The sequence below is a fragment of the Pseudophryne corroboree genome, chromosome 4 (assembly GCF_028390025.1).
Source record: "Pseudophryne corroboree isolate aPseCor3 chromosome 4, aPseCor3.hap2, whole genome shotgun sequence".
Taxonomy (NCBI): Eukaryota; Metazoa; Chordata; class Amphibia; order Anura; family Myobatrachidae; genus Pseudophryne; species Pseudophryne corroboree.
The window spans coordinates 380,726,828-380,798,916 of NC_086447.1; the positions used below are offsets into that span (position 1 = coordinate 380,726,828).

Genomic DNA, 72,089 nt, shown 5'->3' on the forward strand with positions numbered 1-72,089 from the left:
ACACTGCAGTGCCACTCCTAGATGGGCCAGGTGTTTGTGCTGCCCACTTTGGTCGCTTAGCTTAGTGATCTAGCGACCTTGGTGCAAATTTTAGGACTAAAAATAATATTGTGAGGTGTGAGGTGTTCAGAATAGACTGAAAATGAGTGGACATTATGGTTATTGAGGTTTATAATACTATAGGATCAAAATTACCCCCAAATTCTATGATGTAAGCTGTTTTTGAGGGGGTTTTGTAAAAAAAACACCCGAATCCAAAACGCACCCGAATCTGACAAAAAAAATTCAGGGAGGTTTTGCCAAAACGCGTCCGAATCCACAACACGACCGCGGAACCGAATCCACAACCAAAACACAAAAACCGAAAAATGTCCGGTGCACATCTCTAGTATATTTTATTAGTAATAAAGTAATACAGTTTGATCAATGTATTCAAAGTGGCCCAGAAGTGAATATCAAAACAATCTAAAAAAAACTATTATGGTTAGTGATGTACTGTGGGTGCTGGCCAGTGTCTAATAGAAGTATCTAGAATGTAATGTGTGTACAACCCATATAACATGAAATATTTGACAGTACTCAGGGTGGATGTGCAAGGGAAGTGTGTAAAGACTGTTATGGGTGTGGGAGGTATTGGCAGTCAGTTGAAGTCCACTGGGGAAACACTTGTATAGCAGTGACCTTGGAATAATAGCGAGACGTCCGGATTTGAGTATGGGCTTGTGGTGTTGAGGTGCCTTGCGCTCTGTCAGTGCAGTTATAGCGTAGTGCCTCTCAGTGGCATAACTAGAAATTTTGCTCCCCCAGGCCAAAAAAGTTTCTGGTAACTCAGATTCCCCCCCACCCATTGCCATTTGAAAAGGAAATACTTTTTCACTCCATACAGGGAGTGAGGCCACTGCAAGGGGCATGGAATTGCAGGAAAATACTACATTATACCCCAGTCTTGCAACCTGCATGCTCAAACATTGACCACCACAGGAAAAAATTAATCCTGATTCATGCCCCTTACATTATTTGTCATTTTTCCTCCTTATATTAATGCACCTTACACATTATGCCACACACCGTAATGCACATTACACATTATGCCACACACTGTAATGCCCGTGACACATTATACCACACACCGTAATGCCCCTTACACATTATGCCACACACCGTAATGCCTGCAACACATTATACCACACACTGTAATGCCCCTTACACATTATGCCACACACCATAATGCCCCTTAAACATTATGCCACACACTGTAATGCCCATTACACATTATTCCAGACACCACAATGACCATTATACATTATGCCACACACCTTAATGCATGTGATACATTATGCCCCACACCACAATGCCCCTGACACACTATACCACACACCACAATGCCCCAAACACATTATGCCACACACTGCAATACCCATGATACATTATGCCACACACCGTAATGCCCGTTATACATTATGTTACACACCAAAATGCCCGTGATACATTATGTCACACACTGCAATGCCCATTATACATTATGCCAGACACCACAATGCCTGTGATACATTATGCCACACACCGCAATGCCCATTATACATTATGCCACACACCACAATGCCTGTGATACATTATGCCACACACCGTAATGCCCGTGATACATTATGCCCCCACAGTAAGGCTTCTAATTACTTTTAAATTACATGCTCATTGCCTAGGTTTTCATGCTCTAGGTGTAATGTTGCCAGGGTCTTAATTCTTGTTTCTGGGGGCGTAATTTTATTGGGGTGAAATGCTCTAAGGTTAGGAATGCTAATTTCTATCGGGTGTAATGGTCTGGGGGTGTCATGCTCATTGCCAGGGGGTAAGTATTGGCGCTGCTGCTGAGCACACCTGGCACTTCCGTGCAGGGATTGGGGAGTCAGATCCTAGAGGTCAAGTATGACCTCTGCATCTGTCTCCCCCAAGGCGGTGGCCTAGGGATGGCCATCAGTGTGTTTGCCATTGCTGGCGAAACTGTGAGTGGCATCGATGGTCACTAACTATGCTATGGCAGACCAGCGATGGTTTCACTCATCGAAGGTCATCCCTGTTATTTCTGCGAATGAACCGTGGGCCAATCACAGGCCAGGGGCGGGGCTACCCGGGTGCTGGGGGCGGAGCTATGCTCCATGTCCCAGAATATTTAAAAAACATAACAAAAAAAACTATTAGTTTAGGCTAAGCCATCGATGGAGAGAAACCATCTGGTTCTCATCCATCGATGGCAAAACTATTTGACATCAGCTGTAAACCATCGATGATTAGGAATAATCGATGGTCGATGGTCATCTCTACCGTGGCCATTTTGGGAGGGATATTAGGAACTGCTGCGCCCCCAAGCTTGTCGCCTCCAAGCCCCTGCAGCTGTAGTTGTGCCACTGGTGACTCTGCTGCTATTTATCCAGGCTTCCCTTAACAATCAGCAGCCAGATAGCTCAGTCACGATCTCCTGGGACGCCTTCACGAGCTGAGCTTGACTGCTGCCAGGGGTGGATTGCGATGGAAAACCAGCTGGGAAAACCTCCGTAAGCAGCCCCAATAGAGAAGGGGTTTGCTGATGGGGGCAGGATCCCCTGAGCCACACGAGTAGTGACCCTCCCGCCTCCCCCCTTCCCCCTCCAACCGCTGTGACTCCACTCCAACGCCGCCAACAAAACCCCTCCCAGTGCACATGCCACAGCCGAATTTACAAGGACCGAGTGTCCACAGACGTGCAGATCGCCTGCCTAAGCATAGACTCCAATGTGAACAACTCAACCACACAAAGACTGTCCCACACACACACATATCCCACCCCATCCCCCCTGTTCCACCCACTCCCTACACACACAGCCTGTTTCACACACACCAAGCCTGTCCCTTCCCACACACATACCTTGTTCCCCACAGACCTCCCACTCTTTCCCCCCCTCCCTCATTTCCCCCAGTCACTGAGCCAGCCGGACACAGCAGGAATAGGAAGGGACACATACAGACCGACCAGGAAAGGCCGAGGGCATGGCCTAATCACGGACCCATGGCACGATTCCCACCATGGCTCTAACTGTGTGGAGTTTGTATATTCTCCCCGTACTTGTCTGGGTTTCCTCGGGGTACTCTGGTTTCCTCCCACAATCAAAAAATATACTGGTAGGTTAAATGGCTCCTAACAAATTTAACCCTAGCGTGAATGTGTGTGCGTGTACATGTGGTAGGAATATAGAGTGTAAGCTCCATTGGGGCAGGGACTGATGTGAATGGCTGAATATTCTGTGTAAAGCTCTGTGGAATATGTGTGCGGGTAATAATAATAAAAATAAGTCCACCGCTGGCTGCTGCTGTTGTGCACGGTGATGGGGAGGCGGCTACTGATTTGATGTAACAGGAAAAATGTTGTTCCTGTTTCCAGCAGTAGGGGATACTGTGGGCCTATTTTGATGGGGGGAGGGGGGCTGGAGCTGCAGCTCCACCTGCCCCATTGTTAATCTGGCCCTGTCCCTTCCTTGTGAGACCACACCCTATCCCCTCCCTACCACCCTGCGTTCCTCTATCCCTTACCTACCGCCCTGTGTCACTCTATCCCCTCCCTTCCGCCCTGCATCCAGCTATCCCCTCCGTACTGATAGAGTCAGTTTTCTACCTTTTAACATTAGCTATATACTAATACCGTGTAGCCGTAATGGCCGCTAAACCTCGTGCACGTGCTACGCACTCCGTACGCTATTTGCGTACAAAGACCTCGCACATGGCACGCAAGTCACTTACAAACGCTGCGCTGAGTGTACGGAATACACACAGTGAGCGTACACACAGATAATAACCTTTTAAACCTTAAACACAGAGTATGATTATACTGTAAGTCTTAGTATTGAGATACTGTAATAATATACCACTGGTTAACCTGGATATTTAAGCAAGCTGTTTGAGTGATTGAGATACTCAGAAACCCTTTGTACTAGCTAGAGAAACACAGACACCTTGCTGAGGTTCCAACACCTTTACTAACGAGATTTAGCTATGCAAAAAGGGAAAATACAGTTAACATCTTATACACTACAGGCTAACATCAATATCTAAACAGAATAACTACACATAATTATACAATAGCGTCTTAATCCTAAACAATAACAGAGAGAGAGAGAGAGAATGGCAAATACAGACAGAGATTAAGTTGGTCACAGAGAAAAACTTACACACTGGGGAATGATCGCTGCGCAGTCCTGGTCACCAGCTCTCAAGTTAGTCAGTGATGAAAACCTTTTGTGGAGAGTAGACTGAGCTGGTCCAGCCTGGCTTGTTCTTATATACACTGCATACAGTACACTACAAAGGGCCCTACAATCTCATTGTTCATTGGACACAAGAATCTGTCTTCACATTACAACAAAAGGTCATAGGCTTGTTTGAACAGGTGGGCTGTGACTATTCCAGACTGCTCAGGTGGGAGGGAATCTCAGGACTCACACCACATGTGTAATAAAACAGCAAATACTTTTAAAGTCCATAAACTTCTTTTATATATAACTATACGATGGAGCGACCGATCTCTTCCTAACCAACACCGGAATGTTTCTAATGAAATACTCTTCGGTTAGGTACTAAACACCACTGTTCAGACCCTGTCTGACCCTTCATATCATGCAAAGAGGAATTCCTTTGTTCATGAACCAGTTACACTAAACATACTTACAGATATTATTTAAAGGGACCATAACCTATAAAATATACTATTTGGATTAACTATGTAACGATCGAGTCGCCCGCCAGACGCACACAAACTCTACCGTAAATGCACATACCACACGCCTGAGCGCACGACCGTGGAGGCGCCGTCACGCAACTGCGAATATGCGCACGCACGGGAGAGAATGTGCACGTGCAGCGGGCAAGCGCATGGGGTTAGTACAAGGCATCATAGGTCGCTATATTTTTCGACTTTGACAGTCCACTATTTGGCAGTCACCAATAACTGCCACTTCCTAAACAATTCAAACAGAAAAATATATGTCATCATGGAATACCTTTTTATGATTGGGTAAAGGGAGGAGAGGAGAAGGTGGGAAAAGTATGACCTAGTGAGACAGTAAAAGCATGTGTGTATGAGATCCATGTTTGAGGGGTCATGTATCATCGTGCCGTACGTGTTCTAAATCAAGCTTCGAGGTATTGCGAAGTATACATTTGAATCCTACTTATCCCATATTAAGGGTCTGTGGATGGGCTGTCAAACTCTACCGAGCTCTTTTTGGCTTTTGGTTGCAACAAATGGGGGAGCACATTTAGTTGATGATACATGAAGGGGGGGAACATGTGAATGCTAATATGTGAGAATCACCTGTCGACTATGTGAGGTACTACCTGGAGGTTGTAGAGATGAAGATAAGAGACACTCGTTATAAATGCAGTCGTAAACTATGTGAGTTTAAATAAACAGTCGTCGATTGAGGTCTTGTCTGATGTCTTGTCTGATGTACATGTTGTCTGATGTCTCTCGGTGCTTTTGTTGTAAATAGCGAGCAAAAAGCTTTTCCATTGTCCATAAAATGACAGTCTCTAAAGTATTGGGCTTTCGTAAAAAGTTAAAGTCACTAGGGATATTGGGGGTCTGTGACATAGTTCATCAATGGTCTGTATAAAAGAGGTTGTCAAATTCTTCTTCCAAGCGGATGTCTTTGTACCTTGGAGGAAAACAAAGGAGAAACGGGTGAAAGAAACGGACCGTGGAATCACATTTTCATCACAACATTGTCTCTATCGTTGGGTCATAAATCAAATTAGTTGTTGTTATTACAGTGTCCTCGCTCCTCAGACTCATCACTCTGGTATTACCTTTACACTTCGTTAAAATCCGAACGCATCTAAATATCAGACCAACCAATATGACGACTCCCAGAATACACAAGAGAAATTTCCCTACATCCATGACAATACCTTGTGCCCATTCTCCTAAACCAGAGAACCAATTTCGTGGGTTCAACCATGACACCCAACTGGTCAGCTCATTACCCACAGCAGCGAGTGTGAGATTGTGTTTCCTTCGGAACTCCCACTTCAATTGCAAAATGTCATCCATCTTTTGGTCTATGACCTCGGCCGGGTCCTCAGTGCTGTTTGTAATATACGTGCAGCACTTTATTCCATACTGAGTTGCTAGGGTAACACAATACCCGCCTGTCACTGCTGTGAGATAATTGAGAATCATCCTATGCTGAACCAGCTCTGTTTTGTAGGCTTGTAACTCTTTCCCAGTGTACCTGAACGTGTCGTCATACATTTCGGTGATATTGTCTAACAAGTTCGCTAGCGCAGATATATATCTATAATTTATCACTCCTCTGGCGGTACGAGTGATATCTAACGCGAGTAGGAATTGAATCCTGGTGGATTCATGGATCAAATCAGAGGCCGGATGCTCTGTTCTTTCTATCAGGTGCCTTTTAACAACGTGCTCGTAATGAGTGTGAGTGTAAGGAGCTTGGGCACCGCGGTGAATGTTTTTCATTTTGATATGGGATACAGTCATTACTTCAGGCAGTACTTTTCCAATGTAACACAATCCCTCTGAGTTTGGGGCAAGCCACTTATACGCCCTTCTCCTGCATATGAAATATGCATCATCGGGGAGAACATATGGGACGGAGTATGACATAACCATGTTACAAATTTTCCATGTGAAATCTCCTAACCCTAATTCTCCCATCTGTCTAGTACATGTATCAGGTTGTACGATATGTGCACAGTATCCTGGTGATACTTCTCCAACTCGCATGGTCCTACTTCCTAGAGTGTACCTATACCGGAAATATTTTCCACTGTTGGCTAACTGGCGTATAAGTTCTGTGTCTATGGGCATTCTATCGGCTCTATATATGAAAATGTCATGGTTTGATTACTCCATGACACTTCCCAATTTCCCGGCTTTCGGGGATTGGAAATGTTAAAGCATACTAAGGACTTATCCACATGATACTGGTGGAGTTTCAAACTAGGAGGACTAGAGATATTAAACCTCTTGTCCACCGGCCTCCCACCACTTAACTCAAGTACCTCTCCTACAGTTAAAGGGAATGGTACTAGTCCTGATTTGCTATGACCTTGAGGTACTTGAGAGCATACCCAACAGTCTGTCTGGTTTAACACTTTACCCACTAAGGAGTGATAGTCACTCAATGGATGCCGGTCCATGTGGGTATTAAAACTGGACTGACATTTCTTGATGCACCCATCCTCAACTATATTGTCACAATGCCTACAGATGCAGTTCTCTTCAGCTAACAATCCTTCACAATTCCTTCTATTGTCAATGCTACCAGATCGTTTTCTGATACTCGCCTTTACTCAGTGATTATGTTGCTCTTGGAAATTTACGCCTCCATCCTGGTCATCAGAACCCATTCCAGATCCTTTCTCGACCTCCATGGTACTCTCACCGAAACAGACTGCTCTGGTCAACATCATGGTCAACAGGAAAATCCGGATCACAGTCTCTTGAGGCAAGTCCATCTTATAGGAGGAAAAAGAGAAATTTGTAATGGGGGTACAAAAAATAATTTTAGGGGAAATAAAAATGTTACGATGCTTTTGTCCTCTAGTCTTGTTGCTCTTCTTGCTCTGTTGTCATCTCAAAGGTGCTGTCTCTCAGTCTTCCAAACGAACATTCTGGTGATACAATATTCCTTCCAAATCTGCGATCTTTCTGTAAGGAGCAAAAATCTTGCATTACCATTTGTCTAACTGATGTGTGACATACCATCTGTAAAGCATGAGAACATGAGAGAGAAGAGGGGAAAAAAAACAAACGAGAGAGAGAACAATTCATATATATGTTACATAAAACAACAAACAAAAAAAAAACATTGTCAGATCTTCCGTTCACCATCAGGCTGTCACACCAACACATCCACTGGTATCTTTGCGCAGTCTCCCCCACCAGTATTTCCACACTCCACCCTTTTGTGCCTGGCCAGGACACACCGATGTCGGTAGGTCACACTGGGGTTAGGTAGACTTCTGCAAAGACCAAGTAGCTATGTGATGTTTGAGTTCTGCCGATGAACGTCAGAGATGGGGAAAAATAAACATTTACAGATAAATTTCAAAGTTTACCCGGCCGTCCCTGTGTCTTCAAGGAATGACCTCCCAATATCATTAACTGAAACCTCAGGTTTACTACCAGTCCTAATGATCAACTTTCCTGACTGCATATTACAGGTGCGGCCCAAAATTCTTCCTATATGATCCCTGATTACAATTTTGATTGTCATAACTCTGCTCGTTTTCTTATCTAGGGGTCTGACTTTATGTGGGCTGTTACAGTTACTGGCATAATGCCCTTCTCTTTTACAAAGATAACAAACCCTTGGCTTCCTCCATGTGCCAAGGGCCTGGGGTTTTGGTCGATTTGATGCCTCCTCTAGTGCTTGGATGCTCATCACCATCAACCGCTCTCCCTGTGCTTCCCTGGTTCTTTGGATATTACGGTCATGCTCGATAGCGGACTCTCTCAATGCAGCCACCGAGATACCTCTCCAGTTAGGTAGAGAGGTCTGTACCCCGATTCTTAGTGTGTCTTTTAAGCCGTCCATTAATACGGACACAGCTACCTCCCTATGATGTACATTTGTTTTGATGTCCGTGTTCCCAGTGTATCTAGATATTTCCTGCAGTGCTCGATGGAAATATTCCGCTGCCATTTCACCTTCTTTTTGTCTAATGGAGAATATTTTGTTCCACTCGACAATAGTTGGGAAATATACTCCTAATTGCAGATTGATCTGTCGTACATTCTCCTGGGTGTATTCCTCAGTGAGGGGTACGTCTGCGTCTAATCTACAATCAGTGATGAATTTTGCAGGATCAATGTTGGAAGGTAAACATACTCGTAGCAATGTTCGCCAATCTTTGTTTGTGGGTTCTGCAGCGTTACCTAATTCTTTAATAAACTTCTGACATGCGGCTAGATCTCTCCTGGGATCAGGAAATTCAGACATAATTGTCCTCAATTCCATCCGGGACCAGGGACAATGCATAGCAATGTCTCTGACGGGAGTGACTCCCTGAGCGTCAGTCTGTCCATTTGGGACTGTGATCACCCTGACAGGGTTAAGTTCAACTACATCATCTTGTGTTGACTCTATAATATGGGGTACATTTGTTTGTGCGTGATATATTACACCGTACGTACCTGTGGACACGACCTCACCTGACCCTCCGTTAGGGGGTTCGACTACTGCCTTTACCGATTGGGTCACGTCCACCTGGATGTCTTGTATGATGGCTGCTGGAAAAGGTGCCGACATCGTGCTGGGCTCACTTTCTTGCTGGTAATCCTGAGGGAAGTTTAACATGGGGTGCAACTTGCACGGGTTAACAGTTGTACATTTAACAGTTTTACTTTTATCATTGTTACATTTGTTACAATTATTCTTATCATCAATACAGTTGCTAAGTGCATGTTTATCATACACCAGTGTGCCATTCTCTGTAACCACTTTCTCTCTTGTTGCCATATTTTTCTTACCAAAATGAGAGTCAGCTGTGTAAGCTAATTCCCTTTGTATCTCACCTTCTTGTTGCCATATCTGTAAACAATCATAATGTCTAATCCGTTGCTTCCCGGATTTTATGAGACAGATCCTTCTTAAATTAAGCAATACCTCTGAGTCAAAACTACCTATCCCAGGAAAAGGTGCTTTATCCCCCACAGTCATTCGTGTCCATTCATCACAAAAGGTCTCAGTGTGGGGACCATACTTCCCCCACATTACTAACCGAGCAGACCCTCGGGGTCTGCAAGCCTCTTCAGTCTGAACCCTGACTGCTAAACGTCCCTGTGTTGTGCACTTGGCTTCCATTGTGGACCTTTTTAACACAGAAAAACTTCCTAAAATGCACCAAACACAGAAGTCTACGGTGGGAGTTTTCCAAGCTCTTCCACCAGCTTCTTCTGCTCCGAGTACAACGAATCCGCCCCTTTTAGCAGACCCACGTAATCGTTGCAGGCCTTACCAGCGAAAATTCCTTACCTTTATATCTTACACAAACAACGCTTGCATGTGCTCCCTACAACACGCATGAGGGCAATTTAAATATACGACCTCATATCACGTTGCGTTATTGGTCACACATACAACCGTGCGGTCCAATCGTACCACTTATAGACACTTGTTGCCTATAAATGGTAGGATCATTGGAGTCTCCCTACTGTGCTCCAAAACAGCCGGAGCGTAATACTACAAAATTATCACACTTCGTCGCACTTGTTCACCAAGACCGTGCACGCACGTTTTCACCTAGACCGTGCTCATCACGTATTCACCTAGACCGTGATTCACCAAGACTTACTTCACCAAGATTTCACCAAGACTTCACCAAGATTTCACCAAGACTTCACCAAGAGGAGTTCAATACACTCATACCGTTTTCAACCCACTATCATTCTATAGTTTTCTGATCAGAAAAATCATTTCCCGTAATCTGATAGCTCTCCCCAGAGGCATTACAGTAAAGTAAGGTATTTAAACTAAATTTTGGAAACTGAAATCAATTTGTGCTATTATCGCGTTGCTTCCGTATCGCCTACTAAAACAATACTATTGTGTGATTTGTATTTCGTGGGCGTACCCATATGCTCCGTTGCGTAATATACGCTACGTGTGTAAGCCCTTGCGTCGCGTACGCTTGTCCTGCCCCTTGTTAGAACCACGTGTACGCAGGCCAGATATGTCCACAGAAATACAACTAACACGTTTATATCAATGTAAATGATCTTTAACTGTAATCATCTACCAAGCACCACACAGGTCTCCCTTGCATCTTAGGCAAAACCGTGTGCGTGTTTTACAAATTACTCCTTTACGTATTAATTTTACTTTTAACTACCAATAGCAACAAATCTTTCTCAGCACGTTATCAATGATAAATGGCAAACAGGAAAGTGAGATATGTGAAAACACACAGATGAAAATGCAATTCTAAATTAATCTAATGACATACATTAATGTAAGCACGCACATATAGATATTACATATATGTACTAATCACTATTACATCTATGAGACCTTATTCAGTGCTTCTAATTTGCATATGAATGTGCTTTTTTAACTATCTGTGAAGGCGATTTCTTTCACTGCTGGGAGAGAAAAAAAAACAAAACCCAGTTACACAGGTTCATTTGCATTTCAATGGCCCATCTCACAAGTAGCAGAGTTAAACAGGCTCTTGAAGGAAGAAAGAGAAGAAAAAAAAACCACAACTTTGTTTTATTTGTGTATTTCCTAAATCAAATATTCATTTTACTATTAACTTATATTAAACTCTATCTGAACCACTTATGATTGACTATGATATGGATTAAATAAATGCATTAAAACTCATTAAATGGTGATTTCTTTTTGAAAATGGATGGCTGATTATTTCCCGAGTCAACTGAAAATCAGCCATTCAGAAAAAAATATTTTTTTTTGACCTTCCCAAAATGGCTGCTGCTCCTCCCCCTTCCACATCCATGAGGGCTACACAAAATGGAGGACAGACCATGCGGCCTCCCTTGTCACAAAGAAAATCATCATTCAAGCCCCTGAAGTTATTTTAGGCCTGAGTTAAAAATAAAACTATCAAGCTATGCAGAGCGATTAAAAATACTTTTAAACCTATTTAAACAGCCAAGCAATCCAATCTGCGTGTGCAGTTGGCACCAAATAGAAATTAAAACCAGATTTAAAAAGACAATAGCTTAATGTTCTTACTTTCATCGGTTCCGGATTCCACCAGCACTCCTACAACGTAGCGATGCAGACGCTTATCTAGTCAGCACTACTGTATCCCTCACCACCAACACGGATACGAAGGGATACTACCTTCCCCCTTTGCTGACAGATAAAGTCTGCTTGTGTTCGCTAGTGCGGATATGTGGAGGAAGGACGAGGCCCCAATTGATAGAGTCAGTTTTCTACCTTTTAACATTAGCTATATACTAATACCGTGTAGCCGTAATGGCCGCTAAACCTCGTGCACGTGCTACGCACTCCGTACGCTATTTGCGTACAAAGACCTCGCACATGGCACGCAAGTCACGTACAAACGCTGCGCTGAGTGTACGGAATACACACAGCGAGCGTACACACAGATAATAACCTTTTAAACCTTAAACAAAGAGTATGATTATACTGTAAGTCTTAGTATTGAGATACTGTAAAAATATACCACTGGTTAACCTGGATATTTAAGCAAGCTGTTTGAGTGATTGAGATACTCAGAAACCCTTTGTACTAGCTAGAGAAACACAGACACCTTGCTGAGGTTCCAACACCTTTACTAACGAGATTTAGCTATGCAAAAAGGGAAAATACAGTTAACATCTTATACACTACAGGCTAACATCAATATCTAAACAGAATAACTACACATAATTATACAATAGCGTCTTAATCCTAAACAATAACAGAGAGAGAGAGAGAGAGTATGGCAAATACAGACAGAGATTAAGTTGGTCACAGAGAAAAATTTACACACTGGGGAATGATCGCTGCGCAGTCCTGGTCACCAGCTCTCAAGTTAGTCAGTGATGAAAACCTTTTGTGGAGAGTAGACTGAGCTGGTCCAGCCTGGCTTGTTCTTATATACACTGCATACAGTACACTACAAAGGGCCCTACAATCTCATTGTTCATTGGACACAAGAATCTGTCTTCACATTACAACAAAAGGTCATAGGCTTGTTTGAACAGGTGGGCTGTGACTATTCCAGACTGCTCAGGTGGGAGGGAATCTCAGGACTCACACCACATGTGTAATAAAACAGCAAATACTTTTAAAGTCCATAAACTTCTTTTATATATAACTATACGATGGAGCGACCGATCTCTTCCTAACCAACACCGGAATGTTTCTAATGAAATACTCTTCGGTTAGGTACTAAACACCACTATTCAGACCCTGTCTGACCCTTCGTATCATGCAAAGAGGAATTCCTTTGTTCATGAACCAGTTACACTAAACATACTTACAGATATTATTTAAAGGGACCATAACCTATAAAATATACTATTTGGATTAACTATGTAACGATCGAGTCGCCCGACAGACGCACACAAACTCTACCGTAAATGCACATACCACGCGCCTGAGTGCACGACCGTGGAGGCGCCGTCACGCAACTGCGAATATGCGCACGCACGGGAGAGAATGTGCACGTGCAGCGGGCAAGCGCATGGGGTTAGTACAAGGCATCATAGGTCGCTATATTTTTCGACTTTGACAGTACCACCCTACTTCTCTTTATCTCCTCCCTACCGCCCTGCTTACATCTATCGCCTCCCTACCATCCTGCATCCCTCTATCCCCTCCCTACCACCCTGCATCCCTCTATCCTCTCCCTACCGCCCTGTGTCTCTCTATACCCTCCCTAGAACCCTGCTTCCATCCATCCCCCTCCTAGCACGGCACATCTCTATATTCCCGTCCTACCTCCCTGCATCTCTATATTCCCTGCCTACCGCCATGCATCTTTATACAGTATTTCCTCCCTACAGGGGGGTACACATGAAGAGATCCGTGCTTAATTTCTAAGCAATCTGACTAGATTGCTTAGAAATTAAGGCCCTCATTCCGAGTTGTTCGCTCGGTATTTTTCATCGCATCGCAATGAAAATCCGCTTAGTACGCATGCGCAATGTTCGCACTGCGACTGCGCCAAGTAACTTTGCTATGTAGAAAGTATTTTTACTCACGGCTTTTTCATCGCTCCGGCGAACGTAATGTGATTGACAGGAAATGGGTGTTACTGGGCGGAAACACGGCGTTTCAGGGGCGTGTGGCTGAAAACGCTACCGTTTCCGGAAAAAACGCAGGAGTGGCTGGAGAAACGGTGGGAGTGCCTGGGCGAACGCTGGGTGTGTTTGTGACGTCAACCAGGAACGACAAGCACTGAACTGATCGCACAGGCAGAGTAAGTCTGGAGCTACTCTGAAACTGCTAAGTAGTTAGTAATCGCAATATTGCGAATACATCGGTCGCAATTTTAAGAAGCTAAGATTCACTCCCAGTAGGCGGCGGCTTAGCGTGTGTAACTCTGCTAAATTCGCCTTGCGACCGATCAACTCGGAATGAGGGCCTAAGCACGGATCTCTCCGTGTGTATGCCCCTTAGCAATAGTGATGCGCAGCCCCGCGCATCACTATCACTGGTACTAAATTGGCCTACATGCAGGCACAATCTAGCATATCGCTCACTTCACTGCTGTGTGAAGTGAGCGCTCCCCCAGTCCCTCCCCCTCGCTCAGCACACATCGCGCTGAGTACTGAGCGGGGGGGAGAGATGTGTGCTGTGCGATCTGTACTAGATTGCTCAGCACACATCTTCCTGTCTGTACGGTGGCTTACCATCCTGCTTGTCTCCTCATGTCTTTGGGGATAATTCAGAGTTTATCGCTTGCTAGCTGTTTTTTGCTGTCCTGCGTTCGCAAAGTTGCCACCAACAGGGGAGTGTATTTTAGCTGTGCAAGTGTGCGATCGCATGTGTCGCAGAGCTGCACAAACAGATTTTGTGTAGTCTCTGAGCAGTCTAGAACTTGCTCACCAGTTGCGATCGCTTCAGCCTGTCCGGGACTGGAAGTGACGTTAGACATCCGCCCTGCAAACGCTTGGAAATGCCTGCGTTTTTACAGACACTCCCTTAAAACGGTCAGTTGCCACCCACAAGCGCCTTTTTCCTGTCAATCACCGTGTGATCGCTTTTTTTGCACCAACCCATCGCGGTCCATCATGCCTGCGCATTGCGGGGCATACGCATGCGCAGTTCAGACCTGATCGATTGTTGTGCGAAAACGCACAGCAGCAATCAACTCTGAATTACCCCTTTGTCATTACACTATGTAGTTTAGTATACTGTTGTATTTCGCTGATTTCTTTATTCACCTTCTTCATATTAGCAATGATTTTGCTCACACTCTTGCTAATTTTGTGTGTCATCTTGCAGTGTGTAAAAACACGTAGTGTACTGTATCTCAAGATACAGTATAAAATAAGGTAAAGAAAGACACCATTCAGATCATCAATACCAGAGTGGATTGAGTCTCAGCTTGCACTGGGGGTTATTAGCGATTCTAGCAGAGGCTGATAGCCTTATCTTGTTTGAAGCTTGAGACCTAGTTCCTGGGTAAACAAACTGTGGTTTCACTTGGGTAGACAAGGTGTGTTCCCTAAACTGCAGGCTTCACCCCGCTGTGTTTAAAAGCTGCAGAGATCAGCTAACCAGTACTGTACATACAGGCTGTGAAACTGTGACATTTTGGACAACTTCTTGGAACTTGAGATTGGATTGTGTACAAGTTATGATACCATACATCAGACCAACTTTCCTCCAACCATCCAACTGACCAACCGTCCAACTTTTTTGTCCAACTAAAACTCTGCCCCACACACCAAACTGACTTTTTCATCTGACCAGCCAACCTGCAAACTTTTTCATCAGACCAGCCAACTTCTCTCCAACTTGTGATGTCACAGAAGTAGGAGGACAGTGTCTGCCTACTTCTGCATGTTTAAAAAAAAAAACTTGCATGTCTATTTATTCCAGTAAAAGCGTTTTTTTTTCTCTTCTTCCACACCAAACATTAATTGGTATAGAGAAAATTATTTTATTATGTTACAAAGGAAGTTGCATCCACATCAAGTAATTCAAAAAAGAATGTGTCTAGCAGACTAAAATACTATTATATTAATAATGAAACTAAGATGTCATATACTAAAATAAATCTTTTGCACATAGAATAGAAATATATATCAACCTATAATAAGATTTTAAACCTACCGGTAAATCTTTTTCTCCTAGTCCGTAGAGGATGCTTTGGACTCCGTAAGGACCATGGGGTATAGACGGGCTCCGCAGGAGACATGGGCACTGTAAAGAAACTTTAGAATGGGTGTGCACTGGCTCCTCCCTCTATGCCCTTCCTCCAGACCTTAGTTAGAGAACTGTGCCCAGAGGAGACGGACAGTACGAGGAAAGGATTTTTGTTAATCCAAGGGCAAGATTCATACCAGCCCACACCATCCACACCGTATAACCTGGAATATACGCAACCAGTTAACAGTATGAACAAAACAGTATCAGGCAAAGACTGATTTCAACGGTAACATAACCCTTATGTAAGCAATAACTATATACAAGCCTTGCAGAAAAATAGTCCGCACTGGGACGGGCGCCCAGCATCCTCTACGGACTAGGAGGAAAAGATTTACCGTTAGGTTAAGATTTACCGGTAGGTGGAGTAATTTGGAGGAGACCTGCAGTGCATTACTGCAAACTTCAGGAAGTGACACTACAGGCGTATTTGGGTGGGCACTACTGACACCCCACGAATTCTGGTACGTGGGTCTGCCAATTCATGGTGGATTCTAGTTTTTAATCACTTCCTATTTAATGCACTCTTAGAATACATGTGACTTGATATATCACTAATTGTGAGAAAATTTGAGTCAAACTGTACTTCACTATATATTGCTCTCTCCTTCTATTTTGGGGATACCACTTAAATTGGAGTGGGGAAGTGTTGCTGAATAGAAAGTTCTTCAATAGATATGAACATTCTCTTTCCGGACCGAGAACATTGCTCATAGTGACCCAGGGAGCGCACCACATCAACATTTTTAGAGTAAAAACTGAACTATTTTGGGATATAGGTGACCATCCCGGCTGGTGGATTGCAGCACCTTTGAATTGAAGCGCCATCTGTACATCTCTTTGTTTTCAGTTTTTGCATTACAGTATACGGTATCTATCAACAGTATTTGTAATACTATGCCAGTTTCTTAAGGACAGTTTCAAGTGCCAGTTTTTTCAAGCTAATTTCTAAACATTCCCGAAACACATTTTGTAGTCAACCTCTGACCCTTATTCTTATTTTGTAGTACTGTAGAGTGCCGGAGTTGTCCTCAGTGCAGGAGTGCCGGCAGCAGTGTCCTCAGAGCAGGGTTGCCGTCAGTGTCTGCAGTGCGGGAGTGCCGGTGGTGCCCTCAGTGCAGGGGTGCCGGTAGTGTCGGAAATGCGGGAGTGCTGGAGGCATCCTCAGTGCAGGAGTGCTGGCAGAGTCCTCAGTGCAGGGGTGGCGGCAGCGCGGGAGTGCTGGCAGTGTCAACAGTGCAGAATTGCCGAAGGTGTCCTCAGTGCAGGGCTGTCAGCAGTGTCGGCAGTGCAGGAGTGCTGGAGGTGTCCTCAGTGCAGGAGTGCCAGCAGTGTTCTCAGTGGAGGGGTGCCGACAGTGTCGGCAGTGCAGGAGTGCCTGCAGTGTCTTCAGTGCAGGGGTGCCAGCAGTGTCGGCAATGCGGGAATGCTGGAGGTGTCCTCAGTGCAGGAGTCTTGAAAAGAAAGTGCCAATCAGCCCTCTTTAGTGGCTGTGAAAACCCCAGAATGTCAGGTGCCCATTGAAGTCACTTTGAGTCCTAGCCAGTAACAAGAAGTGGTAACCTTAGTAGCACAGTACCAGGTTGTGTTCTCTACCCTCCCCGGGGAAAACTCAAATCATACAGCATGACATTGTTACTCCACCCAGGGTGGTGATCAAACAAAGGCGATATTGCAGAGGTTCTCACACTGTGTGCCGTGGCACCCTGGGGTGCCTCATGGAACTTGCAGGGGTGCCCTGAGCTGGTCAAATTCAAATTATTTATGGTAAATTTAATACACAAAACCAGTGCTTGTGGCTTACAATCATAAAATATATGGACAAACAGACGTGAACTCTGTCCCTCACCTCATAACTGAACCTAAGGATAATATATAAACACAAATTACTTAATTTAATTTTTTTTTCTGAATTTCTCAATAAGAAACTTTTGGCCTACCGGTGCCGTGAAAACAATGTGACATGCATTAGGTCGATAGGGTTTCTAGGTCGACATGGTCCATAGGTCGACATGTACTAGGTTGACATGACAAAAGGTCGACAGAGCAGGTACAAACTCCAACAGTACTCACATGGTAAAAACGATGAGCCTAATTCAGACCTGCTCGCTAGCAGTTTTTTGCAGTCCTGCGATCAGATAGTCGCCACCTACAGGGAGAAGTGTATTTTAGCTGTGCAAGTGTGCGATTGCATGTGCAGCCGGGCGGTACAAAAACACTTTGTGCAGTTTCTGAGTTGCCCAGAACTTACTCAGCCACTGCGATCACTTCAGCCTGTCTGGGCCCAGAATTGACGTCAGACACCCGACCTGCAAACGCTTGGACACGCCTGCGTTTTTCCAAACACTCCCAGAAAATGGTTAGTTGACACCAACAGGCGCCTTCTTCCTGTCAATCACCTTGCGTTCGGCTGTGCGAATGGATTATTCGTAAAACCCATCATACAGCAACGATCTGCTTTGTACCCATGTGACGCTCCTGTGCATTGCGGTGTATATGCATGCGCAGTTCTGACCTGATCGCAGCGCTGCAAAAAACGCTAGCGAGCAGTCATGTCTGAATGACCCACTATGTGCATATATGTATCAATGTTCTATGATGTTATGATTCCGCAGAGACTGTTTATAGCTGCCTCATTTTTTGAATACGCATATGTGTTTGTTTATTTTTTTTATTTATGCATAGAGGGTATGTACAAATTCCAACAAATCGCTCTATTTAGAAAAAACTGAATTGATTCACATTGGACATGTATAGAAAAAGTGCTTGAGGGGGGCAGCCATATCTCCACATACTAAATCTATTAGATGATAAATATTTTGGGAGAATTTCCTGATACCGAACATATTTTCACTGCCTATGACAGGGATGGCCAACCAGTCAGACACAAAGAGCCAAAAAATCTTGTTAGGCACGTCAAAGAGCCGACATCAAGCCACAGGCGCACATGCAATAATGGGGTGTGGCCTTGTGCCTGCTAGGCCACGCCTTTGGTATAAAATACATTTAAAAAGCCAGATCCACATAAAATAAATTTTTAAAGCCAGATCCAACATAAAATAAATTTAAAGAGCCACTTCCACATACCCTACTGTGTCACTTCAGCCAGCTACCTCATGTGTCACTCCTGCTAACACACTCCTACAGTATGTCACTACAGCCAGCTCCGCCATGAGTCACTCCTGCCAGCACTCTCCTGTGTCACTCCTGCCAGGACCCTCATGTGTCACTACAGCCCCTCCGAAAATGCACCTCGTGCCATTGCAGCAGCCCCTTATGTGTCCTCTGTTTGCCAGTGGGTGTCTCACCTCTAGTATCTGGCTCTCTCAGTTCCCAGTCTCTGTAGTGCTGCTGCTGCTTGTCTGGCTGGAGTGCAGCAGTTTCTGGATCTGTTGTGGTCACGTGACTTTGAGTGTTGGAAGCCACATTTGAATAAAGAAAGAGCCACATGAGGCTCAAGAGCCACAGGTTGGCCACCGCTGGCCTATGATATAAACAATTGGATGTAAAATTTATCACATTGGGGGCCATTCCGAGTTGTTCGCTCGCTAGCTGCTTTTAGCAGCATTGCACACGCTAGGCCGCTGCCCTCTGGGAGTGTATCTTAGCTTAGCAGAATAGCAAACGAAAGGTTAGCAGAATAGCGAATAAATAATTCTTAGCAGTTTCTGAGTAGCTCGAGACTTACTCCTACACTGTGATCAGCTCAGCCCGTTTTGTTCCTGGTTTGACGTCACAAACACGCCCTGCGTTCGGCCAGCCACTCCCCTGTTTCTCCAGACACTCCCGCGTTTTAACCTGGCACACCTGCGTTTTTCCGCACACTCCCATAAAACGGTCAGTTTCCGCCCAGAAACACCCACTTCCTCTCAATCACACTCCGATCACTTCAACGATGAAAATTCTTTGTTCGGACATGAGTAAATCTACTAAGTTTTGTGCTAAAATACTTAGCGCATGCGCACTGCATACTATGCGCATGCGCATTTTTGCCTTAATCGCTCCGTTGCGAAAATCGGCAACGAGCGAACAACTCGGAATGACCCCCATTGTTTAGTATTAATCATTATGTTGCACAATGCCTAGGATTTTAAATGAATTAATAAAAGTTATCTTTTAAACTAATTTATCTTAAAATGTGCCCCAGATTAGGCTTATACTGCAGTAGTTCTTTTTTTAAGTCTTTGTAAAAACACTTTCTTTATATCTTTTTATACAGTATGAAGTAGTCTGTCCATGGTCCGCAAAGCTCTTTGTTGTAAATTACATGATACAGTGGCCACCTAGTGGTGAAACTCAGAATTGCAACTTGCTACTCTGCTTGACTGTACAGTACGGCAGGAATCCATCATGTCAGGCCACGTCAGGCAAAATTGAGTGCCATGGCACCATTTTCACTAAGCGGTGTGTGGACACATCTGTAGTTTAGTATCATCTGCAAAAATTTATACCATGCTTTCCAGACCTATTTCTAGGTCATTAATAAATATATTGAACAGTAGAGGCCTGAGTACTGACCCTTGCGGTATTCCACTGAATACAGTGGCCCAGTTGGAGAACATCCTATTAACCATAACTCGCTGTTCCCTGTTATTCATTGTAAGCTTGCGAGCAGGGCCTTCCTACCTCTATGACTGTTATCACCCAGTTTGTTATTGTTATTTCAAATTGTAAAGCGCAACGGAATTTGCTGCGCTATATAAGAAACTGTTAATAAATAAATAAATATTCAGCCAATTACTTACCCAGGTACAGATGGTGTTTCCTATGTCGAGCGCTTTTAGTTTGAAAATCAGCCTCTTGTGAGGCACTGTATTGAAGGCTTTTGCAACATCTAAATAGACCACATCTACTGCATTGCCGCTATAAAGATTATCGCTCGCTTTTTCGTAGAAGCTAATTAAGTTAGTTTGGCATGACCTGTCCCTCACAAAACCGTGCTGGTACCTTGTAATGACATTAAAGGTATCCAAATACTCCTGTATGCTATCTTTTAATATACCCTCCAAAAATATTTCCACTACTGATGTTAAACGAATCAGTCTATAGTTATCGGGATGAGTTTTGCTTCCCTTTTTAAATATACGCCAGTCCTTTGGTATCATGCCTGTCTTAATGGAATCGTAAAAAAATCAAATACAGAGGCCTTGCTAATTCTGAGTGAAGTTCCACAAGAACCCTTGGGTGAAGTCTATCTGGACCCAGTGATTTATTCATCTTAATTTTGTTTAGTCGCTCACATACTACTTCCTCCCTCAAACAAGTGCTAAGAAATGGTATGTTATCATTACTTATGTTAGTAAATTTTTCTAACATCTGTACCTCTCTAGTAAACACTGATGAAAAAAATGTGGTTAATATTTCTGCTTTTAGTTTGTCATCATTTGTCAATACTCCCAATTCTCCTTTTATTGGTCCAATATTGTCTTTGTTTTACATTTTGCTGTTTGTATACTTAAAAAACTTTTTTTAGTTAGTTTTACTCTCCTTAGATATTTGTTTTTCATTTTCTATTTTAGCTGCTCAGATTTGTTTTGTTTCTTCATTTCTTGCTATATTCCTTGTAGTAGTGGAGTAAGCCCACTTTCCTAGTTGATTTAAAAGCTTTGAAAGCGCATCTCTTTTATCCATTTCTTCCTTGACCTTCTTATTAAGCCACATTGGTTTGTATTTTGAACTTTTGTGTTTGCTGCTCATGGGAATGAATTTCTGAGTATAATTATCGAGCAACCATTTAAAAGCGTTCCACATTTCAGCAGTGTTTTTACCAATGAACAAAGAATCCCAGTCAATGTCCTTCAGTGCTTGTTTGAGACTGACAAAAAGTCTTTGTTGAACCCTTATAGTGGTGGTTTTGAAAACCAATATTGAATGTAACCATATTGTGATCGCTGTCACCCAATTTCTCCCCTACTTTAGTATTTGATATTATCTCCACATTATTAGTTAGTACTAGGTCCAATACAAGACACCCCAAAAAGATTGTTAGGAACATTTTTATAAAAATTTTTTTTTGGAAGACAAGGTGCATGAACATCTAAAGCCTTGACTGATGTATGCTCTTCCAGATCAAAGACCTTCATGTCCACCAGGAAATATAGCGTGCCACAGAAAATTCAATTAATTTACTTCTACTTCCACTAACTCTTCCTGTACATACCAGATCTGGAAAAGGTGTGGAAGAAGAATTATGATTGATTGATTGATTGATTGATTGATTGATCACCAGATGTTTTAAGAGTGAGATATGAAAAGTGTTGGGAATCCATAATAATCTTGGAAGTTCAATATGGAATGTTACTTGCTGGCTATTTATGAAATATTGAAAAAACCTGTGAAGGGAGTAGCAAACTTAATACTGGGGATTATTTACCAGAGATACTGAAAGGACAACTAAACCTCAATCTCCAGTATTGATGGAAGATATCAGCTTTCTATTTTTACCCACAGAAAGTAGAAAAACTTCAGACGGTCCACAATAACCCAAATAGTATTGTATTAATTCACAGATGAATTCCATGGAGAGATGAGTTGAAGAATTGTCTGGTACTGGAAGAGGCAGAAGTTGACTGTATGACTTAAAAGTAGATTTATGTTGTGCACTGATAAGCACACTGACAGAAAATCTTTGACATCTTGTTGAAGGGATAGCCAACAAAAACTTCTGTAGACTACCTTGAAGGTTTTTCTGACATCAGCATGACCTAAAATTGAGGAACAATGGGCCCAAGATATGTGTGTGTGTGTGTGTGTGTGTGTGTGTGTGTGTGTGTGTGTGTGTGTGTGATATAAAAAGTTGATGTTTATAATGTCGACACAAGCACATCAACATGGTCTGAATGTTGACATTTAGAATGTCAACACTGACATAATGTTGACATTGCCCGAATGTCAACATTGTGGATGTCGACACTCGACAGTATATCGAACATGGGGTTTTGCATAAATATGTTAACTGAACCTAACCATAACTGCAGCATTACCCTATTACTATTCCTAACTGCACCATAACCCTAAACTCAACTGTAAAACTTAAATAATCTAAAATCAAATACAGAAATTGTTGACATCAGAATATCACCATTAGGTAATGTCGACATTCTATCATTTTCAACATTGTTTCTGTTGACATGTACGTATACCCAATATAATAGTTTGGAATGTAAATATGAATGCTCAAAGGATTTTTAGGAAGAAGGTCTACAATCTCCTAATACTGGCCAATAACACACTTCCAAGTTTCAATAAGGGTTTTTAACTCCATGGTGTATCTTTACATGTATAATCAAAGGAATAAAATAAATATTTAAAAGTTGATTAAAAGAATCAAACATCAGTGATTTAGTCGCTGAGCACTTTTCAAGTAGGATAACTGTACTGCACCTCCAATAAGGGATTCCACTCCTCCAGTGCTAATCTGACTGCCAGAAATTCTTTGTCGCCAATTCCATACTCCTTTTCAGCTGCTATGGTTTTTTTTAGAGACGAGCCAACAAGGGTGAAATTTCCCCGAATCCTGTATCTAGGAAACAACTGCTACAAGCTCATAAGAGGATGTGACCTCCTCAAGGAAAAAAGGCTTAATAGTATCTGTCTGGTTTAGGATGGGGAGAGAGATGAATGCTTTCTTCAGGGTTTGGGCTGCCTCAGGAGGCCAAATTGTAAAGAGTATACCTTGAACTTAATTATTGGCAAAGTCAAGGAATTGTTTGTTAGCATTCAGGCCTGAAGGTTGAGGCTAATCTCGAATGTCCTTTCCTTTTTCTGGATCCATCTGTTCTAAGCAGATGTAAAATACTACAGAAAAGGAATGGCAGATTGTGTGAAGATGCATTTTTCCAATTTACAAAAAGAGTCTTAAAGAGGACTAAGATATCCTCAAGATATACAGTAGGAGCATATATTTGTACAGCAGATTGCTAAATATTTCACTCATAAAGCTTTAGAAGACTTTAGAAATCTGAACTGCATGACTAGATATTTGAAATGCCAATCTTTGGTGTTGAAGACTATCTTCCATTCATCTCTTTACTTAATATCGATCTGATGTAGTTTAGTAAAGATATGAGCTCCTTCTAAGCAGTCAAATAATTTAGAAATCTATTCTTGATGGTAATAGCATTAAGCCTTTAGGAACCAATGTAGGGAGGAAAACATACATTTTTACTGTCTACAGAAGATAAACTAGCCACAGCTGGAGAGGAGGACTTGTGGATAAAACCACATTCAAGGTTTTCTTTAATATATTCAGACAAAGCCTGAGTTTCTGGTATGTATAAGGATACACTCACATCGTGGAAGGTGTCTTTCCAGTCACTAATTCAATAGCGCAATTCAAAGGTCTATAAGCTTTTCAGCTTATTGTTTGCTGATCACATCAGTGAAAGACTGGTGATGAGGAGGTACAGAAAGATCAGACAAGTGTAAGACCTGGAATGAGGAATGACCTTATGTTGGCTTCAAGAATGATACGAAGATCTGCATACAAGAATTTGACTGGTTATTCAATACATTTGAGGAGAGTGTCTCTTCAGTCTGGATAGGCCAAGAATAATGGGATAAATGACCTGAGGGATGACCAAAAAGCTTTTCTGTTCTTAATAGAGAGCCCCCCATGCATAACAATAGAACTGATTTTGACAAACCTGTGCTGTTCATCTTTATACTTTACCTATGATTTAATACGAATTTCTTTGCAAGAAAACTTAGCACCACAACTTAAAACAAATACTACAGAAGGGCAAGACATACCATTATTTTATTGCAGGCCCATCTTATATTGGGAGACTTTTAAAAAATCTCTATATTTAATTTATCAAATTAATATTATACAGCACCACATGAGTCCAATCTCTTCAACAGGGTCAGATTAATTACAAGCCTACGTGCAACCTATACATGTACCTCTTGAGGCAGAGGTCCCACACAGTACAGAATCTAATACCTAACCAAAGTAATTATATCCTTACTATAGACACCAAAAAAGCTCAGATCACTGTTACCAACAGTCCTCAGCTCAACTGACAATCCTTAAACCACAACCCAACTTTTCCCATTATGTGATAAGCAAATGCTGGCCATATTTCAGTGTGCCACAAGAGCTTTATTTAGATACTAATTAGTAGAGTGGTGCTAGAACCTTTTGGCTGAACTGGTCCAGTATCGGACAGGAGTGGATGTTTAACACCAAGTGAATTTAAAACCATTTTTTTTTCCATTTATCATTCAACAAACAAACAAACAAACAAACAAACAAGAAAACAAACAAGAGGTGAGCATAGAGATTTATTTATCCATTTTAGTTTCCATTTTATGGGGATTGTGACTACACTAACTTGAATACTCCACAGCACATCAAATTGATACCCCTGGTGAGCACACCCTATGACCGTTTACAGAGAGAACTGCATTAGATTTACTGTAGATAGTAAAAGTGTAATACATGCCATTGAAAATGCAATTCAACTGTCCATGCTCTTACTATTGGGATGACTTCATTGTAGGTTAATGAATGAAAGCAAAGCTATTATGTCCTCCCAATTATTGGCAGGAACTATAGGGGTCATTCAGACCTGATCGCTCGCTAGGTTTTTTTTGCAGTCCTGCGTTCGCATATTCGCTGCCCACAGGGGAGTGCTTTTTAGCTGTGCAAGTGTGGGATCGCATGTGTAGCAGAGCTGTACAAACTGATTTTTTGCAGTCTCTGAGTAACCAAGACTTACTCAGCCGCTGCGATCACATCAGCCTGTCCGGGACCGGAATTGACGTCAGACACCCACCCTGCAAACGCTTGGGAACACCTGAGTTTTTCAGACACTCCCTGAAAATGGTCAGTGGACACCCACAAATGCCTTCTACCTGTCAATCTCCTTGCGAACGCCTGTGCGAATGGATACGTCGCACAAACCCATAGCTGAGCAGCAATTCACTTTGTACCCGTGCGATGCACCTGCGCATTGCAGTGCATATGCATGCGCAGTTTGGACCTGATCGCCCACTGTACAAAAATGCACAGCAGTGATCAGGTCTGAATTGCCCCCTATGTTTATTATGCTAAAGCCCACAGCCAGCAAGAGAAGGGGACAGGGATGTGCCACATCCGCTTAGTTTGATTGTCAGGAAGACATTTCTTGCTGCAGTTTCTATAGAATCAAATCAAGCACCCATGTTCATCAGGGGTCCTAGTCCATCAGGTAACTGACCATCTAATAGAGTAACAATGCATGATTCAAATGCATATTTTGGCACCTGAACCCTAGAGGATGGGATGGACCCTCAGGCAGTGGGACGCACTGAGGATTTCCCCTGTACTCCTTTCGACCAGTCTGACTTTCAGTGGATTCCCCTGATCTGGTGGGCCCCATAAATGTTTCATGTGTCCCTTTGTCTTCTCATATTGACAACTCTGAGTGTCTTTGCACAATGCTTTGTAACTTTATATATGTATTTGTATTTTTTATTTGAAGACCGACGAAAAGTATGCACAAAAACAGCACAATGCGATGACTGCTCTGGGGCTTTGGTCCTTGCACCCTCTCCAAATTGAGAAGCAAGCATATTTTTCCCCAACACACATTTATAAAGCCCTTCAGTAGACTGTGGTCTTTGGCCCGCATTTGCAGACCGAAGGTGTTTCTATATGGGTTCTCACACTGCACAATCTGCACGTATATTTAATTACTTAGCTCTCCAGAGTCCAATGTTGGCGCTGCTATTTTCCCAGTGATTTGCACATGTGCAGAGAAGATTTGTCTCTTGGAACATGGTGGGCTACATGATTTCAGAGACCCATGCATGCGTACTATAGATATGTCTCCGGGAACATGGTGGGCACTATGTTTACAGATAAATGTGTATGTGCAGAGTCTATGGTGCCACAGAGGGGGAAGGGCACACATAGAGGAGACTGCATATGGATCCCCTCCTCTTATAAGCCACGCCTGGATTACTATCTTTACTCCCTGATTGACCCACATCTGCTTTAGAGCCTTTACCTGAGGTCAGCCAATTTTTGGGTGGGAACTGGATCTTCATCTCCCCGAAAGTGAGAGAGCCTCCAGCACCTTGGAGAGAGGACTGCCCACAAGGGTCAGACCTAAGCCCTTAAAAAAAGGGACAAAAAAAAGACAGACAAAAAGTGGATTAAGAGCTAGGTGAGGGCAAAGATAAAAAAATGTCTACAGAACGTAAGTCCATGGTTCTCAAACTGTGTACCTAGGCACCCTGTGGTGCCTCAAGGTACTTGCAGGGGTGCCTTGGATTGGTGGTCTAGGACCAATTCAAATTATTTATGGTCAATGTAATAGGCAAAACTAGTGCTGGTGGCAGCCAATCATAAAATACTAATTTTTTTTTTTTTTATTGAAGCCTGTGAGTGCTCAGGAGCAGGGCTGGCCCAAGCCTAATTTTTTTTGGTAAGCAAATCTATATTTTGGTACCCCTGAGTGGAATATATAGGTCGTGGGGAAGGGGTGTCCCTCTCGAGCCAGCCCTGCGTCGGGAGGCCTGGCAAGTTAAGTAGTATCAAAGAGGAGGGAAGGAGAGGGGGCCCCCCTTTCATACTCAGGTTACTGACCATCTCCTCCTACTTTGTGAAGGCCTGCAGCCGGCTGCAGCGTATTGTTACCTCCATCACTGCTGCTCTCTGTTTACCTTTTTATTTTAAAGCTTGAAACATGGGAACATGGGCCTGCATGCCCTCCTCCATCCCCGGATCCACTAGTGCCCACATACATGGATTGTAGAGGGGAACGCTGATAGGGTTGCGTATGTGTGCTCTGCGGTCAGGAAACCTCCGGTCACCATACCGACACCGGGATCCCGTCTTCGAGATAACCGGTCGGTGCGCGAGCGCTAAAAGTCCCCTGCGGGTTCATGGACACCCAAGAGTGGGAATAGTCCCTGCTAGTCAGGATGCCGACTATCAGGATTGTTAGGGGCAGGATCCTGGCGTCGGTCACACAACTACATCCCCACTGACACACACACACGCAGGGACAAGGAGCACACTGACATACACAAACAGATTGTATATTGGCACACTGATACACACACAGGGACCAGAAGCACACTGACACACACACGCAAACTGTATATTGGCACACTGACACACACACATTGTGCAGAGGCATACCGACACACGCACACACAATATACAGAGGGAACTGGCAGCCACGCAGAGGCATATACCTTCTCTGTTATAGTGCAGCTCCAGCTTCCCCTCGTCACCACATGCTGCAGTGTCTGTCTCCTGCCTCCCCCTGTTTCCCTCCATCGCGGGAGGGTAATGTCTAGAATCAAGTTGGAGAAAGGACCTCTGATGTCACCAAGAGAAGGAGCCACATCACCAGGGGGATGAGCCATGTCCAAACAGGGTACCCAAAATGTACCCTTGTGGGCTTGCTTCACTTGCCATGCTTCGGGCATGGCGGCTCGCTTCGCTCACCACCGGGTTATTAAAGGTAGTAGTTGGTGGCGTGGAAAGTGACAGAACTATTCTGCTGGCCTAGCTCCTCCCCCTGGTGACTTGGCTCCTCCCCTAATGTCAGAGGTCCTTTATCCCACTCGATTCTACCATTGCGGGAGGGCTGGGAACCGTGAGGGCACACTGTGCTCAGTCTGTGCTCTCTGTGTCCAGGGCAAGCGGGCAGGCGAGTGGGTAGGAGGGCGGGTGGCCACGCTCTGCTGTCACTGTCCCTGCCACTCTCTCTGTCCCTGCTGTCACTATCTCTGTCACTGTCCCTGTCACTCTCTCTGTCTCTGCTGTCACTCTCTGTCATGGTCCCTGCTTTCACTCTCTCTGTCACTGCCCCTGCCACTCTTTCTGTCCCTGCTGTCACTGTCCTTGTCACTCTCTCTGTCCCTGCTGTCACTATCTCTGTCACTGTCCCAGCTGTCACTGTCCCTGTCACTCTCTCTGTCCCTGCTGTCACTCTCTCTGTCACTCTCCCTGCTGTCACTCTCCCTGTCCCTGAATTATGCATCATACTGTGTGGCACAATGTGAATTGTGGCTCATACCGTGTTGTATAATGTGAATTGTGCATCATACTGTGTTGCATAATGTGAATTGTGGATCATACTGTGTGGCATAATGTGAATTGTGGCTCATACCGTGTTGTATAATGTGAATTGTACATCATACTGTGTTGCATAATGTGAATTGTGGATCATACTGTGTGGCATAATGTGAATTGTGGCTCATACCGTGTTGTATAATGTGAATTGTGCATCATACTGTGTTGCATAATGTGAATTGTGGATCATACTGTGTGGCATAATGTGAATTGTGGCTCATACCGTGTTGTATAATGTGAATTGTGCATCATACTGTGTTGCATAATGTGAATTGTGGATCATACCATGTTGCATATTGTGAATTGTGGATCATACTGTGTGGCATATGTGAATTGTGGATCATACTGTGTGGCATAATATGAATTGTGGATCATACCACGTGGCATATTGTTAATTTTGGCTCATTCTGTGTGGCGTAATGTGAATTTTGGTTCATTCCGTGGGAATTTTGGCTCATTTAGTGTGGCATAATGTGAAAGGGGCACCAGTACTAGATAGTATAAGGGGTCCTACTATTGTGGTACATAATGTGTGTAAGGGGTATATGGTGTGGTACACTACACTTAAGCACACGCCCCCATTTGAATGGCCACACCCCCTTTTCTGGAGCAATCACGCCTTTGCCACACGCATATTTACAACCTTCACTTTTCAATACCCCCCTTCAAAATTTCCACTTCGACCACTGTATATCCACTTCGACCACTGTATATAGCCTAATAAAACAATTGGTCTCCTGTTAGAATGCACATCATTGCCCTGCCCATATCTGAGCAGACCACACAACAAATGTAACACTCTATAGTGGGCAGGTTAGTAAAACATGATCCAGTGTACAGTATGCACTGGATTATACCATTAGGCTAAAATGATAATGCTCTACAGTTATAGCACTGTGTAGTAGGGTTGGCTTCCAGCAGAGACTGACGCTGGCCGTACTTTATTTTATTATATATAATGATACTGTGTGCATACAGCTGTCATATTAAAAATGATCTGATAACCTGTCAACATTATTTGGTTTCTTATAATCCAACAAGCTAATGAAGATTAATTGCAGCAGTAATTTAAATTATTATTACAAACACCACAGTAAAATGAATCATTGTGTACTCTAGAAATGTAACTGTCTTCTCTATATCATTGCTATTTTTGGACTTTTATTCTTAATGGCTTGAAACTGTCTGCCTGAAAGAGTTTGTGAAGAACAAAATATAGCAGAATACATAATGGATAATGTGTGTTATTATCATGTTAGAAGAGTTTACTTTCTGCAATTAAGCAAATGCATTAGCTGCATTTTTTACAATATCGACAATTAGGCAGTGAAAATACAGTTGCCTCATTATACAAGGCATTATGATTACTTCCAATTTGATTTAGAAGAAGTATGTCCAAACTAATTTTGCTTGAATTTCTATAAGGAATTGACCCTTTTAACTTTTTAGCTGTAAAACAGTTCAGTGGTTAGCATAAAAATTCTAACAGATGTTATTGAGAAAGTTTTTAGAGAGATACATGTTAAAGAAATGAAAATCTTTGCCTCATGTTTAAAACAGATAAATGAAAAAAATCAGTTAAAAACAACCAACTGTTTTTGAACAATCACTTGTTCAAAAACAACAAATACGTTTTATTCAGGTTGCTCAAGTACAAGATCAAAACATAAATCAAAGATCATTGTTTTCAGCAAAACAACCAGGGAGTTTAGGCCCTGCCTCACTCCCTTTCACATAATAAGGAACCCTTCAGGTCCCGGCATCCTGACACAAGTGCCCCAGTCTTCTGGATCCCACTGTCCCTAGTAGGCCTATCACCTGGGCACTAACTGCTGTCAGGAGCGCTGACTTGTGGAAGAGACTCTGCTTTAAACCCAGGATCCAGGTGCTGGCTGATATAGCAGCTTCCTTGGCTGAGAAGCCCACTAGACCTGGTCTGGGCCAAATGGTTGGGAATCCAGTCCTTCCACACTTCCCATCCATTCCCAGGACCCTGTAAGTGGCTTCCACCAACCACTCTATCAGTGGCACAAGCCAGTATTTATTCCCTAGGGTTATTTTCAGGTGGCAAAGTACCTCTCCTGCCACATCTTATATATATATATCTATATATCTATATCTATATCTATATCCAGCAACAGTGGTACAGGTGCACTGGTAAGTATCAATCAATCTGTCCACAGGTAAAACACTCCGGGCTGTAGCACAGATACTGGTAGGTACCGCAGCAAAACACTCCCAAACAACTCTGGACTCTTGGAGCCAATTAATTTCTAGAAACAGCAAAAGGAGAATGCGCTCTTAGTGCAAATGTGTTTTTTATTTTTAAAAAGTGCGTGCAGACAAAACATATAGAAAGATACTGGAGACTCGTACCCTAATTACCCACACTGTGAGCTGATTACCACATGATAAAAACAAAACACCAAGGCAAAACCTGCATCCCGCTGCCCAAAGACCGAGACCTTAACACCGCACTGCCGGCTGAAGATGTCAGCCGTGACTCGTCCGGACACCACGTCGGAGGGACAGGCAGAATGACAGTGCACAAGGAGAGGTGAGCATCTAGTAGGCCACGCCTCAACGCATTTCGTATAGTACTCCTGACGAAGTACTATGCGAAATGCGTCAAAAAAAACCCTGCCTGATGGAAAAAATCTAAATGCATATTTGAATTCAGCACAAAAACAAAAATACATCTAGGTTCAGTGTGTTTATTTCTTGTGAAAGTAAAAAGTTTTATTTTTGTAGACCAGTGTAATTGGCCCATTTAAGCTAATTGAAAACTTAGCAAAGCCTTTTTGGACATTAGGTGGTGTTGTTCCAAGTGTTCTGAACCAAGTCCCAACATTTTTTACCTAAAATAAGGATTTTATTCTAAATTTCCACCTGTTCTGAAGCTGCAAGATTTTTGAAACAGCAGACAGAGAGGAGGGGGGTGTTCCCCCCCTTACCCTGGAATCGCCCTTTCTAGCACCAGATATGTAATTATCTACAGGAATGATTGAGCAACTGCCACTGTTTGTCTGCATGTGTGAGAAGACATTGAATGAGAGCAGCATTTGGAAGGCATGCTGTTCCTTGTAGTGCTAGTGCTAATGGTTGATCCTGGGGTTGGCTCCCAGGTAAGTTAGCCCTCTGTCTGGATGCGTTTTAGTATGAGCCTTTATCATGAGGCCTTACTGTAGACAAGTAACTTGGCCCTATGTGGGCACTGCCATTATGTAATGTTAGGACTGCTGATATCGCAGAAGCCTTGATGCGGCCAGCAGCTAAACATGTCTTTGCAAACGCATGTGAACAATTTCTCTGAATTTCTATTACCAAATAGGTACAGATCGGATGACAGGTAAATTTTAGTGTGCTGGGGGGGATACCAAGGGGGAAAGCACCCCCTCTTTGTATGCTGTTTGTTTGTGACCCCTCCCCCTTTCTAGCACCTGATATATAATTATCTCCAGGAATTATTGAGCAACTGCCACTGCTTGTCAAGATTTTTGAAACATAAACACAGATAGATACAGTATTACATTTTTATTTCTAGTCTATTTCTCATTAAGATGCCACTACATAAAAGAATCTCTAGATATTAAAATGATAACCTTGATATTTGTCCCAAAACAAAATTAATACTGTATCTACAAGTAACCTTGATGTGTTCTAAGCTGAGTGTGGTATGTTAGGTCGACAGTTCTCATGTTGACATGCATACGGTCAACATGAGAATGTTGACATGGTAAATATGTTGATAAACAGCATATCGACAGTGACCATGTCGACATTCATCATGGTTACTGTATATGGATTACATGAGTATTTCCCTCCTTACCCTAATTCCTACTTATAGCCTTCCCCCTAGTACCTAGCACTAACCTTCCCTCTGCAGCCTATCCCTAACCTCCCCCCACAAAATATGCATAACCCTTCTAGAGGCACCTATCCCTAACCTTCCCAGCTGCACCTATCCCTAACCCTACTGACATCACCTATCCCAAACACTCCTGGCGGCACCTATCCCTAAGCCTCCCAGCGACACCTATCCCTAACCCTCCTGACAGCATGAACATGAGCAAGTTGACATTATGAGAATGTTGACATGACACACACTGATGACACATTGAACCATGATGACATTCTATTGTTGATACTGTAGTGTTGACATTATCAATATTGACATGTTACCATCGAACATCTGACTGTATACCTTCTAAACTTATAATGTATGGTAATAAAATGTATACAGAAACATCCATACCTATGTAATAATAAAGTAAATACAAACAATGTAAACATGTTATTTATGAATTTTCAGAATGTATTAATTCCACCCAGAATGTATTAATACCACCTTATACCATAACATGTAGTGAGTAATAAGGATTTACAATTGCTAAAGAGTTAATTTGATTCTGAGTATTAGTACTGTTTGCTTTGGTATTGTTGATGGTACTGTACATGGATGACATATTTAAAAGCTTTTTTACAAGGTTGAGATCATTTATTATTTTTACTTTTGAGTATACACAGATGAATTGGACAAGAAAAACCTGTAGCCAATCAGAAGATAATACTGTTATTAAGAGGACAAGTATTTTAGCTCAGCCAGCTGTTGTATGATCACATCTAGGTATCTGAGTAGTAGAAACTACATGTAACCATTCCACAACAAAAGGGCAAAATGGAGTTTTGTGACATTGTCATATTCATTTCAGTACGAATCTTTGTTTATACATTCAGTAAGTAATTTACTGGCAGTGGCATTAACACTTGCTTACATGAATGCCTTTTGTCAGTGATAATCACTAATACTAGGTTTGGTGCATTTCACCATTTGCAACTCCACTGATTCACCAGGCTTCACTTCTCCAGCAATAGACAGCTGGACTTACAGAACCCAAAACAGGCAGCGTGGGATATTGTAAGATACAGCTATTCCAGCCTCTCATTTTGCGGTACAGTAGTTTCAGCCTCTTCATCATTATTGCCCAACCTTTTAAGCAACAGTAGGGATGGTTATACATATTATGAGTAATCTTCAAGCAGGTAGGGGTATCCAAAGAGTAACTTGCAGATGCACTGATGTCCTATAGACATTTCACACAAAAAAAAAAGAATAAAGCAAGTTAATCCCGTGAACAGTTACTTTAACATCTGTTCATTGTTATAAGAACTAAATTCTAATATTTGAATAAGCCATTTAATATTTTGATATGCTGAAAATGTTTATCAGGTAAGTTACTATTTATAACATTTTGCTTTTCTGCATTTTAGTAAGCAGACCAACACATATATTATAACTACATCAGAACAGAGCACGATAAGGTCAATGCTTGATAATGAATGGCTGAAAGTGCATAGAGGCAGCTGGCTTTGCTTTACTGTCAATGTCACAGAGCAGCTGCAGAAAATAACAAGATATTATCATGCATAAAGAAGGATATAGATGACAAGGTGACAGCATAATGGTGTCATTGAATAAATTCTTTGGAGAACCATAGAATCAGTTGAAAGTACAGTATTTGGTGCATTTGGGATTAGAAGGTTACTACAGTAAGTAGCAAAGTTTATGTTGTTTATACTAAAAGTGATACTAAATTACATATTTACAGTCTGAAAAAATGTGAAGGTCAGTGTAGCAAACAAATAAGTGTTTAACTATCTGCACATGGCCCTTGCATACTGAATATTCTGCAGTACTATGTGGTTTTTATTTGTTATTACATGTCATTTTGTTCTCTAAAACTCTCTTTTTTTCCTGCGACAAGGTAATTGCAACGAGTAAGCCAGTTAAATATTACCACGGGCAAGAAACAAACATGACAGCTGAAGAGGAAAAGATGAAATATAAAACTGTGGAAAGAGGTATTACAAGCAAACACACAAACATGCCCCCTGCTCCCCCCATACAGACACACTATTATTTAAGAACTGGCAGCTATTCTATGTACAATATTGTTTCTCTATGTGACCTTTTATTTGTCCTCTCTAGTGATAGTTCTTTTATTCTAGCATTGGATTTCTGAAAGAACAAGTATGCTAATATTGGACATTTACATATACTAAATTATATGTGTTGCTGAGCTAAATAGTTTATATGACATTAAAATGAAATAGTTTCCATCATACTGTATATCATACATCTGAGTAACTGTTTCAGCTTGTGTCTTTCCTATCTGCAATATATGTTGCTGGAGACAACACACATTTTCTTTTTATTCAACACAACTGCACATGCATCCTAAATTACAATGCTGCTAATAATAAAACAATAAAAAGTGCTAATAAAATAAACCATAATCCATGCATAGAACTGTAGAACAGCAAACAAAACTGATATGCCAGGAACACTGGAATAAGGTAATGGATGATGGGAAAATACAGTAATAAATATACCTTAATAATTAAGTCAATAACATGAAGGCACCAAACAAACTGTAACATTTCCACAAACATATACTGCATACTTACCTACATTATGAGGGAAGATGCAGGTGCCCAGTGGGGTGTGGAGCATATGTCTTCCATGATGGAGCATTGTGTCAGGATAGATCATGGGGACAGGATGACACAATTTGCTTTGCCCCCTCTACTCAATGCTCGGATTCAAACCACCACCCTGTGATGTAATGTTGCAAACTGGAAGTCCTAACCAGACATAAACAAATACAATATAAGACAAAACAAAACATAACAACAACGGCCGTTGTTGATTGAATGAATAAGAGACCATCTTCATACTGTAATTCTACTTATTAAAAAGACTGTATTGGCAGATAATCATCTGACATAGACTTGCCGATTATCATCTGCAGTTATTTCAGTGATACAATCTGGTTCTGTTATTAGAGGTTTGGTCTACTATGCAAACAACAATGGTACAGTTTTGCAACATGCATTTTAAAGCCATTTTGTAATATTGTGTGGCAAAATTATACATTTCTATGACCCATTATTAACTGGCCTTTGTCTATGAACTTTACTAAAATAGAATTGCAACATTACAGCACTGGTTTCTGATTTATTTTGATATATAGTATCCTGATAGCATACCACACAGAGTATATAATAACTACAGTATTATCAATTAGATATACCACTATACCTATACTAAACAGTACACTAGATACAAATAAAAACTGTGTAGTGTGGCTGAATGCTCTACTTTACTTGTCAGCGACTTGTTAAAGCGTTATTTGGAAAATATAATCAAGTGAATGTAACATATAGATAAACTCAGTTAAACATTGGCTAGAATATGTGTGTCGTACTCATCCCAATAGTGTTTTCTCCATTCCGCTTTATTGAAGTGCTGTCTTCTTGATTGTGGGTTGTCCTCTCTTATAATGTGAGTATAGTTGTTCACATAAAGGTATCTATACAGGTGTTCTGAATTATGACACACATGCGTACCCGCACTGACGTAGACAAGCATTTTTTCAGGTCTATCTATCTATCTATCTATCTATCTATCTATCTATCTATCTATCTATCTATATCTTTTTTTATTGAACACAATATATTTACACTTGTATATATCCAGTGGATGCTGAGACACCCTAAAATGAAGGTAGCCCTATAAAATGGTATAAATTTAAAGTACATCCATTTCAAAAACCGGTTATGAGAAGTTACAAAGTTAAAAATTGATTGTTCTATATCCTTTCATTAGGGCAGCATGTAGTCACTGGACCTAGTCCACTGGGTCAATATATTTTGAGATATATAATCTCTTTTTCAAGGTATGGAGATTCTCTCAAATATATAGCAGAGTGTTGGACTACGTGTATACTATTACAATGCTTTAGAAATATGATATACAGTATCAAATTAATTTCATGTTTAAGGCAGAGTTTGTAAAACAGATAAAATACGTTAAATGCTATCTGTTTCAGAAAACAGTTCTAAAATGTATTACTTATAATAAACTTTAAGGTTCACCATTCCTAGTTGGGCTTGTGACCACTATTGTGTTTATGGCAATTAGCTTTTGGGATTTTCTTTTTAATCATTACATACCTTTTAATTATTCTATAACGAGCAGCTAATTAGGAATACATTACTTGTACCGCTATAAACTGTTTGTTGGCTGTTTTACCATTATTTCATTGGCTAGCTTTGAATTTATGATTGCAACTTTGTTGATATGGCTGTATGTTGTTCTCTTAATTTAGGATTTCATTTTCTTTATATATGATTGTTATACTTTGTTATTTTTCTACCATCGATTTTTACAGTACAGATCTTGTGATATGTTACTCTTTTATTACTATTTATATACATACAGTGCCGTGGTGGGGGTAGTCTTCAGAGGGTAGGCCAGGTCCACATTAAGGGGGTCACAGTGGGCGAGTACCCCCAGGCTGCCCCCCCTCAGTGGGCCCCCGACCAGAGCTCACATGACCCATCTTTAGCTGATGTCCAGTCTGGTGATTTTGACCAGGCTCACACTGGACTAATCAGCAGAGCACAGGCATAGAGGTACCGGGATCACCCATCATCAATTTCCACCCTAAATAAAAAGGCAAATTGCATTTCATATTATGATCCCCATTAAATGTATCCAATGTTCTGACTTTTACAACTACAGAGCTTACATTTGGACATATACTCATGATACAGATGCTATCAAAACAGCTTTCACCTGAGTATTTCTTCATTTTAGAAATATTTATATTCTCTCTCTTGTGCAGCCTGTGCCTTTATATATGATTAGAATTTGCCTAGGTGTTGTAGCTGTATTCTGTTTACAGTACACAGTATGTTTGAGGGAATTGCACATTAGTACCTTCATGCTTTTAATTTTATTTCATATTTAGTGCATATTTTAATCTAATCTCCCATTACATTATTTTAGAACTTCGGGCAAATCAGCTTTCATCCTGTTTCACAGCTCTGTTATCTCTGCGTTTATTTTTATAGTAGTTTGTATACATTATTTAGCTACTGCATTGCAATTTAGTGTTTATGCATATTACTAGACTGTTTTGTACCATTTATATACCCTATTTATTGTGTGTTCCTGTGAGTTTTATTTTTCATAATACCACCAAAGTTTTTGGGATGTTTTTCTTTAAAGAGGAAGGTACTGCACATCGGATTCCATTTTCGCTGATTATGATTAACAGTTTGAGTGTTAATTGGCACACAAGAGGAGGCTAAGCATGTGAGTGTTAGCACAGCCCTCCAATGGCATCATACCCCACCCACAGTCAGGGGCGGATCTACTATGAAATTAATGAAGCTTTATCCAGGAGGAGCCCATTTTTACCTCTTGTTTTTATGTACTGTATGATTATAGCATATCACCAATAACACCATGACAACCAGACTTCTAGTACAGCATAGCTGCTATTACAGCTTGGTTGCTCTTTGCTTCATACCGCGTGACCTGCTGGGAGTTGTAGTCTAGCTCTGTGATTTGCACTCTGTAAATAGTGTGATACATGTATCCTTTTTAAACTACAGTTCCCTACAGCCTGCAGAACCTCTCTTTATATCATTCCCAGGGATGGCAGAGCCTGAGAGGGCTTGTCCTAAGAAGGAGGCTGGGTGCAATGAAAGGTGAGAAGGAGTCCGTGAAAAGGAGTCGCCTAATAAGGTAATTTTGTGGTGTGTGGTTCCAGGTATTTATTGAAGAGCGGGGGGTGAATGCTGTGAGGTGATTAATGAACTGGGGGTTGTGTGAGGTTGTTATTTATATGGGAGAATGCTGTTAGAGGTAGACATTAAGGAGCTGGGAAGGTGGGGATGTGGTCCTCTAACCTGACTTGCCACAAAGACTCTCACCCTGTCACCCACCACATCTCTTTCACCCCATCACCGACCAAATCTGCCTCTGCAGACTCTCTCACCATGCCAGATACCTGTTGTGTCCCAGCAGACACAGGCTGGTGGGATGGGGCTCACTGTATAGCTCATTTTCAAAGACTCCATCCCACCATGCCAGAAGTACCGATAGGCAGGTGGGCCGGTCCGGTCACAGAGAAGCCGGGAAGGTTGCACACAGCGCAGCTCCCGGCTCTCTGTTCGTGACCCCCACCACCTGAAAATGGGTGTGTGCCATGATTCCATGCCCCCCTGACTCGCACGCGCAGAGGAGGATGCCAGGGCCGAATTCTTGCCCCAGTCCATCCCTGCTCCCCACCATTTGGGCCTAGAGGTCCTTGCAATGGGTTGCAAGGCATTTTAGACCTTGTTGGATGGTGCCCTTTTGTTGCTGGCTGTGAAGGGGCCCTCATAACAGTTCAAGTTTCAGGGCTTCAAAAAGTAGGTCCGCCACTGTCCACAGTTATGCCACACATACCGCCAGTTGTTAGAGTACACTTCTAATCTATTATATTGTGTAATGATTATCATGTCTTAATGCATTGACAAGACAGCTTTAAGAGGATAAAAAAAGATTTATGGGGTGAGTTAGTAATAATAATAATAATAATAACAACAATAATAATAAAAATAAACACAGCAGTAAAAAAGCTTTTTTTAAGATATATTGACTTGTCACTGAAGCATTATAAGAATCTGTCTTTGAGTAGTTTAAGGTTTTACATTTATTTTTATTACAATTTCTGTAGTAATAATTTGATTACAATATATGTTGGTACATTTCATAATAATATCTACATTACAATTATATAAATCAAACAAGGAATTGTAACACTGCCAAATAACCTTCCTTTGTTTTCAGTGACTGGAATAATTGTCCCCCCAATCATAGTCAAATAGAGTTTTCAAAATCTTTTCTTTTCTTCACATGAAGACTTATCATTGTCGTCACTTTGATACAACATGCTAGGCTTAAGGCATGTGTTTATCTACAGGAGAAAGACTACATGTCAAATCACATTACTTATCATCAGCAATCTTAGGTAATATGAGAGTGTCTGCTGGATACAAACCTTCATAATGACTTTATTTTAACTTCCGATTATGTTTCTTTGTAGACAAGTCAATCCCTTGGGTTTTAAATTAATCTCTGTTTTGTATGAATATTGCATCTGAATGTTTATAATAAAGTGCAGGTTTAAGCTAATTCTGTGTTTGATATCTTAAACTTTTTTGTCTTTAAAATATTATTTGTAATGTATGAACAGAGTTTGACTTTGATGGTGATGAGAATACTGTAGGAATACTTTTAATATATATTATAATATTTAACATGATGTTATATTTAACATGGATTTTATGCCAAGATACTCTTGACAGGGTTAATGCTGGAGACAGTGTGCGACTAGAACGATATAAGTCCTTAGGCTAGTCTTAGAGGATAGTTTTTGTCTTCTTACTGTTTTTCCACTGACAAACTCAGCAGTAAAACCCTCTACCTTTTTCACTGTTTTTCAGCTCTAAACCTAATCTACAAGGTTAATTACTGTATTAAATAATTGCATCTGATAGGGTAATTAAATACTGTGTGCAATGCCCAAGAAATGTTTTAAAATAACTGTATGTTTGGTTTGATATTGTTGTCCACCAACTGTTTACTCTCATGCCCAGGGGTGTAGCTAACTAGGGGTCAGGATGCCCCTAGCAAAGTAAGGGACTAACCCCAACAACACACACACATTCTCCTTACATATGTTTTTCTATATGAAACATCAGTGTGACTTTCAGCTGCATCACAGTGGCGAGCAGCAGGGAAATTTTGGCAGACAGATCTCCTGAGACATATAGCATGATGAGAACACTGTATACATATCTGCCAACTTTGTGAAACACGTAAGCAGGAGTTTTTCACGCTGAAGGCACGTGCTCCTGAAAAGGGGCATGGCCTATATAAAAAAGGTGTGACTTTATGGCAATGCCACTGTCGCGATCCACGCTCAATTTTCCATCAGTGTGCAAGCATGCACAGTGCTCTATAAGCTGCTGCCATGCCCCCAGTCCCTCTCTCACCCGTGAATAGATGCTGTGCATGCACACAGCATCTATTCACAGCAGAGCTGCTAGTCACAGGAGGCCTCCAAACTGCCCCCCCCCCCCCCCACCACCAGAGGACAGTTGGACAGTCCCATGAAACTGGACAGTCCTCTGAAATTTGGGACACCTGGGAGGTATGCTGCATATACTGTATGTGTGTGTGTTACAGACTGACGTCTGGGCCCTTTCATGTCTTCTGTTTATCTGTGTATTACATTAATTTTATATATATATATATATATGTGTGTATATATATATATATATATATATATACATACATATTTCTGCACATATTGATGTACATGTAATACACTGATAAACAGAGGAAATAAAAGAGGCCTCAAACCTGTGACATATGCAGAAAACAGTACATAAACATACATACAAGGAAGTAAAAGGGGACAGAAACGTAGGTTTCTTTGTATATACTTGCCTGATTTTAGCAGTTATTAACACCCATGCTGAGGAGATATTAATAGTCCAGCAAGAGTCCTGACTGAGCAGCGCCTGATGTCCCTGGCTATAGGATTCAGCTCAGCAGCCCCATGATCAGCACCACGTGGGGAGCATCAACTACTGTATTTCTATCTATCCACTGCAGGTACACGTGGCTCCAACTGCCCCCTCCTCCTCCTGACACTCACTCCCCCTGAGTTTGAGGCAAACATTACCCTGATGGAGTGGATCCTAAGTAGAGATGAGCGGTTCAGATTCTGCTCTGAACACTGGGAATCCAAGTACACCCTAGCTGCAGCTTGGATGTTCCTGCTAAACTCGGATCCCATTTCAAGGCCAAACATCTTCCTCCCAGTGTCGTATTCTTGTGGGATTTGCATTCTATATAAGGCACTGCGGCAGAGACTATGTGCCATTTCACTGTGATGCACACTGCTGAATGCTGCAATATGCTCTGCTGTGCTGTGTCCACAAGTAGCTGTGCGCTAAAGTGAATGTGTATGAGGGGCATGCTGCTAAATGCCGTGCTATACTCTGCTGTATTGACTGCGCTGTGTCTACAAGTGACTGCACTCTAAAGTGACTGTGTCTAGCGGACACTTTGCTGAATGCTGTGCTATACTCTGCTCTATTGGTTGTGCTGTGTCCAGACTTACAAGTGGCTGTGCTGTATATAAAGTACCTGAGTATAGGGAACATGCTGCTGTAAATTGTACTGTTTGGTGTGCTTTTCCTTAGTACGCTTTATACACTTGCATCTATAAGCCCTATGATCCATGCAGTTTGAACCAAGAAAAGAAAGAAAAATAAACAAAAAATATATAGTTATGGTCTATTATTTTTACTGCTTGGTGTCCTTTACGCTAATGCTCTTTTTTCATGTGCATCAATATGCCCTGTGATCCACCCAGTGTGAACTGAGTTGCAAGTTAAAAAACAGAAAAAGAAAAATATATAATAAAGTTATATTGTTTGTACCGTTTGGTGTGCTTTACCCTAGTGCACTTTGTTCTAGTGCATCTATATGCCCTATGACTCCATGCAGTTTGAGCTACAAGTTCAAAAACCGAAAAATAAAAAATGTATAATATAATATATTGATATATTGTTTGCATTGTTTAGTGCACTTTACCCTAATGTCCTTTGTTCAAATCCCTGTGACTACATGTAGTTTGAACAGAGATGCGAGTTTGAAAAATAAAAAAATATATAGATCTTTTGTTTGTACTGTTCTGTATGCTGTGGCAATGTTTAGTAAAAGTGCTATAAATTGTAGCGTGTTTGTGCCGCTGTTCTGTCACTTAGTAACCAGCCAGCTCATGGCAGCCTTTGCCCAAAATTGAGGAAAACAATATTGTGAGCTGTGACATGGGCAAAATTGTCTGGAAATGACTGGAAATGAATGTTATTGAGGTTAATAATAATCTAGGAACAAAAAAAAAAGGCCCAAATTATGTCACAGTGCTTTGGCAAATCCAAATCCAAAACTGCACAACAAATCAGAGCCAAAACCAAATCCAGCAAAAATGGCCCAGTGCACATCTCTAATCCTAAACCGACTGGCTAGGTTACTGAAGGCCTGAAGGTCCTTGTCCTCAGGCTTGTAGGTGTCCACACTAGGCTGCTGTGATGTTCCCATGGGCACCCTACTTGCCACTGAGTCTGATTCCTATGAGCTGCTGCATAGTGTGCACCCTGCGCACGTCACTGAGACAGCTCTGAGTTTCGAGGTACAGCCCCTGGTATAATTGTTGGGGTATGAGCCCAATCTCCTGATGTCAGGGAGCAGTCCCCAGTTCTGAGAGTTAGAGCATAAGTCCAATCTCCTGTTTGTATTGATGGATATTGGATACCCTGAATGTCAGGTAGGGGATAAGCTTGATTTTTTATTTAATAAAAAACTGTTACAGTATCTGGTTCACTGTAAGAAATGGCCCTGAAGAAATGTCGTGGGTACCCCTGAAAATGGGTCTACTATATTTATATATTTAAAGCATAATATCAAATGTCTTAATTATCATGGCAAGAAATACTAAGTAGACAGAGATATTTATATGCAAGTATCTTATTTTAAAACAGCAGCAATATGGCAGTCACTAAATCTAGTTCCTGACTTGATGTGGAAACTTTGGGGTCGTCTAAGTATTAAAAATTGGAGAGTGATAAACTGAAAAAAGATAAAGTTCCAGCCATCCAGCTTCTGTCACTTTTCAAACACAGCCTGTCACATGGCAGTTATGACATTGGGGGTCATTCTGACCCGATCGCACGCTGCAGTTTATCGCAGCGGTGTGATCGGGTCAGAACTGTGCATGCACCAGCGCCGCAGTGCGCCGGCGCATGCCAAATGGCTGACGGCCATCTTTGCAGTATGATCGCCTCTGCCTGATTGAAAGGCAAAGGCGGTCACTGGGCAGGGGGGACAAAACGGCAGCATTTGGCCGCTATTTTGTGGGCCCAGTCTGGCTAATGCAGGCTTGGCCGGACCGTGTGGGGGCGGGACGCAGCGGCTGCGTGATGTCACGTGCAGCCGCAGCGGGCCGGGGAGCGACGAGTATCTCCCGGCCAGCACGCTAAAGCTGCGCTGGCCGGGAGCTACTCCTAAAGGGCAAAGCATTGCCGCTGTGCGTTGTTTTTGCACTTCTATGGAGGGGGGGGGGGGCGGCACTGACATGCGGGGCAGGATAGTCCTGTGATGGGAGTCCCCCCGCATGTCTATGGACATGATCGTAGCCCTGCAAAATTTTCCAGGGCTATGATCAACATGGAATGACCCCCATAGTTGGCTGGTACTTTATCTCTGTTCACCTTATCTCTTTCCAAGACTTAGACCCCTTACTCATTTTGCATATATGCGCAATGCCCTAACCACATCTATACTTTTGATTTTAAATTGCACTTAGCATACACCTGTTATCACACATTTTTATGAGTAGTCTAAATCAGACACTTAAAGCGAGATGTAATAGCAGCCGAGATTGCTGGAGATGCGGGATGCCAGCCGATCTTAGATGTTTGTTTAAAGCGGCAGTAATTTGCAAGGCAATCACATCTAGCCTTTAGCATTTAATTGGTAATTGGAAAATGTGAAATTAATCTGCCTAGCAATAGCATTACTTAAGAATTGGATGGAGGCAATGTCGATTTTGTACGCAGTATTGCAATTTTTTGCCACTGTGCATGATTCATGATACTCTTGTAATGGCGGTCACACTGAGTATTTATTCTTAAAATGAGTGACAGTTAGAGACCACTTGGGGGAGGTAACAGGGAGCGGGGACTCAAGCACAGGCATTGGAGCGACCATTGCTAGGCCATATTTCAGCCTTTGACTGTGATCCTGTACGCAGTAGTAATGTCACCAGGGCGACCATAAAGCTACTCACTCTCAGATGGTGGATGTGTGTCCAGTGGTTTGATATATGTACACAACAGGTGGCTGCAACATTTGCATATGTTCAAAAGGCTGCTGCATACAAATATGTAGCTACAAATGCATTTGCCATGTGTGATCTAAGTCATGCCCTGTGTTCCATCCCAGCTGTAGTTTATCTTAGATGACAAATAAGTAAGTAGCACAATGTGCAGGAGTTGTGGCATTGTATACAAGAGGTTCAATACCATAATTTGGGCTGGAAACTCAAACAACCCTCCTGGGGCTGAAGCACTAGAGTCCCCTCCTGGGACTGCGGAGCTGTGAGGTAACACCATCCTGGCATTCCCCAGATAAAACTTAGGCTTGTGGAATGGCCAGGATCACAAAACATGATCAGGACTGGTATAATATAGACACAGAAAAAGCTCACTCTGCCTCAGTAAGGGGAGCAAAGGACTACCAGTATAATTGACACTCCCAGGAATTGGCTGTGCAATGCTGTAGTCTGCCATAATGCATAGAGTTATGATAACAAATGTCACTAGGAGACCCCCTCTGGGGCCTCCTCATGGTAGTTCAGGAACTGTAGCAGTCTGGAGGAGTGCAGGCATTTTCTGGAGGAGTTCTGTCAAAAATGGTATAGAGGCTAATTCAGACCTGATCGCTGCTGTGCATTTTCGCACATCGGGCGATCAGGTCTGAACTGCGCATGCGTATGCACTGCAATGCACAGACGTGATGGTCCGCAGAACCGGGGAGCGCCATCAGCGACGGGATGGTACGAAAAATCTGATCGCACCGGGCGTTTGTGGGTGGCAACTGACCATTTCTAGGGAGTGTCCGGAAAAACGCAGGAGGGACCCAACATTTCGTGGAAGGATTCCTGATGTCAGCTCAGGCCCCGATCATCGCAGCGGGTGAGTAAGTGCTGGGCTTTGCAGAGACTGCACAAACTAACTGCTGTTTGTGCAGCTCTTCAGCACAAGCGTTCGCACACCTACACACAGCTACTACCCTTCCCCTGTAGGCGGCGACTACCTGATCGCAAGGCTACAAAAAATGCACTCTAGCGATGAGGTCTGAATTACCCCCATATTCTGCGCTATCTGAACATGCAGAAGTATAATGTACATTTGCAGGGAGTGGAGTGGCACAGATCCATAGGGAGGAATTGCATTACAGAGCTCTCCAGGATGTTCTGCAGCAAGGGTCTGACTGGGAGATGCCAGAGTAATAGACTATCCAACTTTCTATGGTTCATTTTGCTGGATCACAATGTCAGGAACCCCCTGGGTGCAGTTGCCCAAGAAGTCACAAGGAATGCTAATGTATTCACACAATGATATTTATTAGGGGAACTGGTATACAGACATAATGGAAGCTAGAATAAACAAAATGGACAAAACAGCAGCAAATAAAGTTCTGTATAAATAAATAAGAAAGAAGTAGCTCAGAGTGCACAGTGAAAATAGTGGCAGAAACAAACAATAATGTCCCAGATAATTAAATACACATAGAATGGAAATCAGGTTTGTAGTTAGAAGATCTCTGCTTGTAGACACACAGGGCTCAATGCACTAGAGTACAGAGACAGCTTGTATGTTGATTAATGAAAATAGATTTCAGTTAAATTGATTATGGTTCCATGCTGTAACACAAGAAAATCTGGAAAATCCCAAGGAAGGGGCGGTGGGTGAATATATTTTATAGCCATTGTATATACATAAATGTAGAAAATAATCATTATCAATGGTCCCTTATTCACATTTTTATTTTTTTAAGTTCAAAGATCAAATATAACAGATTTTTTTTAAATAAAAAAAATATATCAGTCTGTGTCTGGATGTAATACAAGAGTGATCATCAAAGTGAAGAAAGAGTTTGCATTGTATTCAGGGTCAGGAACCTACATCAGCACTAATCACCATGTTTACACATTTACACACAAACATATTAACAAAACGTATTAAAAAACATTAAAAACAACAATAGAGACTCGTGTTTATACTTGTTGGGCTATATCATGCATGAGACTCGTGTTTATACTTGTTGGGCTATATAATGCATATCAATAAATGTGTATCTTTCATTCATTTAAACTAGCAAAATGACTATAGAAACCAATTCATTACGGTGCATAATGACGCCCCTATTAGATACTGTGAACCCACCATATAAAATTTTAAAGCACTTACTTATAATTGCAACAAACAAACACAATTAAATGTTAGTGCTAGAAACAGTAACTATATAACTGTACTTAAATGAAACATTGTAAGCCTAAAGATTCATTGAGTCCCTTCAGGGATAATGTGTCCAACCTTTTAATCCACTGTGTCTCTATTGTTGTTTTCAATGGTTTTTTAATACGTTTTGTTAATATGTTTGTGTTTAAATGTGTAACCATGGTGATTAGTGCTGACGTAGGTTCCTGACCCAGGTCAAGGCTGTGACCGGTAACAGTGACCGGCGTCTGCACGTTGTGTAGGTGGAGGGTATTTAAGTTTGGTAAGTCACTTTATGCTTTGTTATCAGCTTGAAAAAAGCTCATTAAATGAGCTGAAACGTTGCAAAGAAATGCAGTCTTTCGGAGTTTCATTCATTCGTCCAGAGTGCCGCCGTTGGATGGGTATGTGATACACGTTGATTGCTTTTGACGTGTTATTGGAAGGCAGCCGGCTAAGTATAGACTATTCCTCATGGAGTGCCGGATTCTAGCTATTATATTATTGGCGGTGTGGTGCGGTGCACGGTGGAGCCTTACATGTGTCTGCTAACCCGTTATTATCAAGGCACCTGAGTCGTTTCTAACTACATTACCTGCACAGTATTGCCCAGGTTAAAGTACATTGGATGTTTCAAGCTGTCTGTTTATTGTTCTATTGACTGTGTTTACCGGTTGTGGCTGCCAATGCCTAGATACCGTTGGGAAATCAGAATATGTTTATTGCTCTTTGAGCTTATGTGATTCATTGAATTAATACACTGTGTTTCAATATGGCTAATGAAACCACTACACCAGAGAATAATCCTTGAGCCCGGTGCAGTGTTTAGTTTTTCGGAGACGGAGGCTGAAGCCATTCTATTTTCTGATGATTTAAAGGATCATGTTAAAACTGCATCTTTACAGGATTTATACCATTAACTTTTGAAGTTAAATAAGAGAGAAATTGATTTCTTTTACCATGGATTGACGTTGACAAATTAATACAAGGATAAAAAAATTCCTAGGGTGTTCCTCATTAAAAACGCTCCCACCATTGGGCGCTTTAATGTGGAATTTTGCAAAAAATGGACATCTATACTTAACAAGTGCTCATTCAATTTACTGTTATTAGTAACTGAGGAGTCTAAACGTGAGATAAAAACAACAAAAGACAAGATCACAAATTATGAAGCTTTGCATTTACCGGCTTTAACAACGGATAAGCAATGTGATTGGATTGGTAAACTAAACTCCCAGTACAAAAATGAGATAATAAAATATTAAAGTGAGAAACGTAAAAAAGTTGATATTGACTATGAACAGCAACGTGTCTACCATTGGCTAACTGGAGCTTATTCTAAATATGACAGGAGACCGTTATTTAGGCATACTAGATTTAGATCTCGGCTAGATACATCAGATGATACAGCTACCACAGAAAGTGAGGCTAAAGCATCGCAAGCTGTTAAAGGCAGGAGTCTGTCCCCGGTGGGCAGACGCACTAGACGGTGTTTTTTAGATCAAGCATCAAGCAGACCCACAGAGGGCAGCAAAACAAAAGGCAGAGGAAAGCAGGCAAAACCACCACGGGGTCGGAAAACTTAGTTATAATTTGTTGGACAGGCTATTATCTAACAGTGAACTGGCTGTTTTACAGAAAGGTCTATCATTTGTACCAACAGTGCCATTTGATAAAGTACAATGGAAAACAGAACTGTTTATGCTTAACAGAAGCATCAAATTGAAGGAACATTTTGCAGATTCTTCCTGTGGCCCTTCTTATATACCCCCCAGCTTCAAAAACTATAACACAAATCCTGTTTAGACCCCCAGAGTAATAACGCGTCTATTAAAACCTTCACACGACTTTTGGATAATGCTGTGTGTGAAGATCTTGACATTAAAGCCCCTTGTTTTTGGAATATGTCCAAGGATGAAAGATTAGCTTTGAAAAATGTAACAACATATGAGGACGTGGTATTCCGTCAAGCTGATAAGGGCGGAGCTATTGTTGTTCTTAATTTAAGTGATTATAAGGCTGAAGTAGAAAGGCAGCTATGTGATGAGCAGACGTATAGATTATTACACCAGGATCCTACTGTTACCTTTAAGAAGGAAATTTATGTTTTGTTATCGGGTTGCACACAAGGGCTGATCTCGGCATCTATTAAAAAAGCATTATGTGTTGATCATCCCATTAGATCTTTACTGTATATGATTCCGAAGTTACACAAGAACCCTTTGCAGCCACCAAGGTGGCCTATTATTGCTGCCAGAGGGACTTTGTACCAGCCCATTTCTACGTATTTGGATACACCAATGCAACCTTGTGTACAGGCGAGACCAACTTTCCTTAAGGATACTAACTCTTTGCTGTTGTCTTTGAAACAGTTACCTGACCTGCCGCTGGATTGCTTATTGTGTTTGGTGGACGTCTGTAGCCTATACACCTGCATACCTCATTCAGCGGAGTTGCAGGCTACTAGATTGTTACTTACTAATAATGCATATATAAGGGCCTTAACATTGAGTTGTTTTTGGAGTTATTAACATTGGTTCTTACTAGAAAATTACTTTATGTATGATGGCAAGTACTATATACAACAGTCTGGTTATGCAATGGGGTCCAATGTGGCCCCATCGTACGACAATGCATATATGTTTGCCATGGAACAAGTGGTTTTCTTTTCTGATTCAGTTATTTCAGGTAACATCATTGTATTTTATCGCTACATTGATGATTTATTGATTATTTGAAGTGGCGCAGAACATGCATTTAAACAGTTAATTGATAACCACAATTGCTGTGACCATCCGGTAAAGTTTACATCTAATGCAGATAAACATGCTGTGAATTTTCTTGATGTAACTCTTACTAGGCAGGGCAATAGATTGGTACCGTCTCTTTATACTAAGCCAACCGACAGAAATAATTTATTGTCTGCTCATAGTGCACATCCAAACCCCCTTAAACATGCATTACCATTTTCACAATTTTTATTATTATTATTATTACCAGTTATTTATATAGTGCACACATATTCTGCAGTGCTTTACAGAGAATATTTGGCCATTCAGATCGGTCCCTGCCCCAGTGGAGGTTACAATTTATATTCCCTACCACATGTACACACGCACACATTCATACTAGTGTTAATTTTTGTTGGAAGCCTATTAACCTACCAGTATATTTTTGGATTGTGTGAGGAAACTGGAGTACCAGGAGGAAACCCACAGAAGTACGGGGAGAATATATAAATTCCGCACAGATAAAGCCATGGTGGGAATCGAAACCATGACCTTAGTGCAGTGAGGCTGTAATGCTAACTATTACACCATCCGTACTGCATTTTTACGTGCACTGAGAATTTCTAGTAACCGTGAACAAGGCATTAACCAGCTCAATATTATGTACAAGAAGTTTTTGGAGAGAGGTTATGGTACAGATGTTTTGGATACAGCAAAGAAAAAGGTATTAGCTATCCCTGCTGACCAACTACTTTTGATCAAGTCAGCTAGGAACAAAAATAGTTATTTGGCTAAAAAACACATCTGGGTTAATAAATGTAACCATATTAGTTTCATTATTAATGGCAAAGCTAAATCCCTATGGCCAATTATCTCTTCTGACAAAGATTTAAAACCTTTACATCAGACCACATTAATGACTAGTTTTCAAAGGGGTAAAAGTTTGAAAGACTACTTAGTACGCAACAATATCACGCATTTGGTAAAGCCTTCCAAAACAAACATATTTTTGGGTAAACCCAAGAATGGGTGTTTTAGATGCCCAAATTGCACAACTTGTAATTACTTGCAAAAAGGTTCAGCATTTTTCATCCTTATTCGGGTATGAAATATGATATCCGTTTTCATGTAACATGTACAAGCCGCTTCATTGTGTATGTAATCACTTGTCTGTGCTCCATGATGTATGTGGGCAAAACGGAATGCACTCTGAAGGAACACATAATTCAACACCGCTCCACTATTCGATTAGCACTTGCAGCGGGAAACAGTGAACAGCCGGTAGCATGGCATTTTGCTATTAATAAGCATAATTTATCCACGATACGGTACAGAATCATAGATCATGTTACCCCATTGTGACAGGGTGGAGATAGGGCTAAGAAATTTCTGAGATTAGAGATACAGTGGATAATAAGGTTAGCAGACACATGTAAGGCTCCACCGTGCACCGCACCACACCGCCAATAATATAATAGCCAGAATCCGGCACTCCATGAGGAATAGTCTATACTTAGCCGACTGCCTTCCAATAACACGTCAAAAGCAATCAACGTGTATCACATACCCATCCAACGGCGGCACTCTGGACGAATGAATGAAACTCCGAAAGACTGCATTTCTTTGCAACGTTTCAGCTCATTTAATGAGCTTTTTTCAAGCAGATAACAAAGCATAAAGTGACTTACCAAACTTAAATACCCTCCACCTACACAACGTGCAGACGCCGGTCACTGTTTCCGGTCACAGCCCTGACCTGGGTCAGGAACCTACGTCAGCACTAATCACCATGGTTACACATTTAAACACAAACATATTAACAAAACGTATTAAAAAACCATTGAAAACAACAATAGAGACACAGTGGATTAAAAGGTTGGACACATTATCCCTGAAGGGACTCAATGAATCATTAGGCTTACAATGTTTCATTTAAGTACAGTTATATAGTTACTGTTTCTAGCACTAACATTTAATTGTGTTTGTTTGTTGCAATTATAAGTAAGTGCTTTAAGATTTTATATGGTGGGTTGACAGTATATATTAGGGGCATCATTATGCACCATAATGAATTGGTTTCTATAGTCATTTTGCTAGTTTAAATGAATGAAAGATACACATTTATTGATATGCATGATATAGCCCAACATGTATAAACACGAGTCTCTATTGTTGTTTTTAATGTTTTTTTTAGACGTTTTGTTAATATGTTTGTGTTTAAATGTGTAACCATGGTGATTAGTGCTGACGTAGGTTCCTGACCCAGGTCACGGCTGTGACCGGAAACACTGACCGGCGTCTGCACTTTGTGTAGGTGGAGGGTATTTAACTTTGGTAAGTCACTTTATGCTTTGTTATCTGCTTGAAAAAAGCTCATTAAATGAGCTGAAACGTTGCAAAGAATTGCAGTCTTTCTGAGTTTCATTCACTCGTGCGGAGTGCCACCATTGGATGGGTATGTGATACACGTTGATTCCTTTTGACGTGTTATTGGAAGGCACCCAGCTAAGTATAGACTATTCCTCGTGGAGTGCCGGATTCTGGCTATTATATATATATATATATATATATATATATATATATCAGCATCCAAGCTATTGTTATGTCTGAGTGTTTTGTTATTACAGACACTTCTATGAAATTTGTATATTTACAGATAAAACAGAGCAGGTTCAACATATTTATAACACACAATGATTATCCAAAGCTTAGCTGCATGGAGCACTGTGGCAACTATCAGGGGCGCAGTGTCAGACTGGGGCATGAAGGGCCCACCGGGGGGATGCTGAAGTAGGGGCCCATGCTTAAGGGTGTGGCTAGGCTCCAATGGGGCGTGGCCAGCCACCACAGAGGTTTGGCTAACCATTACAGAGTACATGTTCTGTTCCCCTTGGTAAATATATAATAAACCATATTCTTGTGAAGTATAATGTAACATAAGTATAATGCATAATTCAAGTGCACTAGGATTGAGTCTGGAACCTGATCCCTAGAGGGGGAGGAGGGACCAGAGGCAGTGGGGCCCACCGGTGGTTTCCCCTGTTCCGCTGTGGGCCAGTCCGACCCTGCAGGGGCGGATTGGCCATAAGGCTCACCAGGAAGATTCCTGTTAGGCTGATGTGTATGCGGGACCTGACTTGTGTGTTGTCATATGGCCCCACCCCCCATATGACAGGCAGTCCACAGCACTCATTACACTACATTGTCCCGATTCATTCTGTTATCCATCCATCCATCTCTACAGTACAGCAACTCTGTCATCCAGTAATATATGTTATACCTCTTGTGCTGCCTATGTTGGGCCACTTCTACAGAATTTTACAGGGCCACTTTTAGTTCCCAATCTGCCCTTGGTCTGCAGCAAAAGACGCAAGGAAGTATGAAATTACGTACAATCAGGAACTATGAAAAGGGCACCCCCCCAATCATCAGATTGCACCATTAAGGCTGCTTCCATAAATTTCCTGGGCTGATTGTCCATCCCAATCTGCCTCTGGCAACTATAGTACTGCCTGGTCAAAGTAATCTATCTACATTGTATAACAAACAACATTGTTTCCTATTAGTGACACATTCCCACCTTGCCTAGGTGATGATGTCTGTGATATCACGGGTTATCTTATTACTAAGGATTATGAGCACTTGCAGTGTATTTGACAAGAACACTAATGATGAGGAAAGATGGAGCACATATAGCCTGGCCAGTGATGGGAAATGTTTCTTATCCCATGGATTCATTTCTTCTCGATGATGCTAGCATTGCATGAGGCACATCTGCTCATATGATGTACCAAATAACAATCAATTCAGTGAAATGCTGTTTTGCAGGCACAAGTGATTCCTCACACAATGAGAACTGATAAACTGGGTGATCAGTGACTGGAATGCCTGCAGTATTTAACTGAATGTTTGTGACATTCTCGCAGAGACACCCGTGGCGGTCAGCAATTTAGTTACAATTGCTGCAGTATTGGTCTTTGGCTCTAGGTCAATAAGCACAATGCAGAGTGTTGATAAGAAGCAGTAGACAAGGTGGCACATCACCATTGCATCTGACATCCCAAGGATACTTACATGTGTCCTGCAGACACACCCTCTGGGCCGACGATATTGGTGGCAGAGTAGACGACATTGTTGGCCTGTAAAGTCCATAGCCACTTCAGTCAAAATGTTCTATACAGTATGTCAGAGTACAGTATTAGACAGAGCAAAATATTGAAAACAGAACTGCTAGTTAATGTTACTTGTCTAAGAAAAATAAACCATTAACATGCTTGCAAAACAAGTAGTTACAGCATGTCTTTAAAAAATAAATCTTCTAGAATACCCAAAAAAAAAAGAAGTTTTTATATCAGAGGTAACAGAAAACTCTAAAAATGTGCATTAAAATGTACACTTTTTTTACTGAATGAGTTACATTTAGCAAGCATAGCCATGCTGTTCCTGCCAGCCCTGCATACTGTAACTAGGAGAAAGCGGGCTTTAAGTGGTGAAATGACTCACATCTGTAACACATATACATGCACCACTGTTAAGCACATACGCAGAGCTAATTCCCATCAGTCACACTACAGAAACTGGCCTAGCGTCACTTGGCATCAGGACCATGGATTTCATCTCTGCCTTGATTGTTTGCCTAATAAGATAGTTTTAAGGTGGTTTTAAGAAGCATCACAGCTAAGTGTGATTAATTTGACCTAAATGACTAAAAATTATCCCATGTTGGCACAATGGGATTAGACTCACTACTTAGGCTATTTGGTTTTGCCATTCAGTCAACATATTCTGCATAGCAGTACAATCAAATAGATAAATTTGACATATGATGACAATACATGAACAAATAATGCAACAGAAGGTGAGAGGCCTCTCTAGAGCATAAAATAAAAAATGCATGAATATCAGACATAATTTTACTGACATCTATTACATGACTCACTTTTACTGACTCTAGAGAAGTTTATCCAACCGGGGTTACTTTAATGGGCATAAAATGGTAAGCTTACTGAAAATGCTCATAATGGTAACAAGACACATCAATCAAACAAATTTGTAACGTGTTGCATTTTAAATTCAAATAGTGGCAAAATACAGTAAATAGACAACTGCCTTATGCCTCTTTTATGATTTGCTGAATTGATCACTGTAATACTGTATGATAATATTTTTGTCATTCTTCTCTGTTACAGATGTGACTGCACTGATTTTACCCACACGCGAATGGGTTCTGCAAGTGGCTGCATCACGATTGTGACTAACCATACACAGTGCTTGCCGCGAGTAGCATGTAGGATCAGTGCTGACACATCTGTATGTTTTGTCACCTATTCTTCTTGAATCAGACTGACATATTTAAGTAAAAGTGTAGATAATTGTCCATTCAAAATGACAAAATGCCTTTGTTGACTGTGACATAGGGAGACATTGGCTTAATTTAAAACAAAGTTGATATTCAGACGGATTTCCAGAAATTTCTAGGAAATCTACCAGTGCTATTTTTACAAGAAAAGCCTTGTTTTACTACAGTATTTTTCCCTTTAAATATTTTTTTCTTTTTCAGGTAAAACTCTGTGTTGAAACAAGCACAAAAGGAAAGAATTCCCTGCAATGTATCGAAACAAGCACCAAAAGGAAAGAATTCCCTGCAAACTGTCATTGCTAACAGAGAATTATTGGTAACATTTTTCAAAAAACTACTTATAGTGTGTGAATTTATAATGTATATAATTGTTATATCAATTCAACTAGTTTCTTTGAAAATTATCAGGAAGAAATTGTTCTTCTTTGAGAATTATGATCAGTATGTTTAACCTCCTGAAGAAGACCTCATCACAAAATGATAAGTGTAATAGACACTGTGGAAAAATCTATAATATTTTAGATTTTAATTAAACAAGCATTAATTAATATGGCAGCACACCATCATTCTTTACGATGTCTTTTAGAACTTATTCCAAATTCAAAAAAATATTACATGTGATTCCTGTGGTTTATAGAATTTGTGCTATGCTATTTCTGTATTACTGTACTATAGTGGACATCTGTTTCTGATAGCCTTGATTTCCTGTGAAATTTACTAAAGGGCGGTTTATCCTAAACACATTGTTTTGGTCTTTTTGGGGGGGCATTTTTTAAAACCACAGTATTTATTTAGAGCAAAACCACACTTTTTTAAAAATATCAGACTATGGGCCAAATTCAATTAGCCATGCTAATTGGCGAGGGCTTGTAGCAGTGGCCAGGGCTATTCAATTGCACTCTGTTACAGCGTTAAATAAGCCTGAAGTTTGCACTTAATTTGGATTCCCATTTGAACTGCAGGAGGCTTGAACAGAAATCCACAGTAAGTAGGGCTTTCTGCTCATATCATGGGTTTCATGAAAACGGTAACCCATAGCTCCAAGCACTTATCCAGGAAAAGAACCCTAAAAATGTGCTGAAGAATAAAATGTATTTGTGACAAATGACATGCCTCAAACCATTGCCTATTTGAACTATCTTGCCTTCACAGACTTTATTAAAAAAGAAAAAAATATTGTAAAGAAAGCACATCCCTCCCCTTTCCATACAGTATTAAAATAAAGTGTGTTTGAATAAATAAGTCATATTATATTGCTAATGTATGTGATTATTAGCTACAGTTGCCCCAATCTTTATAATGATTTTACTTGCCCTCTATAATCGTCATAATAAATATAGTGGTCCCCCTAATCTTCATAATTAAAATTGAGGCCCTTATATATAAAGCAAAAATTATATTGTAACTTCTATACATTTTTAATTATTTTTTCCCCTAATCAGGTTAAAATATTGATATTGTCATCCATATATTTCATATATATTTTGGTAGCTCAGATTCACTATTACTCAAGATTACTTTTGGAAAACCCACAATTAACTGGCATGGAGTAATCCTCACAGTTCTCCAAGGCAGAATGAGTTAATGGTTGGTTGCCCGTTTATGACTGCAATGGTCTCATCTCTGAAAAATTGTGGCGGAGTATATACCAATAAATATCTAAAAAATATGTAATAAAATATTAATATTTGAAACCACAGGGGACATTATTATATAAAACAAACAGGAATTACTATTTTTTTCAAAATAATATTTAGGGAACAACAAAAATGATTTTATTAATTTTTTTATAGTGTTCTGTGGTTCCAAACCGGCATCACACTCAACTTTTAGTACATTTCACACACAGTCATGTTCTAAGCCGCCGTCATATGCAACCTTTAGTAAATTTCCCACACAGTATAACAGAATACACATCCAATGTCAGTCTAACAGAATGCATATCTAATAAATACTGTAGCTTACAATCTTGAGAAACCGCAGAGTAATATCTGCTATACTATTTTATACAAATATATATCGCTGTTATAACTAAAAAAAGACTGTTATGATTATATACAAACAGCATTAAAATATGCACACTTTGCTTTCAGACTTTGTCCTTAAGTGTTCCCACATTATGTATTTATTGTATGTGAAGCATGATATGCTAAAAAACAACTGTAACTACAAATAAAAATGACTATAACTATTGTTTGTAGTGTAAATCTTACTATTTTAAAAATGAAGAAAAATGGGAAGAAATTTAATATTTACATGAAATAGATCATTAACTGATATAAAAGAATTTTATACAAGCTGGTTGAACATTGAACAAACTATAAAACACTATTTCAGTAGGACTACAGTGAATGGTGAAAAAAAATCAGTTTACTAAACTGCTGCTTTTATTGTGGCGGAGTTGTGCTCACATTGTAGCAATTGTGTCTTCAAAATGTAGGTTCATCAGTTGGCGATCTGTACCCCAATAACGCCATTTCTCACAGGGATCGGCTACTAACACATCTTACTGTATACATTCCCCTTAATATATAGCAGTCTTCCTGACAATCCTGACATGGGAACTCCATTGTGTGTGTGTGTGTGTATGTGTTAGAGAAGTGCGTTGACCCTCATGTTTTGGTTTTGCAAAAACTACCCTCTGTGTTTTGTTTTGTTTTTTGGCAAAACCACCCTCTAGTGTTTTGGTTTAGATCCAAATTTGTTTTTAGTATTGGATTGCTTGAAAATTGAGAAACACAGCTAAATTCAAGTAATTTTGATCTATTTTTGTTCCCAAAGGATTATTAACCTTAAAATCATTAATAGCCAGTATTTCTAATCAATTTTGACCACCTCACCAATATTGGCCAAAGGGTTGTTGGCTAAACAAAATCCACAAAACAGTGGCACATACATAAGGCAGTTACTTTAAAAGAATATAGCACACATATGAACTCCATTGAAATAATTTTTTCATTAAATCAATTAGCAGTCCCAGGACAGTCCAGGAAAATTGAGGTGGAGTATGTAGTAATAGACAGGTAAAGCATTGATAGATTGATTGATTGAATGATTAAATTAAGTGGATTCATTAATTGATATATTTTGAAAATTTAAATTGTCTGTTTTGCAGCTACTTAGAATAGAAAATGCCATAAAAATATAATATTATTAGCCAAGGATTCCTGACAAAGGTTGAAAGAGAAGTCAAGCAAATCAGTAGTTGCACTGCAGAGCTACAAACACCAAATCAGCCTGTCTTACACTGATAAGTATAAGGAGGTTGACCTGCTGGCCATTATTACCCCCCGACCCTCTCCTTTTTAATTGGGTGTATACCTCTGTAGTGTATTTATGAGGTGCACCAGAGAGTCTGAGTAGGAGGATCAATACAATGTTTATTTTTCTCCTAAATCTAGTGCAAGAGCAGAGAGTTGTTCTGGTTATCCATGATCTACTGTACAAGCTTGCAAGCATTTCTGTTGACTGTTGTGAGTAATTTCTTCTGTGGAAATTACTGAATAATAAATATGTTCCAAAATTCTGTTAAAAATGTGTTGCAACTTAGTAATGTATTAGAGCAATAACCAATCATTTTTTTTGTCTCCATAAAGACCATCAAAAATGCCCTCTCCACCCAAAAAAACCCAGTATTATACAATTACTAGTTACCAGCCTGTCAAAATGACAGAGCAACAAAACAGTAATGTTAGCGCCAGTGGCTATGTGCACCTGAATGTATAACACTTGATTTACTCTACTGGGTGCTAGGTAGTGGCTGCCGGCATGCAAAACACTTGAGTTTCCCCCCATAGAGGTGAGGAGCAGTTAGTGAGCAGTTAGTCTTTTATTACATTCTTCCTAATTTATTTATTATACGCTGACAGTCAAGCACACATGAGACAACATGATAAGAACAAAACACGAGCTGGTAAAGAATCGTTTTGTGAGCGACAGAAAACCATCACCAATGCCCCCCAAAATTACAGTCCATAATGAAAAGAAAAGTGGTCCACAATGGAATTGTCCTTGGGCCCTCCCAACCATCCTTATATTGTATATTAAAATGTACATGCACAGTTTAACAAACCAAGCATTTCATAGACAGGAGCTGTCACTTTTGTAGCTAAATTGCTTGACTTGTTTATGGCCCCACAAACCAACCTACCAATGTGCTTAAAGTGGCTAACAGTGTTGTTATTCATCATCACATTTGAAACATATCAGACTCATCATCATCCTCATCCTCCTCTCTGTTGTTAATATCATCATCATCATCATATATGTTCCTGCCATATAGTACAATAGCTTACCCATGGACTTAACTCATAGTGATTTTGGTGGAGAATATTCTGCCCTCAAACTGCCTATAAATTATAAACTCAAAGAACAGATTTCGACAACTATCTATTGACCATTTGGACCATTGTTGTCTGAAATTGTTCTCAAACTTCAATACATAAGGACTACTTCTCTGTCTACTTAGATTCAACTAATTACTCATTTTCTCACTAAAATTCTTCAGCTCTTGTCCTTGCTATAGAAAATCTGTATATTCCTAGCAGTTATTTGTTCGTATTTTGAACATTTACAATAAGCTTGCAACCCATGTCACAGGGGGATGTGTTTAATTTGCTGGTTGTCGGGATCCCAGCGATCAGGATGCTGGAATCCCGACAGCCGACAATGATGACAGCCGGAGTCCCGGCGCAACAGGACTACTCCCACTTGTGGGTGTCCACGACAACCATAGAGTGGGAATAGAACCTGTGGCAAGCACAGCGAGCCGCCAAGCATGCAGCATAGCAAGCACAGCAAGCTCACAAGGAGACACTTTGCGCTTGCCCTGCTGCCGGCATTCTGGCGGGCAGAATGCCACTGTCAGGAAATTGACAGCCGGCATCCCGCCTGCTGGTAAATCATACTGAATCCGTCACATGTCCACATTCCTGTAAGTACTACACTGATAGACTGCTTCAAATATCAATAAAAGACAGTAAATTGCAATATGTAAGCTGCACATAAAAAGACCTTATACTGGCTTAACATTATTCAATCATTTTAAACAGAAGCCAAAAAGAAATTTGCCGCTGCTCAGTAAATCCCACATTATACACAGTACCATCTGAAACACAATATACAGTAGATATATATATATACTGTGTATATGTATATATATATATATATATATATATATATATATATACATACATACAGGATAGCAGGACGGCACTCCTCTGACTTTTAAACAGACAGCCTGCAACAGCTTCTATTTCATCAATGTTTAACAATAAAGTGCCTGAAACATTGATGAAATAGAAGCTGTTGAAAGATGTCCTGCATGTATCAATGTCTTTTCACTAAATCCATGGGAGGGCATCCAGGCTATTTGGTGGTAATGTGGAGTACCAGTCTATCCATTTTATATATATATATATATATATATATATATATTAAAATGAAAGCATGAGATGTTAGTTCATATTTTGGTAATGGGTTCTGCCTTGCAACTACAGTAAAGCAGGATTGTAAACTATACTAGCAAAAGACTTAGATACAGTGAATAGACAGCAGCTACAGTACATAAGATTAAACAGTATTTCTTAACCAGAGGGTGGGTTATTTAACACGTAGAAACATCAATAGGTAACACAGGTTTAACAGCAGGTACAAGTTTCAAGGATTATCCAGTTGCACCCAGGAGCTTTAGAGTTATGCTAGACATTGTGGTGCTCCTGGGTAGCAAACACACATATACTGGCATAAACACAGTGGTGGTAGCGTGGCATAGTGGACTTTGGGGTTTCAGGGAACTCTTCCTATATATGGAGTAACTCAGAGGCACTTCCACTCATACAGGACACCTTGAGAAAAGACATGCATATGCAGGAGTGTTAGGTCCATGGACAAGAAGCCACATCAAGAAGTGGCAGCACAGAGCGTGCCTCCAACTGCAAGTTGTATGAAGCAGGAGGGGAAGCAGAAGGATGCAGAGACTGAGGGGCAGAGCTGACTATGGCTACACTATTCCAAGCCACAGTGCTGTGGGTGGTGGTCCTGTCAGCTTGCCACTGTAGCCACCCCTTCCATTAATTCAGATGAAACCATTCTTACCACTGATTACTCTCCTAATTCAATCTGTGCACTCTTTCCAGTTAATTAATATCCCTCTATCATTTATTCATCTCCAGCACCTTCCAATCCAATTCATCTCTCATCCTGAATTGATTATTCCCTTTTATTATTATTTTTTACAAAACAACTGCAATTTTCTTATACTGTATACATGACATCTAGTGGGAAATTTACTAAAGGTCAATTTTGGTAGGTTTGAATCATTTTAAAATCACTGAAAAATGATCTCAATCAATGTTGGGTTTCAGGGACTAGAAAACACATTTGCTAACAGGTAATTTTATTTATATAACATTTTTAAATACAGGTTGAGTATCCCATATCCAAATATTCCGAAATACGGAATATTCCGAAATACGGAATTTTTTGAGTGAGAGTGAGATAGTGAAACCTTTGTTTTTTGATGGCTCAATGAACACAAACTTTGTTTAATACACAAACTTGTTAAAAATATTGTATTAAATGACCTGCAGGCTGTGTGTATAAGGTGTATTTGAAACATAAATGAATTGTGTGAATGTACACACACTTTGTTTAATGCACAAATTTATAAAAAAAATATTGGCTAAAATGACCTTCAGGCTGTGTGTATAAGGTGTATATGTAACATAAATGCATTCTGTGCTTAGACTTGGGTCCCATCGCCATGATATCTCATTATGGTATGCAATTATTCCAAAATACGGAAAAATCCCATATCCAAAATACCTCTGGTCCCAAGCATTTTGGATAAGGGAGACTCAACCTGTATTAGCAAATGTGAGTGTTGGCCCTGGAAGTCCAATATTGATTTTGTTACATTTTCAATTGATCAAAATCGACCTTTAGTAAATTTCCCACCTACAGATGTGTCCACATACATGTTTGCTATATCCAGACATGTATGGCACGGTTTTGTATGCCATAGACTCAGAGATTTAGCCATGCCTTGTGATTTTTCTTCATTTGCTTCTTTAATATGATACTTTATACATATTCTATTATGGCAAACAACTATTTAAAAAATTTTTTTTAGAACGGTTGCAATAATAAGTATGGACCAAAATGTAACAAAAACACAATTTATTTTATCAAATATGGATTATGTATAGCTGCTGTATTATCATAAAGTAAAATAAATTGTACTACAAGACTATGAACAATGACTAAATCAGGGATATGGAACCTTTGGCCCTCCAGCTGTTGCTGAACTACACATACCAGCATGCCCTGCAACAGTTTTGCAATTTGGTCATGCTAAAACTGTTGTAGGGCATGCTGGGATGTGTAGTTGAACAACAGCTGGAGGGCCAAAGGTTCCCCATCCCTGCACTAAATGGTAACATGCTGTCAGTTATTGTATACAGTAGATAGCCATTCCATATGTGATTAATAATAGGTTGTTATCTGTTAGATCCATGGTGGTAACTATTAATAGGTTTTTAACCTTGCAGTATAACTTCAGATATAAATTTATTAAATGAATTGAGGATATCCAAGGCCAGTATTTCTATCAAATCATATAGAGACTTGTTTTGTTAACGTTTAAGCAGCTTGCAATGCATGACGTTTGAATGTTTATGAATTTCGATGTCATTTGTTTCCAGAAAAGCAATACTGAAGTTATAGTTACAGTATAAACAAACATCCAGTTACTTTTTTCTCACATGGCATTACCATAACAGATATTTTATTGGCATGTCCAGTAAATTAACTGCACCGTATGGTGTTAGTTTATTTTTGAAAATCTGCTGTTTGCATATCTATTATCTATTGTTCTAATGATTCTTATGATTATTTCCGAATTTTAACCTTTTAAATAAATTTTCTTGAGCTATAATTTTTTTATTTTGCTCAATAACACTCTTGTTTTTAAGTAAAGTGTAATGTGCTTGCTTAATTTTATGTTACACATCCAGCTTTATACATGAATACACATTCCTTAATTGTCTTCTATTTTCGCACCTTTGCCCACTTCGATGCTGTGCATTGTCTGTCAATGAATAAATATCAGTGCCTCCCCTTTGTCTTTGTGCTTGATTTGTTTTTTTTCTTCTCTTTTCTCTTTCCCCTTTAACCCACATTGGCCCTCATTCCGAGTTGATCGCTCGCTAGCTGCTTTTAGCAGCATTGCAAACGCTAGGCCGCCGCCCTCTGGGAGTGTATTTTAGCTTAGCAGAATTGCGAATGAAAGATTAGCAGTTCTGCTATTAAATATTTCCCTGCAGTTTCTGAGTAGCTCAAGACCTACTCCTAGATTGCGATCACCTCAGTCCGTTTAGTTCCTGGTTTGACGTCACAAACACGCCCTGCGTTCGGCCAGCAACTCCTCCGTTTCTCCAGCCACTACTGCGTTTTAGCCTGACACGCCTGTGTTTTTTAGCACACTACTGGAAAATGCTCAGTTTCCGCCCAGAAACACCCACTTCCTGTCAATCACTCACCGATCAGCAGAGCGACTGAAAAGCGTTGCTCGGACCTGTGTAAAATTGCATAGTTTTGTGTGAAAATACTTTGCGCGTGCACCCTGCGGCCCATACGCATATGCAGAATCGCCCATTTTAAGCCTGATTGCTATTCTGCTAAAAACGGCAGCGAGCGAACAACTCGGAATGACCACCATTGTCCTCTCCTGCTGGACCATGCCTCATGATATTGTAAGATCCTAGAATATACTACACCTTTGATATACTGTATTCTTTTCCATGCATGTAAGATAAAGAACGGGAAACTCTATTGATAAAAAAAGCTTCTCAAAAGGAAAATAAAACCGGTCCAAGGAAGGAAGCTGTTAAATTCACCTCTGGATCTTATATCGTCTTTACATTTTGAGGCTCACATCATTTACTTCTACAAGGGAAGTTGTGTAATTTTTTCTTACAAAATATATATTTTTCCTAGCACCATTTAAGAATACACCTACCTCTGCTTTACATAATTAATGCAGCATTGTCAAAGGTATTTTGGATGTACCATCAAAACTTTCACCAGTCCTAAAGCAGATGCAGTTTCGTTGTCTGAGTATGGCCTCCTATGTGAGCGGTTGCCTTCAGCAACATACCTGCACCACTCCTATAGGATGTAACATCTCCATGCTTTTGTTTAGCCACCCCCTGTTACCTCCCAATCGCTGCCCATTAACACCCAATATTATTTCAGATACTGTGGGGTAAATTTACTAAGGTGGAAGATTTTTAGAACTGGTGATGTTGCCCATAGCAACCAATCAGATTATATCTATTATCTGCTAGAAGCAGCTAGATAAATGGTAAGTAGAATCTGATTGGTTGGCATGGGCAACATCACCAGTTCTAAAAATCTCCCATCTTAGTAAATTTACCCCCGTGTGTCCAAATCTGTACTGCTTCACTTTACAAACATCATCAGGACACATTCCCAGTGTGACTCAGATGCATATGAAAAACATCAATCTAATGAGTCCGATATCTCTGCTGCTTCCAATTCATAATCAGGCCTAAAGTATGAATAACATATCTGTATGGGATGTAGTTCAAATACTGTCAGTTGGGATGCCGGCTTCAGTATCCTAGCACCGGAATTCCGACAGCCAAGAATGCTGACAGCCTCGCCAGGGCTATTCCCACTTGTGGGTGTCCACGACACCACAGAGCGGGAATGGAAACTGTGGCGAGCGCATAATTGCAATCTCAAGAAAATGCAGGAACCAGTGATATTGTGCACTTTGCATTTGTAAAATATGAAGGGGTACCCAAAAGAAACAGGAATTAATAATTTAATAATTATTTATTTGTACATTTTGAAACTTCAGTCACCCTCCAAGTACTCTCCACTTGAATCAATACATTTGTTCAAACGATTTTTCCATTGCTTAAAACATTTTTTAAAGTCTTCTTCCTTGATGCCTTTTAGTAATTTTGCCATTTTTTGTTTCACATCTTCAATATCAGCAAAATGTTTTCCTTTAAGCTCTATTTTCATCTGAGGAAATTAAAAAAATTTGCGCGTGGCGAGATTGGGTAAATACGGTGGGTGAGACAAAGTGCCATGTCGTTTTTGGTAAAAAATTGCTTAACACTCAGCTCTGTGTTGGCATGTGTGTTGGAAAAAACCAGTCACCTGTTCACCACAAATTGGACTTTTTTCATCAACAAAGTGATGCAACCTTGTCAAAACTTCCAAATAAAAACTTTGGTTGGCAGTTTGACCCTGGGTGAGTGCACAATCCCTCTCACATCATAGAAACAAATGAGCATTGTTTTCACATTTGACTTCCCTTGTTGTGCATTTTTGGGATAAGGAAAAGTGGGGGTTTTCCATTAGCTGGATTGCTGTTTTGTTTCTGTATCGTAACTGTAGCCCCAAGAGTCATCACCTGTTATGATTTTGGGAAAAAACAAATCAGGGTCTACTTTCAAGTGTTCCTTCAAAGCACGGCATGCAGCCAGGTGATTGTCTCTCTGGAAGCCCACACTGCAAGTGCCCAGCCCTCTAGGACACGATTCCTGCTTATTTTGTGTACCCCCTTGTATACATTCATTACATTCTGAATATATGAGTTTTGAATGTCAGTTACTTAGAACAGGCATTATGAATAACAATGTACTTTGTTATGTCTTGTTTTGAAGTTCTATGGACCAGGAAAGAAAGTTAAATAAACTATTTCTTCAGTTACATAGAACATTGTATAAGAGTATGCTAATTATTATTTATAGCTAGAAGTAGAAATACACTAACACTTCTCAATAATGAATGGACACGTCAATAGAGTATATAGAGTTAATAAGTAATTAAAAATAATCACTGACTATTTTAATCAGTGAATGTGACATTTGACATTATCATAGTAGCAGTCTCAAGCACAGCAATTATTCAGTAATACTCTGTAGATAAGGGAAGATTGTGTGATGATGGCTATTATACCTTCAGGCAATGTTCTTTTTAGTTGCATGATTCAGGATATGCACCATCAATATATTTATTTTAGCTGTTCCTTTAGCATGGTTCCTTTGATTACTTTTATTTTCCTCAATATTCGCCACCATTGTGAAATAGTAATAATAAGAATTTCCCTACAGCTCACAAGGATATCCCTAGATATCCGTCTTTGGTAATTTATCAATAGGTACTGTTATGTTTTTTAGGTTCCTAGATAAGGGCAGCATCCTAACATATATTAAAAAGTTTTCTTTACACTTTGAAACTTTTGCCATTTTTTTACTTTCTGTTATGTAGTGTGATGGTTATTATTATTACATAAACATACACATACAAAACATACATCTTTCTGCACTTGAAGAAGGGGGCTTTTTAGCCTCAAAACATCTGCTTCTTTTAAGATGTTACCCTGTGTGTCTGCTCTGCATCAATAAAATAAATCAAGTGAGCATATTTTTGATTTAGTAACTCACTGGCGTGCAGCATTACTTTTTTATGGATTCATAGATACTGTGGCAACCTGACTTTATAGAAGGGATGTACTGAATGATGAGGTAGACTGGAAATGTTTTCATTGATGCAATAAACTAGAGATGTGTGTCGGACACTTTTCGGGTTTTGTGTTTTGGTTTTGGAACTGGATCTCTGTTTGTGTTTTGGATCTGGATTGGTTTTGCCAAAACCACCCTTTCAGGTTTTGGTTTTGGTTTTGGATCTGGATGTTTTTTTGGAAGACCCCCCCCCATAAAAACAGCTAAAATCACAGAATTTGGGGGTAATTTAGATCTTACGGTAATATTAACCTCAATAACATTCATTTCCACTAATTTCGAGTCTATTCTGAACATCTCCTACCTCACAATATTCTTTTTAGGCCAAAAATTAGCACCAAGGTCACTGGATGACTAAGCTAAGTGACACAAGTGGGTGGCACAAACACCTGGCCCATCTAGGAGTAGCACTGCTGTGGCAGACAGGATGGCAGTTTTAAAAACTAGGTCCCAAAGAGGACATCATGCAAAGAAAAAAAAGAGGCAGCACAAGATGGAATTGTCCTTGGGACCTCCCACCCACCCTTATGTTGTTTAAGCAGGATATGCACAGTTTAATAAACCCATTATTTCAGCGACAGGTGGTCCCACTGGAAAAAGCTTGCTAAGTTCTCTGAATGGGTGTAGTACGGCTGACCGGCGGTCTCCTGACCGCCGGTCAGCTTACCGACGCCGGGATCCCGGCAGCATACCACCGCCGGGATCCCGGCGGGGAGGGGCGAGTGCAGTAAGCCCCTTGTGGGCTCGCTGCGCTCGCCACGCTGCGGGCTCGGTGGCGACCTGCGGTCGCCACGGGTTCTATTCCCACTCTATGGGTGTCGTGGACACCCACGAGTTGAAATGGTCCCTGTTGGTCGGCATGCCGACCATCGGGACAGTGACCCGTCGGGCTAGTGGAGGAGGTCATGTGACTGTCGGTCAGCTGACCGGCGGTCACATGAATACCACCCCTTTGAATGATAGCCAGCTACAAACATACCACCTCCTTCTTTGATGACTTTTCACATTATAAGAAGAGGCAAGAGGAAGAGGACAGTGTCAAGAAGGTGATTAAGAATTAGAGAGGCACACGCAATCAGGAACAACACACAGGCTTTCACCTCCACTCCTCTATTGGTGTGGAACGGAAAGATCTTCAACCAAGCAAATATATAATTACCACATTACTGGACAAACTGAAAAACTAGGGGACAAAGCCTTCCAAATTGTACCCCCTTCTCAATTTTCAGGGATTACAATACTCTTGCATTTAATGCTGGGATGCAAATAAACTGGTGTATACCACAAGATCAAGATTGGATAATTTCCCTTGCATGGAGTTTGGAGACTTATTTTGTGAAAATCTCGTGGCTTTCTTTTTTCATTTTTTAGTGCATTTTTATTTATATATTTTGTGGCAGATGTCTTACTTTCATTTTTCACAGCTCCCAGTTACACGCATGTGAGCATACCTGTGTGTCCCATTTACACGCATGTGAGCATATCTGTGTGTTTTGTTTATTTTTTTCATATTAATTTTTTAATTTTTAAATAAAGCAGCCCCTTAGATGTTTAAGCAGCCTCTCCTAAGCCCCCACAGCAGCCCCGGATGGGGCAAGTTGAGTTAGGGTGGGTTCGGTAAAGTACTAAGCAGGACTGTGCAGTGACTTTTTTGTTATTGAGCCCCTGCCCTAGTGGAGCTTATCACTCTACAGTCGAAAATCATTTCATACTGCCCACAGCATGCCTCAGCCTGGCAAGCCAGACATCTTTCTGGTTGTAAGCCACCATAAGACTCCATACTGGGCCTTATTCAGTAACTGTTTGTGCCTCACAGGAGCTCCTTGCCCATCTAGTGCTGCAGTGCATTTGAAAGCTGATGCAATGTAAGATCACTTCTAACTCTGTGAGGTCTTGCGATAATCCTACGCAGCCCTTAGGAAAAGATCTCTGTACCACAAATGCGCATTTTATAAATAAATAATCCCAAAATGTGGAACATCAAAATTAAGGTTGACTAATTGGAGGTATTCATTTGAGTACTGTAAGTCCCTAACATGAAATAATTGAGAAGAACCTCTCTCTAATGCTACGGCAGAAAAGCTCTCTTTTACCCCTCCAGAAGCTGCGCTGGATTATGATTCTGTCTCATCTAATATTGGCTGACTTTGGCCACAAATGTGGTCTCATTGGAAAACACTTCATCAAAATAGCAATTTCCACTTCCACCTTTGCGACTTTGTTTTCACAAATCTGTTTGTGATGTTGAAGTTTGTTAAATATTCTGCTCTAGGCTTTAATTTAAACCTAATATAAAGTACTGCAGCACCCCTGGAATTGTACATCAGCACCCCATGACTTATAAAGCATAGGCAGCACCCCTGGAAAATTATACAGCACAGCAGACAGGCAAAAGTTCTCCTGGACTTAAACAGCAGTGGGGCAGCACCCCTGGACTGATAGAGCAGAGAGGCAGCACCCCTGGAATGATGTTTGAAGGAAAAGATGTGCAAGATAGAACTGTCTTTGGGCCCTTCACCCTCCCTTATGTTGTAGAAACAGGACATGCACACTTTAACAAACCAATCATTTCAGTGACAGGGACTGCCACACAACTGTGGCTGAAATGATTGGTTTGCTTGGGCCCCCACCAAAAAAGAAGCAACTGATCTCTCCTTGTACAAACTCTAAAGAGGCAAGATGTCATCCTCATCCTCAGATTCCCCCCCTCCTTCAGTATTTACATCCTCATCCTCACAGAGAAATAATATTCAAATTAACCACATCATTTAGGTGTCAATGGACTGTTAACAGTATTACCCAAAGTTTCTGAACTTGACAATGGCTTATGATGAATGCGCTGCAGGTGACATATAAGGGATGATGTTCCTAGGTGGTTAACATTCTTACCCCTACTTATTATGGATTGACAAAGGCAACAGATGGCTTGACACCTGTTGTCCAGATTTGTGGAGAAATAATTCCACACTGAAGAGGTGGCTTGTTTGGTATTTTGCCCAGGCATGACAGTGGGCTTTTTCATCCCATGGACAACAACTGTCTCCACTGGTGCCTTATTCAAACAAACCACATCACCATCAGAATCCTCATCGTCAACTTCCTCCTCAGCGCCAGCTACATCAATATACTCCTCATCCTGGTGTACTTCTACAGTGACATCCTCAATCTCAATAAGAGCAACTGGACTGGCGGTGCTCCTCACAGCACTTGCAGATGGCATGCAAATGGTGGTAGGAGCCTAATCTTCCCATACACTGTTGTGAAGGTCAGGCCTAGACATCGCAACCGCGGACAGTGACGGCACCCCTGTATTTTCACAATACCCCTGTAATTTTACAGCATACAGGACCAGTGTTCTTTTATTTTAACAACAGCACCCCTCTATTTACAGTATACAGGGCCAGCATACATTTATTTTCACTGCACCCCTGAATTTTTGCAGCATACAAGACAGGGCCAGTGTAAATTTATTTTTACTGCACCCCTGAATTTTTACAGCATACAAGACAGGGCCAGCACCCCTGTATAACTGCATACAGGAGGACAGTGCCCCTGCCCCCTGTACAACACAGTGACAGCCAGGACAGCAACTCCCATGTACAGCTGCAGCACCCCTATCTGCACATGAAACACCAGTGACAGCCAGGACAGCACCCCTAACAGCACAGGTTCACCACAGTGACAGGAACAGCACCCATACAGAGCACACACTGACTCCACCTGATGCCACCACCCACAGAGAGAGACAGAGGTCTGTCTCCCTTACTTTTCAAGTCCAGAGTGAAAATGGCGGCAATGTGCAGCTGTTTATATGGAATCCAACACCCATGAGATTCCGAGAGTGGGATGATGACATTTTGCCTCATTCTGGGATCCAAGTCTGGCGGTAAATCCTGATACGGACTTGGATTCTGGCTTGGAATGTTAAGCGTGGGGGAGAGTTTGGTTCTCTGAGAACCGAACCCACTCATCTCTACAATAAACTATTGTTTGTTTGTAACCACTGATATACTGTAGGCAGATGAGATTTCTTTAATTCCTTAGCTAAGTGATTCCTGGCAGTATTAAAGATTTGCTTTATGTGTTTATCAGAGACAACATTAGGTACTGTAAAAATTGATGTAACAGAATTATGAGCCAAACTTAAAAAGAGGTAACCCATGTTATAAGGGGCATAGGACCTGATTCTTATTTGGGAATAAAGTAAGAGCATGTACTGTAACTATGCATCTTGGCAAAACCATGTTGCACTGTGGGTGGGGCAGATTTAAAATTTGCAGAGAGATTTAGATTTGGGATGGGCGTGTCCAAACTGAAATCTAAACTGCCGTGTAACAATAAAGCTGCTCAGTATTTGTGACCAACATGAAAAATCAAAGGAAAAATTACCAAGGTAATGAGCCCGGCGCTTCAAAATGTGATGTTTAGCCCAAGCAGCTGTTTACAGAGATAGTTAATCCCTGAGGATAAATACTAGGAAAAGATATACAGCGCTATACACTGGATAAAGACAATATAACTTTTTTATTTTACAAAATTAGATACTTGGTTGCAACCATAAATATAATTAGAAGTTTAAAAAATATATATATAAAATAGGGCAAACACAGCACAGCACTTCATTCTGTATATTACCACTTGTAGAGGCCAAACACAGTCTCCTGTATAGAATCCTTTGGAAAATATTGCCACAGTTCAAGGGGTGTATATAACACTTGTGGATATGTAAAGTCCATACGGAGTGGATGGAGAGCCTTTGAAGCTTGATTATGGACAGTTATAGTCCTATTGAAAGCATGGTCTCGTACTCCTCTTGCGGACACCAACAAGTTCCCCGTTTCAGGCGTGAAGGACTTCTAGGCGTATTCCAGGATAGGATTTTTTAGTTGTCCGCAAGAGAAGTACAAGACCATGCTTTCAATAGGACTATAACTGTCCATAATCAATCCCCTCCTCGGGCTGTGATTGGTATATGCTCAATAACTTTTACATCACCTTGGGGTTGCCGAGTAATATGTTTGGATAAACTATGAAAAGATTGTTTATTTATAACAATCCTCCTATGCTCCAAGAACTGTATATTCAAGCTCCTGGTGGTGCGACCTACATATTGAAGTCCGCATTGACAGGTTATCAAATAGATGATATAGGAAGACTGACAGTTTATACACAAAAGTATGTCAAACACCTGTCCATAGAAAGTGGATGTAAATTGGGAACCTTTGTTAATATAATTGCATGTTATACACTTTAATTTACCCCATTTAAAGTAACCCTGTTTAGTTAGTCTTAGATAATTTAACCCAGTGGTTCTCAAACTTGGTCCTCAGGACCCCACACAGTGCATGTTTTGCAGGTAACCCAGCAAGTGCACAGGTGTATTAATTACTCACTGACACATTTTAAAAGATCCACAGGTGGAGCTAATTATTTCACTTGTGATTCTGTGAGGAGACCTGCAAAACATGCACTGTGTGGGGT

General features: G+C 40.9%; 1 long non-coding RNA gene across 1 annotated transcript; it reads left to right on the forward strand.

The window, feature by feature from the left end:
- The first annotated feature begins 34,751 nt into the window (after positions 1–34,751).
- Positions 34,752–55,373, forward strand: LOC134911444 (uncharacterized). The gene is made up of 3 exons (XR_010176574.1): positions 34,752–34,842; positions 38,487–38,578; positions 55,246–55,373. It is a non-coding gene; the product is annotated as an uncharacterized LOC134911444 (long non-coding RNA).
- Positions 55,374–72,089: the final 16,716 nt, after the last annotated feature.